The sequence below is a fragment of the Protopterus annectens genome, chromosome 2.part1 (assembly GCF_019279795.1).
Source record: "Protopterus annectens isolate FY-2018-M chromosome 2.part1, PAN1.0, whole genome shotgun sequence".
NCBI classification, from domain to species: domain Eukaryota; kingdom Metazoa; phylum Chordata; order Ceratodontiformes; family Protopteridae; genus Protopterus; species Protopterus annectens.
In genome coordinates, this window is record NC_056729.1 from 27,616,178 (window position 1) to 27,688,266 (window position 72,089).

The 72,089-nt window shown below is 41.0% G+C and overlaps 1 protein-coding gene across 1 annotated transcript; it reads right to left on the minus strand.

The window, feature by feature from the left end:
* Positions 1–8,277: 8,277 nt before the first annotated feature.
* LOC122793949 lies at positions 8,278–57,340 on the minus strand. The gene is made up of 2 exons (XM_044061994.1): positions 57,223–57,340; positions 8,278–9,865 (listed from the first exon to the last, which is right to left on the minus strand). The coding sequence occupies exon 2, from the start codon at positions 9,860–9,862 to the stop codon at positions 9,104–9,106; it is 759 nt and encodes a 252-aa protein (XP_043917929.1). The 5' UTR covers positions 9,863–9,865; positions 57,223–57,340; the 3' UTR covers positions 8,278–9,103.
* Between the last annotated feature and the right edge of the window lie 14,749 nt (positions 57,341–72,089).

A 72,089-nucleotide genomic window follows, 5' to 3' on the forward strand; every position in this document is an offset into this window, starting at 1 on the left:
GACAAGGAAGCTGTTTCTGTCATGTAAAACACACAATGTTCCAGAAGTGGACACCAGTATATCTGTGTAGGCAAGCTATAAATGCCAATACTCAACACGTGCCACAGAAGCACTCACAGCATAAAATGCCTGGAATACACATTTCAAGGCCATGCAATCACAACCTGTAATGATATATCATTATCCAACATAAAAATGGATAATAATAACAATAACTAGAGATGATGGTGTTTATGTAACGCCAATACATTCATATAATGTTGTTCCTGTCAGGAATTGAGCAGCAAGCAATGTGACTCTGCTGAATAGTGACATCTGAATGAACACACAAGCACCAGAGTGGAAGTAATATAACTAGTATGACAATCCACCTATGCTAAATTATTGCATCTTTATATGTGGCAGACAATCTCTGAGATGAAAGGGATCGTGGATGTCAGTCACAATGTTAATGAATACATTATCACTGTGGTTCATGCCAGCCATACATTACAGTATAAGGCCCAACAATGCTAACAGGCACTGAAGTGGGATGTTGAGCACATGAGCATCTGACAGCAGACAACATAGTGATATTTTCCAGGATAAATGCACCATGGTAGAAATGTAACTGCAAGTGTGACATATGTGGTTATGTGTAGACATTACATCATGTTCTTTCTGTATGGGCTATGTGTGCCTGTGATTGCTGTAGTATGTCAAAAACAGACAGGATTTGTCTCATTCCCCGATGCCAGAGGATAATGTCTTGCATATGTTATGTAAGTAACATGGAAGCAAACATCATCTTTTCACTGAATAAAGGGACTGCTATGTGAGAAATTGTCATTGCTTTTAATAACAGGGATCAACATCCATACGTGTGCAAAGCCAATATGCATGACAACAGTGTTAGTGACATGTACAGTCTTAACAACATACTCTGAGAAGTAATGGATGGACTTCAAATAACTACCCAAGTTAACAAAAAACATCATTGCCTGAATAACAAGCACCACATGACCATGTTGAGGTAAATCGAAGCAGCGCAATTAAATGGATAACATCATCACTGTTTATAAGCTGGATGTTTATGATAAAAAGTGTTCAAAGTGCACAGTAACATAGTTCAGCTACACAACATATATGTTTTTGCAGAATACTTTACACAGTAGGAGGGTGAAGGACACATCCACAGTCAGACTCCAGCATCCTACATATGTAGTTTCACAATGTACAAAGCACACTATCAGAGTCATGCAACACAGAAGAATGTACAGTCCATATGTGACATACTGCAGTTATGTTAGCAATATGTAATCATTGTATAGATAAAATGTTATTTTCCCTGGTGATATTAGGATTTGTTATTGCACAAGAGTGCCATTGTAATTCTATTTCCTAATTAGAAGGATACATAAAGAGAGTTGTGAGCTGGCCAATGGCATATGACAGTAATAATTGTCACACTATTTTCAGCCAATCAGAGCTTGTAAAATTTGCCACAACATACATGTGTAAAACAATCATGACTGCATTAGCAGTTGCACTAGCAGAAGTTAAGCACTGATGTAGTTGAGCATCTTACCTGGCTATTTACACATTACTGAGAATAGTGCTTAACATGCAGGTACCACAGGAGATGTCTGACATTCAAATAGTTTCAGTTCACTTGCAAAACAATGACCTCATCAGTGTGTTGAACCAGGGGTGTAGGCAGGCAATATAGCATAATTGTGTGCTCTTATTGATGCTACACAAAAGACCTGCCATTTGAAGAATGGAAACATTCTCCCCCTCCCCACTTAACAAATGTTTGTATCACTTTCACAATAAAAACATGAAATGGCTATCTTTCAACCCATGACACTGTTATTTTAAGCATTAATGTACAAATCTGTGGACATAGTATTGCCTAAAGAAGCAAAGTTTCCTTTATATAATACACAGAAAATTGTAATCATTACATTACAAACAGTATGCATAGCTACACCTTTGTGAAGCAATGAGGTTTTGGATGTGGAAGGTGGATTTAGGAGATGGTGTGGTCATCTCTGAGTTTAAAAACTATAACTAGAATATAGTCTGAACAAGCACATCCTTGCCTGATTGTAAACAACCTCACACACACAATCCTATCATGTTGGCTATTGAACCTCTTACCTATCTAATTGCATAATGTAGAGATCACTGGTAGTCACAAGCCCCACAGCAGAAGTCTGACTCTGAGGGGAGAGAAGAATTGCACTTTTGTCAGGATGATCTCATCAGTGTGTTTCAGAAAGGATGTTACTGTAAAAAAAACAGTATAAGGGAGCTACAGGAACAATTAAATGTGTTTATCTTAAAGGAAATAGATGCACCACCCAGTGATACACACAGTCTCACATAAACGTCTTCTCAGGGGGAATTGAACCTCCTGCCTACCTAGCTAACACAATATAGATGGCACTGTAATACTAACAAACACCACAGGCAAAGTCGGGCACTGAGAGAAGAGATTGTACTTTTATTAGGATGACCTCCTCAGTGTGTTTCACAGAGGTTGTTACTGTAAACATTGGGATAAGGGACATCTGAGAACAGTTAAAAGTGTTTATCTTAGGAAAAGTGGAAAGAACACCCAGTGATGCACACAGTCTTTCATCCACACACATACAAGTCTACCCTGCTGGTTAATGAAACACCTACCTCTCTAGCTAACACAATGTGTGGCCCTTAGGGGACAAACTGCACTTTTGTCAGTGTTTCAGAGAGGATGTTAATGTAAAAATCAGAATAAGGATGCTGTGAGAACATTAAATGTATTATTCTCAGGGGAAATGGATATACCACTGAGTGGTACATACATTCTCACACACACACACCAGTCTTTCTCATTGGATATTGAACCTCTTATCTATCTAGATTACATAATCTAAAGAAGAATGTACTAGTTGAATGTACCACAGGAGAAGATGCACAATACCTATGTGAAACTGGATATTAGAATATTTGTGAAAGTCAGTGTTTAGACAAGATAGTGCTGTGCATCCCAGGTTTTGCAACAAATGCATATGTGTGCACAGGACAATGTAACATCACTATAGGTTCATAGGTGTTTACTAGGGTAACAACCACAAGGGCCTTTTTAAGCCTAGCCATGCATCCCAAATCTCTGACAAGTTTTGATACCCTTGATAAGTGTAAGCAAGGGCCTGCGAGATGAACTATTTACAGGTTACCTGTGTCCATCAGAGACATAGGTGCCAAACCAGGGATGAATTTCTAGTTTCCCATCCAACTGTCCAAGTTGCACTTGATTTGGGTTTGAGAGGAACTCTGCTTCACATGGATGGAGAGCCTGTTCCATAGACAGGGTAGCCTCTGGGATGCATACCTATCTGTCCAACAGGTCCTATTTATATCACAGGCAAGGTTTAAGTCTTTAGAATGGGTAATTCTGGTGCTGTATACAGGGATAGGGCTTTGAGGTGGTCCGCATAGGACATATTACTTATGCCCTGTACTCTTTTAGTGAGGACCTCTGTGGACATTCCAGTTGTTATATATTCCTGGTTAGGTACATACCAAAGTGGGTATTGTACTCAATGATAGGTCTGATGAATGCCAAATACAGTGGAACAATGCCTTCCTTGGACTTAGATACCATACCTTTGTTTATATGTTGTGCAACATAGAATGATTTCCTCACCACTGTAGACGTGATGATCAAAGGCTAGATTACCATCTATGTGTGTCCTTAAGCCCCTGACTACTGAGTCAACTCTAAGGGGTGTGTTGTCAATATGATAGTTACCAGGGATGGATGACTTCTCAAAGGATACTGTTATGCATTTCTTGCCATTTTGCTTTAGTCCATGACTCTAACACCCATTGTTTGTCTGTGTCAGCCCCTCCTGGGGAACATTTGTGTCAGTGTGAGATTCAATGACAGCTCCTAATTTGCAATCATCTGCATATTTAGTCAGCTAGAGACCACTGACATTGGCCTTGACTTCTGAGAAGTAAATGTCAAAAAGGAGTGGTTCTATATTACAAGATTGAAGCTTTACTTAATCGAATAAGTAAAGCTTGAACTTCTAATATCAAAACCGTAAATTGTCGAATGGCCGATTTAACCCAGGAAAGCACTTCCCGTGGCCGTTATGGGAAGTATGCCTGTATCTCCAATCTGGAGTGATCTCGGAGTTGGTATGTTTAGATAGGGGGTTGATTTTGAAACATATTAATTATTTTCTTGTTTGTTCCTATTACTGTTGAAAAATCTCATTTAATGGACCTTTTAATGTTTAATTGATTGATGTGTGATGTCATTATTTGGCTGCTATATAATGAGTGAATTATTTTTATCTGATGTCTGAAGAGGTTGATGTATTATCATCAACAAAAGCGCTAACATAAACTGGTCTTTGGAGATTACCACTGCCTTTGTTGTTTTTGTTTGTTTATTTTTATAAGAGTGATTTTAGCTTGCTGGGTGCTGCACCTCCTAATTTCTGCCATGATTTTTTTCCTCTTGTTTTATAGCGGATTGATTTTGTGATTCCACCAGGGTGGCTTATTTTCTGAGTTAGTGCTATACTTCTTCCTGGTAGTTGATGTATTGTTATCAATGAAAGCGCTAACATAAACTGGTCTTTGGAGATTACCACTGCCTTTGTTGTTTTTATTTGTTTGTTTATTTTGATAAGAGTGATTTTAGCCTGCTGGGTGCTGCACCTCCTAATTTTTGCCATGATTTTTTTTCCTCCTGTTTTATAGCTGATTGATTTTGTGATTCCACCAGGGTGGCTTATTTTCTGAGTTAGTTCTGTACTTCTTCCTGGTGGGTACAGCTGCCTCTATGCAGCTATTAGCAAGCTTGTACAGGGTCTCTGTGAACAGTTCTGCATAGGCAGAAGTGTTCACAGGGTTTATGGGGGCTTGAAATTTTGCCAGGTTCTCACTTAATAGAAGGACATTAGCCTTAGAATAGTTCCTGGTTTAGCTGAGAGTCCAAGTTTTATTTTTACTTCAAAGGAGACCATTTGTGGTCTGACCTTACCAGGGAAGGCATTACAGTAGGGGGTGTGCAGCAGTCTCCCATATTAGTGAGGACCAGATCCAGTATGGTTGCACTCCTGGTTGGTATATACTGACTATCTGGTCCAGGCAGTTTGTGTTTACAAAATACAGGAATCTCTGTAACTGTGTACTTGGCGTTGTATAGGATTCCTAGTTAATAGTGATGTAACTAAAGTCACCAATTAATATGGTACTGGGTTGGATGGTTATTGTTTCTAAATTTAAATACATGGTATGGGTTTCCTGTGTCATAGAGGGGGACCTATAGGTTGCAAGGAAGTGGTGTTGGATTTTACCTATGGTGGTTTTAACATGGAGCAACTCAAGTGTATTGTCCTGTTTGACCAGCCTTGAACACATATTCTGAGAGCTCCATGATGTTTCTCTTCATATAGTCTAGGGAGGTACGTCTCAGATCATTTACTCCCACATGGACTATGGCAGAATCACATTGGTAATTGTAGTCCAATGACCCGAGTGCATGCATAATGTGGCAGATCTTAGCACCTGATAAGCAACTGACCGTAACTTTCTCCTTACTCAGCCTGAATGCTGGATTGTGTGGTGACTTGCCTTATGGGCTTAGAGGGAAAGGCTCCATGAGATGTAGCTGTATGTGTTGATGTGGTTGTTGTTTTGAAAGAGTGCATTTTGGGCTGCTGAGGGTATTTGTTATGTGTACTTCATCTAGGAGGTATTTGTGGTTTAGGAAGGTTACATGTAAGTGCCTCAGCATATGCGGGTCTGTACGTCTGTTTTGAATTGTGCATGATGGCTGCACCGTGTGTACTACTGACAACCTTATTGACATTAGGAGTACTTTTAAGTGAGGGCTTTGCCTCCAGTGACATTGTGTAAATACATATATCGCATACCATTGTGTAAATACATATATCGCATACCATATCAGTTTGTTTGAGAATTAACTGGTTGTCAGTAAACATGAGGCAATTTCTACATTGCCTCAAGATGCCCATATCCACCAAACTGATAAGGGAGACAGTAGGAAAGTTCGTATCCATGGCAACTGACCCTTTTTTATTGATTAGACAGTTGGAGTGAGAATATCAATCACTATCAGGAGTATCTGGTTTGCAACTATGTGGACAGTGCTTGTCACTGCAAATTAGTTGTCCTGTGTGCAACTAGGTACTGGAGAAATTTCAAGTGTGCATTTACAGGAAAAATGTCACTCAAGGTTTCTGAGTCTATACAGAGCACTGCCAAATACTTGAGGGGAAAGTAATACATAAACCCTGAAAATTTAAGGATGAAGTATTTAGGCAGATATTCTGAAGTTAGAAACAAATCAAGCAGTACTTACTGAAAACAAAGAATTGGCTTGTCAAGAATGATGAAAAGAAGGGAGTCTCATGAATGGCTAGTGCCTGGCTACTACTAATGCTGGTCTCATGACAGCTTCACTCTGTTGGGATACAATGCTCCTTTGCTTCATCTCTCACCAGAAGCAAAATGTTAGCACCAATCCCAAGAAGAGAAGCAGGTCACAGCCTGTTTGGTGATTCACAGTCTTGTCTCAGATGATGCAATGGTCTGTAGGCTTGTACCTTTTTTCTTGTAGATGCCTCGAATAGCAACCAGATCAATCAGGTATGTTAAGCATAGACAATCACTCTTCAACCAGAAGCAGTTAGGAATCAGTGCACTCTGCTCCTTCTCTAATCCAGGATCAGAATATAAGCACATATTCTAAGCTGTCACCTACAAAACAGTTATTAGGCTTCTTGGTGATCAGCAGTCTCCAGAAATGAATGTCCTTGTATTCCTTCTCTCACCAGGAGAAAACAGAAGCACTAAACCCAAGATGATTACGCAGAGGCAGAATGTGGGCTTTCCCATGACTGGTTGTCTTGCAATAGATGCTTAAAGGTAAGATAAAGTAAAAATGTATTATTCTAAACACTGCAGTGTGCACTAAGAAGTTAGATATGAAAGTGGGTAACTTGAGTTTTAGCTGTTTAAAAAGTTAAGTTTTAGTGGAGAGTCTACTATTTTTAAAACAGCAAGATAGATTGAAAGGGGGTGGGCACTTTTGTATTCTGGTACTATGGAATACAGTAGGATGCATTCAAATAGCTGAAGGGGGTGATTTCGCAAAATGATAATTTTGTGCTTACTCACGCCAGCCAGTGAAAAGAGAGAGGGAATGAGATATTTGGTCAAATTAACATAAGGGACAGGCAACTAAAAAGACAGTGGTGTTTAAGAACACAATGGTAACAGGGTTGGAGGGTGGGAAAAAATTCTGTCTGACTGACAAGACACAGAGCTGTGGTCTCTTTTCAAGTTTTACTATGCATTTAAAAGCAGAATACAAGTAAAACACAGTGTAAAGAACACAGTATATAAAATAGAAAAAGACAATAAAGTAATACAAAATACAAGAAATAAAAAACAAACTAACCTTTTCCACACAGCAAGCTGTAGCAGAGTCTGGGTGAGCCTTTCCAGTAAAACTCTGAAATGATTCATGATTGTCACATGCAATAAAATACCTTGATAATGGAATGTAGATACTGTCCTTACTGTACATTGTGATACTGTGAGGGACATCCACATGTTCCACATAATAGAATGACATACAGATTGACTGTTGCACACCACTGGATTATCAATCAGAAATTCCTGTGACATCATGTTGGGATGATTATACACTTGTATTGTCTCATACCTGCACTATGGTCATTGGCAAGATAAACATAAAAGTCGCACACAGGACAGTGCGCTGCAGAATGACAATGACGGATGTGGTGACAATAGGTTAAACAAGCTGGTAACATGGTGTAAATGTAGACAGTGTAGAGCAGAGACCACTTCATACAAATTAATTACATGAGTTGACATCAATCAAAACTCATGATCATCTTTGGATAACAGTAATACAGACACACAAACTTTGTGTAACAGAAAACTATGATTTTTTTGATCTCCTCTTTTTTCTTGTACTGTTTAAGATCAGTACTGCTAAGCTGATTTGGACTACTAATGGCAAAGTGTTAGGACATGTATAAGCATACCTTCAAGTGTTGAACTTACAATAGTAGTTAGCAGTATTCTGTGTTGTACTTGGACTCAGAAGTGCATATTATTCAGCAGTTCTGTTATTTAATATTAGAATGGACATACAAAATATTCATAATATATGCAGTTGTTAATAAAAAGTTGCAGAGAAATGTTAGCCAACTGGATGAGGATTAAAGGATCCATATGTATATTAATCTCCATCTTCATTATTTTATTCAAGCCAAGCACTTTCTGTACACTAAACTCAAAACGTTCAGCAGTATATCAGTAAATAAATAAACAGATGACAGGTTAAAAGTACAATTTATAACATAAAATATCGAAATTAGATACACTTAAACCCTGTACTGAGGCTGTCTTTCCTAAAGATATTGTGTGTCTAGCATACTACCTAAAATAATAAGCTATAAGTATGTTGGCTCTTCAGATCTGTTATAATCTTATATGTATATATTATACATTGCATGAGAAAATAACACTATAACATATTGTTAATATAGCAATGATACTGTACATTATAAATCAGGCTGATTTAACATAATAATGCTGCTTTAGCCCCTCTTCTTTCAGAAGCATGACGTGTTGTTTATGCTGATGAATGCAATTAATGCCAGCATGAATCAAAAAGACACACACTTTCACCAACTCTGAAATGGAGTATTACAGGAAAACACTAACATATGTGCATGAGATCAGAGCATGGTGAAGGCACTGCTGTCAGTTCTACATGGAATGAAGAACACTGCACTGTCTGAAGTTAATGACAAAACTATACTTGGAAGTTGTGTATGTTTGTGTGTGTGTGGAGACAACATAAATTTGTGCTATCTGAGGCTGTAGTACACACACACACACACACACACACACACACTCACAAAATTGCTGATATATGCTGCTATGACAGATACTATAGCAACAATGACTCTTGTTTGTGCTGCTTAAAATGTATAAAGAATAATGGATTTGATGAAGAAAATGAAATATCAGGATACAAAAAAGTAGAGTTACAGAGTTATGGTTTGCTTATTTCATCTGTTATTTCATGTGTCCAGTTGATTAAGACATTTTCATTACCACATGGATTCAGACTAGTAAACATTGCCCTGACAACAGACAGAGCTTTTTCTATGTCATCCTTTCCATTAGGATGCTCTTTCAGCCAATAGATCAAAGCCACAGGATCTATGTACAGTTGTTGTTCTGTGAGACGTGTCAGTACTTCACGTATGTTTCCCTGTAGAATAAGAACGCCATGCTTACCATCGTGCCAGCATTTCATAAAACTGCTGGCCATATCTACAAGACTTTTAATCTTTGCTCCATACTCTTTTTCATTTAACTGCATATATTCAACATCTGTTGGGATGTCGGCTTTCCATTTTTCATTAATATTAGTTTGAATAATTTTAAGTAATGAAGGATTGTTTTTTAACCATTCTTCTGGAATTTTGGTTTTAATATATTTAGTTACTAAAGGATTTTTTATTTCATTGCACACCTGTAGGTCTTCTCCAAGTTGCTGGACTGTAGATAGGTTATGAAAATTGCATTTTTGTAAGAATGTAGTCACAATATTGTAATAGACTTTCAAAACTCCTTGGTTTATAATATGTTCAGATTGTTTAGATCTGCCTTTTCTCATTTCAGGTAAACTGAAGTCAAACATGCTATTTTCCATCTTCCTAACAATTTTTTTCACAAATTCATTACAATCTTCCCCGAGGCCTGCACATTCCAGCACTTTTTCCAGATATTTATGGGCTTCTTCCATAACCTGTGAAAGACAATGAATATAAGCAGAAAAAAGAGCAATCACTGCACATTGTCTAAAATGAGCTTTAGCAGCACTGATTGTATTATCTCAGTATTTGTCTGTATAACATATAGATATTCATCCCTCACTCCCTCGCTCGCTCTTGTGTACAGACACACACAAACACACACACACACACACACACACACACACACACACACACACACACACACACACACACACACACAATCTGCTGCAAAATATGTGGGGCTTGAATGCTGGGGCACTTTTGGGGGAGCTCACATACGTGTCCAGAAATAAGTTGTGCATACCACCTTCTTATAAAAAGAAGGGACAACATACCAAGGATATCTTCTCATATTAAGGGAATATTAAGGTCAAGAAAAAGAAGCCAAATAGAAATGTTATTGGAAGGGATCCTGAAGCAACAGATACGTTATGATGTTATTTAGAACATAAGTTGGACATAAAACCAGAAGTATAATAATTTGGATGTTTTCCTACTGAAGACTTAAGCCTGTTTTCATTTTATCATTATGTTTGACTGTATATAGAAATGCATTTCTTTTATGAAATAGTATATCCAGCATGTTCATATACTATACTCCACTGTTGGAGAATGTGGCCATTGTTTGGTTTAATATAGAGTACTCTACAATACTATATGTTGCTGCATTACTGTCCACAAGTGTTAATACCTAATGAGTTAGTATCCCTACTTGTAAAACTGTTTTATGTGTGTGTGTGTTACCACAATAACCTGCAAAGAGAGAGTACTGTGTATATGCTTTTTGAGACACTGCTACCTTTTTGGTAAAGAGTCATTTCTGCAATGTAACCATAATGAGAAGATATGGGAATGCTTCAAAGATGCTGTGAGTCTGAAAAAAAGGATTATTGATTAAATTCTTAACTGAATATTAAGCAGAGTCAGACAATTTCTTTTTCTACACCAAAAGAACCAGAGTGTGAGACTCAGAAACTAAGCTTTGAGAGTGAAATAAGCAAAACAATTTTTAAACTAAGCTTTAAAATAAATCATACAGCATACAAAACAGTGGCTGAATGATACATAATGTTGAATGTTTTAACAAAGTGATATTAAACTGTTAAAAAGGTTGTCTACCAAAATATCATATGCTTCTAACCAACATAGTTAATCGCTATCATATTTTAGCAACAACAAAAAGTATTTATTTTACAAGGCCTCTCTCTCAGCAAAAGTCTGTTTCTCCAGATTAAGCATGTACATTCTTGCTTTCACTGTTCAAAACACCAAGTCCACCCAGTCTCAATAAAAAAAAAACTAATTCTCATATGGTCAAATCACAGAAAATTAGGGTCTATATTAGAAGCCCAAAGATCTGTTTGAAGAAATCGGAAAAGAGTGACACATGTTGCGAGAACTATGGAAGCAGCAAACATCCAAAACCACGAAATTCGAAATGTCAATTTGTCATGGTTGGCCTGTCTGCAGTATAGCTCCATAAGGTAAGTGTGCAATAGTTACGGACCTTAGGGTTAGGGTGCGGGTTAAGGTAAGTGCATTGATAGCTAATGTATGTAAGGTTTAGTATAGGGTTAGAAGTAGGGTTTTGTTAAGTGTATGTGTGTGGATTATTTGTTTTGTTTGGGTATATCTCCATAGGGTAAGTGTGCGATAGTTACGGACCTTAGAGTTAGCGTGTGGGTTAAGGAAAGTGCATAGGTAGTAATGTATGTAAGGTTTAGTTTAGGATTTGAAGTAGGGTTTGTTTAGTGTATGTATGTGGTTTATTTATTATGTTTAGGTAAAAAGTACGTAATTTTTTTTAGTTTTAGTTTTCATCCTCATGTTATTCCCTGGTATCTGTTGGTGGCACAAAGGACCAACATCCTCTGTGGGGAGGATGCAGGATTTGAAATAAGTTTTATTATCTTTAAGGCATACTATTAAAGTAGCCCTGGTGCCTAGGTGTCTCACCCAGCCCACTTCATTTTTTTTCTTTTCTAAGTGTCCTTAAGGCATGTTGTTAAAGAGTTATCCTCTAGTGGCTATTGGTTTCCCCAGCCATAAGTGTCATTAAGGCATGAAGTTAAATGCCCCATAACAGTATCAGTGGCTCAACAGGTAGAATACTTGCCTTTGGTATAGAAGGTTGTGAGCACTATTTCCACACCAGGTAGGGTGGTTGCTGACACTACAATTCAACATAAGAGAGGTGCTGCTCTCCTGAGTGTGCTGTAGTCCAGCCTGCTTAAGTTCGTGGCAGCTAAGGTGGATATAAAAGATCCCATAGCACCTATCAAAAAGAGTAGGGGTCCTTTATATCCAAAAAAGAGCTTTTATTTAGAACATGTTTACTTATGTACAAATATATAGATATATAAATATGTTTACACATATTCATAATTTCCCTTACAATCTTACTACATTTTCATTTCTATTAGACCCTCACTCCTTTTTCCATAACCATCTGATTTTACTTAATATTGTTGCTAAAAGCCAATTACCATTAAACATAATTTAATTAATTCTTTCATTCGATATAACCCATATGATATAAAATAACTGTTTATCCTTTTAACATATTCTTGACTTATATTCTTATGATATCCATATTTAATCATATCTATGTTTATTTTATCCACTTATTTTATATCTTCAAAAAATTGCTCTTTACATAGATTCCCCATAACTTTTTTACTCTTTTACATTTCAAAGCACATTCCCTAGTTTATTCTTCACAATGTAAACATATTTTATCATTTTTCTTTTTATATGGTATATTTCATTTTACTGGCAATTTATCTATTACCAGTCTCCACAAAAAATCTTGGCAATCTACCTTCTGATTACATCATTTGCATCATTTGCGTCTTATCTGTATAGCTTTAATTTTTTTCATCTGTTAGATTTTCCCATGGTTTTACATAGTAATGTTTTATCACTACATTCTTATACCATACTTTTCTATCTTTTTCTATATCATCAATATCTATACTCCACAAAAATATTTTTTCTTGGTAACATTTTATTTCTTCATTTATGCACTCTTTTTCTCTTTTACTCTTTTTACCATACCACAAAATGTATTATATTTATATTTATACAGTTTTACTGCTAATCTCTCATCTTTTTCATTTATCCACTTTAACAATTTGTACAAATTTAATGAAGCAGCATATACCACTGGGTTTATTAACCCTAAACCTCCTTCCTCTTTATTTGCATACAAAACTCCCCTTTTTACTGGGTTTAATCTAGAACCCCATATACATGAAAAACTATCTACGTTAATTCCTTTCAAATACTGTTGGCAACACAAATACTTGCTAAGTATGCTACTTTTCCCATCAGTACTAAATTTATCAAATAAGCCTTTTTTTCTGAATGATAATTTAAATGTTCATCAGAAAATATGTTTTGTTTTATTTCTTCTCTTGTTTTTTCCCATTGCATTCTACTTAAATATTTATTCACAAATTTTATACCTAACATAGAAATTAAATTCATTGTTAAATATATACTGCCATTTTACTACATCACCTAAATCTTTACTTTTCTTTTTATTTAAAGCCATCCCTATCATCTATAGACACTCATTTGGGCAAATTATTCCTTCTTGTATCCACATTTTGTTTTTGAGACATTATAAGGTCATCTGCATATGTTAACAGAACTTGAATTCTTAACCCCTCATGTGTTATATAACCCACCTCCTTCATTTTGTAACTTATTTTACATACTATCACATTCATAACTAATGTAAAGAGTACACAGCTCAACAGCTGTGTTGAGTATACAGCTCAACAGCTTGGAGATGAGGGTTCAGGAACATTTATATTCTATAAAAGTAAAAAATGAAAATAATGCACTTCATAAACATGCAAAAAAACTGCATTTTTTACAAGAAAATTCTTTTAATTATTGTACAACCAGTGCTTCCTAGTAAAAGAGGGGGATTTTTAAGACCAGAGTGGAACAAAAAGAAGCTTTATGGCAACTTAAAGTTGGGGTTGATTTGCCACCTGGTCTTAATGAAGTGATCAGCATAAAATGATTTTTAAAAGATAGAAGGTTAAAAATTTCAAAATGTGTATAAAAGTTTATATTTATTATGCTTTTTAATTGTTCTTTCATTGAGTGTTTTTAATTAGTGGTTTCATGCTTTAATTAGTTGATTGAATCATTGAGCATTTTTATTAGTTTAAAGGAGTTTAAAGAAAGCACCCCTGCGCTTCCAGGCTCTAACTCATTCCACACCTTTTGGCCCCAGAACATGACCAGAAGCTTCAAAGGCAGTGATGTTTCCATATTCGTAAAGGATATGCACACCTCCAGACTAGTAGCTCAGCATAATGCATCTGAGATACTTCAGATACAACTAACCCTGGGTAAGATGGCGATTCAGGTCATAGCCTGCTATAGGACCCCAACCATGTCCTTAAACTTGTACTCCACATTCCTAGGCACCCTGGAATCAATCAAGATCCAGCCCAATACTCTCATACTTGGAGACTTCAACTACCCCTCCATCAACTGGGAAAACTACTCGAATACCAATACACTGGCCCAACACTTCCTGGAATTCATCAGTTCCAGTGCCCTGGACCAGCTCATCCTGATCTCCACTAGAGGAAGCAACATCCTAGACCTGGTTATCACTAACATGGGTGACCATTGCTCTACACCAATAGTTAATTCCTCCCTGGTTATATCCGACCACAAACTAATCACCATGGAAATCCACACCTCACCCACATCCCCGACAAAGGTAACCAACTTGAAAAACTTCTTCCAAGCTGATTTTGGGCGCCTAAAAACAGAGATGGCTAACTTTACAGCTCCCATGCTAATGGAAAATAGCTGCATGACAACCAAATCATACACTAATGCTCTGTATGAACATGTACTTAAATGCATGCAACTAGCCATACCCAATAGAACCAAGACGCTCTCCACCAAAAAAAGGAAGCCAATCTGGTGGACCCCATCCATCAATAAACTCTACAACAGAAGGAAGAAACTGTTGCAGAAAAATGTGATGGCCAAGGACTGGAAAAACTCCCTTAGTAAACTCAACAAAAAGTTGAGATCCCTTATCAAATCCTCTAAAGCCAGCTATGAAGGCAGAATTGTGGCAGACACAAAAAACAACCACAAAGCCTTCTATAGCTATATCAAGAACCTCCATGGCAATACCCAGATTTGCTCCGAGTTACTGCACAATGGTACAAACTATACTGAGCCAACAGATATTGCCAATATACTGGCAGACAGATTCAGTGCCAACTTTACCCCCCCTCCCCCAAAAGGACCATTCACAATACTGAAAGAATGCCAAGTACCCAGCATTTCTGCAGCACAGGTAAAAGCTGCATTGTCCAAGGCCAAGAATACAGCATCCATGGGACCTGACAATATCCAGGCTGTGTTCTACATGAACTACAAAATGAAATGGCATTACATCTGTGTGCCTTGTTCAGTCACAGTCTTACCTCAGGCTCTGTTCCTACTGAATGGTGCACTGTTACAGTCATCCCTCTCCATAAATGATGGACGACTACAGACCCTGAAAATTATCGCCCTATTAGCTTGATGAATCTGATATGTAAAGCTATGGAGCGCATCATCATGGACCTGATTAACAAAGATATAGGTAATCTCCAAACCCTGGACCCCACGCAAGTTGGCTTTGTTAAAGGAAGATCCTGCCTACTTAACCTGGTTGACTTCTTCGAGTCAGTCAGCAAGGCTTTGGATTAGGGTAAGGCAGTGCACACAGCCTAACTCGATCTGACCAATGCCTTTGATACCATTCCTCACTCAGGAATTATTGATAAACTCACCAAACTAGGCATCAACCCCATATCACCAGATGGGTTGCAAATAGGCTCACAGATAGCACCCACAGAGTGAAAGTAGTAGATTCCAAGTCAGACTTCTGACCAGTCACAAGTGGAGTCCCACAGGGATCAGTCCTGGGTCCTCTCCTGTTTGGCATCTACTTCTCAGAAGTCCAGGCCAACACAAAGGGACTCTGACTGACCAAGTTCACAGACAACTGCAAGCTGGGAGCAATTAGTAACTCCCCAAGTGATGTAGACATCCTACAGAAAGGCCTCACTGAGACCAATGACTGGTGTTGGAGCCATGGCCTTAAGCTTAACGCCAAAAAATGCATTGTTATTCCCTTTGGTAAAAACTCAGTGCTCACTAATTACCACATCAATGGGAGCCCACTGAACACTGAAAGTGTTATAAGAGATCTGGGGGATGCAGGTTGACAGCAACCTCTCTTTCAACCATCACATTGCCACTGTAGTCAGAAAGTCCTTCTATGTGGCACATCTCATAAACAAAGGTTTTGTATCCAGGAAGAAAGAGGCCATCATTTTTCTCTACTCATCCATCATTAGAACAATCACTGAGTATAATGTCACAGTTGGCATGTACCTTGCTAGACATCTGCAACAGCTGGAGAGGCCACAGAATTACCTCACGAACAGGATCCTAGGCCTTAAACACATGTCCTACATGGACGGACTCAAGCAACTTCAGCTATTCTCTTTCTCTTATCACCTACTTAGAGGTGATATCTGCTTGACTTACATAGCCATGGCTGACCCAGCCCTGCTAGAAATGCTACACCTAAAGAAATCCCAGTCCCTCCACACCACATGCTCCAGAGACCTTCATTACCTCAATCAACAGAACATGCTGGAAAGACGGGTTCATCACCCACAGACTGCCCATGCTCTGGAATAGGCTTCCCATACATGTCAAGCAGGGCACCTCACTGTCCCTCTACAGGAGGAATCTCGATGAGTGGATGGGTAATAGAATGTCCACCCTGGGGATCACTCCAGTGGTGCTACTGGATAGGGGCACTGGGGAGCTAATGTCAGACGGCAAGATGCCAGGGCACTTTTATGGGCTAGGCTTGAGAAGGCTCCAGGGCCATTAGCCTAGTAGACACCTATGAACCTATGCCTATATAATAGGCATTGCAAGCAGAGCATACGCTCACATAAACTACTTTAGATTTACAAGAAAAGACTCCTGGGATAGGAAAGACTTGATTAAAATGATCAAGACTTAAATACAGCCTTTCTAATATATATCTACACATAGAACAGTCTCCACATTTATACATCTCTTTGTCTTTTTTAAAGGATATGTGATGAATGCTATTGTTAGAAGTATCATTCTGTAATAAATTCTTCAAATTACAACTTTTCCTATACACATATCTTGGACTAGATCCAATACACTTAATAAGATCAGAATTTCCTTCTAAAATGTTCCAGTTGTCTTCAATGACTGCCCATATAAAACTACAATCAATGGACATATCTAAATAGCAAATAGCTACAGAAACATTGGTAGACCTATGAAATTTTCTAGCGGTTTTAATAAAATAGGAGGGAAATGAGTATCTCTTTTTCCTTTGATTTCTACTGCTTGTGCTACCAAAGTGTCATGATCATAACCCTATTTAAAAACAAAAAGGTAATAAATTCACCCTCTCTGATAAAGACCCTATTATCTGTTATCAAGTCTAGAGGCTCTTATAAACTGTCCTCTAGGTATATTAATTTTCAAAAAGTGGGGATGGTTGCTACCAAAATGAAGATAGTTATTACTAAAGATGTTCTTCCTATGAATTGTACTATCTACACTCGACTACTATCTGTATTCTATTCCAAGAATACATCTAAAAACAAACTTTTAAACCACATTTTCCCATAATAAATTTTAAAAACTCAGATCAAGTATTCAAACATTAACTAGTTCAGCTGCATCTACCTCAGTACCTTCAATTATAATGAATAAATCATCAACAAACCAATTGAAGTATACAGTTTTGTAAACAGCTTTGAGGCATTCTAAAATCAGGTGCTCCCACCACCCTTACCCCAGGTTGGCTAAAGCAGGAGCAGCTGCTGAACCCATTGCCACTCTTCTAATTTGTTTATATATATATATATATATATATATATATATATATATATATATATATATATATATATATTGCTGTTAAACATAAAAAAATATTTTCTAATAAAACTTCTATTAACGTACAGCAACAATTAACATAAAAACTAAGCATATTAGTAGATTTGTTTAAATACAGTCTGACAAAATACACTCCAGTACCTTGTGGGATGCAGGTAAACAATAAACAAACATCAATAGTAATAAATGCGTTTGTCTCTGCACTAAAATCTTAGTCATTTAGAAATTCTCTTAACTTATCCAAAAAGTCCCAAGAGTCTCTAATATAAGAGGGAAGTTTTTGCACTACTAGATTAAGAATAGAATTTGCCATCAAAGAAATACCTTCAGTGACATAACCTGGAGCAGAAACTATAGGACAAAAAGGTGGATTCTTAAAGTCCTTATGTATTTTGAGTATCCCAAAAAGGGAACGCAAACAGTAGTGCAAAACTTCCCCCTATAAATTTCATACCCTATTCTATCTTGACCTGCAGCCAAATCTATATTTACTTGTCCTAATACTTTATCTAGCTCATGTAAAGAAATCTCCTTTTCCAACTCTTTATTCTATTTTTCTGTTAATTTTTTTACTTTCCATGTTTTTTCACTACTTTGTTTTTTACTTTAAACATTTCTTGTACATATTATGCTGCATTATTCATAATATTTTCATGAGTTCTTTCTATTTTTCCCTTTTACATTTTTTATCTCTCTCATTACACTACCATCTTCATTCATTAGCCTGCTTAAGTAATTTGATATTTCTTTTTTCTTGTAAAAAAATTTCTTTGCTTATATAACAATTCTGATTTCTTTCATACAATTCTTATTCTTTGTCAAAGTGTTCTATCATTATGTTCTAAATCTTCCAATGCACTGTTATATTTTTTATATATTTTTCTCTCTCTTATCTCGCATCATATTGCCACTATAAAACCATTTTTTAAATATTCCTTAAATATCATCCGCCATTCAGACCAATTTTTATAAAATGTTGTCACAGTAATATAATCTTTCTATAAGTATATTACTAATCTCTTTCCTTCTTCATTCCATGCTTTCTCATTTATCCCTTTTATTACTTTGTCTATTTTTTCTTATTCCTTGTTTCCCTTTATCTCTAGCCATATTGCAATGTGATCAGAAAATTGTGTTTCAGTTACCTCCTTTTCTCCTATAATTAATTCTGATACTATAGAATCACCTATTTCAGTTCTATACATATCCCTTTTGTAAGTCCATGATTTTCATCCCAATGTTTTAACTTACCGTGGCTTATAACTTCTATTATACAACAACCCCCCCATTAATATTCCAAAACGTGCATGCTGACTGGTCAGTGTGCACATTGTAAATCAGAATTATAGTAATGGAAAAAGGTCTGGTTGCCCAGACTTTTTCCATTAGTGTAACTCTTTTTTTTTTACAGCAACGATGAACGCAAGATCTCCGTTGCTTTTTACAACCTGTCTCACTATGTTAAACGAGTTTAATATAGTGAGACAGCTTTTAAAAAAGTAACAAAGATCTTCCTATCTCCGTTGCTTTTTTAAAGGTGTCCCGCTATGTTAAATGGGTTTAACATAACGAGACAGCTTTAAAAAAGCAACAGAGATTCTCCGTTGCTTTTTTTAAAGCTGTCTCGCTATGTTAAACTCCTTTAATATAGCGAGACAGTTTATAAAAAGCAACGGAGATCTTGCTTTCTCCATTGCTTTTGCCTACAGCTCTGATGTACTGCATAAGCACACACATGCGCAGTACATCAGAACTGCTGCAGAATACCAGACAGCTGTGGAAGGGCAGCAAGGAGGCATTATACAATGCCATTATTTAAGAAAAGTAATTATTTATTTTCTTAAATAATGTCATTGTATAATAACACGCCTGGTGTGGGTAATGCTGGATTTACCCACGGTTGTCTTTGTTTGGCCACTTGGGCTTCACCCTCGTGACCAAACCACACCAACCGGGGGTAAATCCAGCATTACCCGCACCCAGGCGTGGGTTATTGCTATAATATTTTTCTTATATCATTTCCTTTTTTTTACCCTTGCTTCTTAAATTACAATTAAAGTATTCTGTTATTATCATATTTATATTTATCACCACACATAATCTTAAATCTGATTAAATATGCTTTCCCTGATTTATTAGTATAAGTATATAATGTTATAATTCTATATACTTGGTCTTTTTATTTTAAATCCACATTGGTAAAATGCCCTATTTTGTTGAAGTTGCATCTAATATCTTTACTGTATTCTTATAGAATACAGCTATTTGGGAACATCTCTCATTTCCCATATTCCAGATTATCTTTCTGTGTTTAAAATTCTTTTTTCTTTTGTTAAAAATCTTGTGTTTTCTAACATACTCCTATCTATATCACATGTATTACACCACTCTCAAATCCATATTCTTCTTACTATATTCTTAATACTACTCACTTATACAGAGAGCACTCTAAAATTTTCATTTTCCCTTTTCCTTAAATTCAGTTTCATAAATTCATAGCTAATTACTAAACTAACTTTCTTAACAGGCCATTCTAAGCCTAGCCAAATTCCTTCCCAAAGGTGAGAATCACATACTGTACCTTGTGTCTGTGAATCAAACTCCTAAACTATTGTATCAAGCCCCAGTTGTTAGCTGTATATATTTGTTTTCATCCATTTCCTTTCTTTTTTCTTTCGTACTTTCCTTTTAAATTTTCTTTTGCTGTTTTTTTACCTTTTACCAATATATTTTTTCTCCTACTAGCTCTCAACTTATGTCTTCTTCATCACTTATTTCAGAGCCTTCTTATTTTTTTCTATTTCTACTACTTCCAAAATGTCTTCCCTTTGTTCATTTTCTTCTCTTTCTTTTTCTTTTTCTTTACTCTTGTTTTCATTTTGGAAATCCATCCATAAATGTCCAATTGTGTTACATTTATAACATTTCAATTCTCATTTGTTTGTATCTTGTCCCATTTCCCCACAAATATAACATTTTCTTTTGACACAGTTACTTATCAAATGTCCTTCTTTTCCACAAAAAACACGTTTTGGGCTGTCCACAGTATTTTCCGGCACCCCTATTCCCCTCCACATTTATCATGCTTGGTATATGTATACTTTTTCTCTTTCTATTTTAACACAATATTACAATCCCATCCACCATTATATAAATCCCTTTTGTCATAAACTTTTACACTGCCCAGTACATCTTTACATAAAGTTTTCAAATGCTCTTTCAAAGTCTCTCTTTTAACCTCTGTTCAAAATTGTACATGAATTTTATTTTTTGTTTCCCTGGTAAATGTTTTTACCACATAAAGATTCCATGTGTTGCAGTCTTTCTTTTTTCATATTCTCCAAGAAAACTTTCCATTGAAAAAACTGTCTCGGGTATTTCACAAAATGTCTTTCTGTTAATAAGAATAAATTCTCTTATCACATGTGCTTGTATACTTAAAGGAGTTCTTAAATTGTCCCATACTTAATACCTGTCCATTTCTTTGTCTTCTTTACTTTAAATCCTTACCATGTACTTCGATTTTTTCATTTTCGTCTGCCTTCTTTTCTCCTACACCCTTTTTGCTTTCTTTTACTTTCTCTGCATATGTTTTATTTTCCATCTCATCACTATTCTTCAGGACTGTTTTTGCATCCTCCTTTTGTATTTTATCCATAATGATGCCCCCACCCCCAGAATCATCTCCTTCATTTTCCAGCTCACTCTGCATCACCATTTCTTTAAGAAAATCATCCCACAATCCTCCAGGCTGGAGGGTTGTAATTATACAGCCATCATTTACTGACTCATCTCCATCAAACTCCATCAAACTGATTTCTTTGAAACATCTCCTAAGAATCCTGCACATATCCTCTTGTCTCAATATTTGCTTTCTCCTCCATTTCTCTCACCACTCTATTATCTCCTTATGTCTCCATCCTCCTTCCTGTTTCACTGGACTGCCTCTGGACCCGGAATGGAAACAGGAAGTACTCCTGCAAAATGAGTCCCACTCACAACTATGACGAGTAGGGGAACTTCCTAGATGCCCTGGCCAAATTTTCACTAGTAGTAAAAATATCACCTTGGGTCCTCCTTGGAAAGAGACCACTAGCCTAATGGAACTAACCTGGTTAACAAAGGATAAATAAAATAAATAAATAAATAAAATAAGTAATCTCTGGTTTCTAGTGGTTCCCTCCATCCTTGTCTTTGTTAAGTGTCATTAAGGCATGAGATGACAGAGTTATCACTGGTGTCTATTGGTTCCCCCGACCCACTATTGCAGGTTTTGCTCATTAGTCTATGGAGCTTGGAGATATGATAGCCCTTTCCAACAACTCCCCCCGCACACACAAACTCACACACACACACACACACACACACACACACACACACACACACACACACACACACACACATAAACTCACCCTACTACTGCTTCACTAACCTCACTGTGTGACCTCCCATACAGACACCTGCACACCCACATACATTCACACATTCAGCTCCTCACATACACACATGCACACACACATACCCTGATACTACTTGTACCCTAAACTCCCAGACATATGCTTCTAACTTGATGAATGAATGCCAACTTTTGGCTGTATTTATTTAACATCAGTGGCCAGGAACAGCTGTGTTAATTTACATAGCCTGGCTCTGGGTAAATGCCTAACCACAGGCAGTTCAAAGGTAGAGAACATGGCTAATTAGCTCCACCAGAATGCCTCATTAGCATTTAGTATTTAACATGGGTGCAGAGACAATCCTCCATGGTGCTGCAAGTCTTTATGTTGCAGAACTGTGGCAGGGCTGTTTCTAAATCAGGAATGGTTACTGCAAGGTGAACAATTCATGTACACCATTCGTTAACCTTTCTGATTCAGGCCAATTATATACTGGCAAAACCTTTTACCACTAAATTTTTATATTACATCCTGCCAAGACAGCACTAAATTCATGCCCCTAGGTATCATGGTGTATCATATTTATTTATTTGTATTTTATATTTGTTGACCGAGAAAGTCCGACTGGGTATATGCCCATTTTCAGCGGAGGCCCGGGGAGAAAAGCTCCATATATTCAGACATATGAGATTTACATAATATAAGAGTAAATCTATATTATCAGATGAAGAAAGAAACAGTATAATTATAGTAAAGACATAGTTCAACAGGAGAAATGACCTATATGTCAGAGTATAATATCACAAGGAAGGCTCCATATATTCAGACAAACAAAATTTCACATAATATAAGAGTATAATCTAGCATTTCAGAGGGAAAAAAAACAGCGTATTTATAGCAAAGACACAGTCTGACAGGTAATGACATATGTCAGAGTATAACAATATAAGGTGCAAGACATTTGCCTAGGAGTATTAATTTCTCACATAGAGAAAAGTGTAAACATCATACTGCAATCATCTGCTAGTTAAAGGATATGAAATAGTAATGAAATACTGATAACCTGTTGACAGCTAATAGTAGAGCTGGCAGCTAATTAGTGGTACAGGAGAAAGTGGGGGGTTAGTTGGGGTATGGACAAGGACATAGCCAGTGAGATTTTAGGTGTGCTTTAAGAGCATTTTTGAAGAAACTGCTGGAAGGGTGGGTAGTTATGGCAGTGGGAAGTGAGTTCCAGATTTTGGATATGGAGTAGGAAAATAGCACTTCCCCTGCAGAGTTGTTGGGTTTGGTGACTTGGAGTAGATTTTTGTTGCATGAATGAAGGGGTCTGGAGGATTGGTAGGGTTGGAGAAGTGTATGAAGTGAGGGAATTTTAAGAGGGTGGTTTACAAGTTTATGAGCAAAGGTAAGTTGGGTTAGGTGTAGGAGTTGAGGGAGCTCAAGCCAGTCTAGGTTTCTAAGGGAGACACAGTGGTGACTGGGGTGGGAGTCCCCTAATGCAAATTTTGCAATTTTATTGTAGCAGGCTTTGAGTTTCTTTAGGTCTGATTGTCGAAGATTTGTGAGTATGGGTGATGCATAGAGTAGGGTTGAGATTAGTTGGGAAGTTGCAATAGAGATTCTGGCTGGTTTGGTTAGGTATTGTTGGTTTCTATACAATGCACAGGTTCAACAAAACCAGTCCAGTTTTTGTGGACTTTTTTATTGTGAGTGGTATGTGAGTGTCAAATTTGAGTTTGTTGTCAATCTGTACACTGAGTAGCTTAGTGTGGGCTGTTGGTGAGATGGAAGTGTGGTCTTTGGCAAGTATATTGAAATGGGGGATGTTCGGGGTAGATTTTGAGGGTTGAAAGATGAGGAGTTTGGTCTTATTTGGGTTGAGGAGGAGTTGAGCATTTAATAGCCAATTTTCAACAGAAGAGAAAGATGCTTGAATGATCTGTTGTAGTTCTGTTAGAGTTGGAGCTGAGCAGATGAAAGTGGAGTCATCTGCATACTGTATGAGGGAGGCGTGTATGGTGGTGGTGCAGACCATTGGTAAAAATGGAGAAAAGCAAAGGACCAAGGATGGAGCCTTGGGGATCCCCGAGAGTAACAGGGAGGTGAGCGGATAGATAGTTGTGCCAGACAACTGACTGCTGGCGGCCATGTAGATAGGTGTGGAACCAATTGATGGCAGGTATGGAAAAGGAGAGGTTGGAAGGTGCAGAGAGTAGAAGATCATGTGATACAATATCAAAAGCCTTCGATAGATCAAGAAATACAGCAGAGTTTTTATGTTGGAGAATGGTGTTAGTGAAGGAGAGCAGAGCAGTTGTGGTGCTATGGTGTGGTCTGAAACCATGATGTGTATTGGAGAGGAGATTATTGTCTAGGAAATAATTGGAGATCTGTGAGTTGATACATTTTTCGAGTATCTTGGAGAGAGGTGAGAGGATGGCAGTGGGGCGGTAGTTGGAGATGTCTGTTGAGGGGCTGCCTTTGTGTACAGGTATGATGTGGGATATTCTGGCAAGGATTCCAGGGTAACTGGTAAATATATCTAGATTATGTAGTGATGAAGTTGATTTAGAAAATAACATTTATGATTCTATTAATATGTTTTTACAAAGAGGTTACAAAGAGGTTACAGTATTGAATTGATTAAAGAATCTATTAATAAATTATTAATAGCCATTACTAATAATACTGAGAATTTTTTTCCAGTTAATAAAGTTTTTAAGGAGACTATATTTCCAGATAAAAGAATTAATAGATATCTACAAAATTGTAATAAAGAAAAACAAGATATTTATTTTGTGACTACTTTTAATTTATTAAGTGAAAAAAATGGGACTATATTAAGCATTACTGGAAATTTTTGTTACAAGATGAATTTATGTGTAAATTTATTCCTATTGTTCCAAAGGTTGCATATAAAAGGGGACAGAATTTAGGAGATAAATTAATTAAAGCTTATTATGTCCATCCTAAGAATCAATTAAGTTATTCATTATGTACTTATGGAACTACTCCTTGTGGTTCCTGAAATATATGTTTGTACATTAAATTATACTTTGCTAAAATAAATGGAATTAGGTTTATACCAAATAATCAATTTACATGTCAAACTTCTGGAGTTATTTATTGTCTTAGGTGCCCTTGTAACCTTTTTTATGTGGGAGAAACAAAAAGAAAATTTAAAATTAGAATGCAGGAGCATGTTCATGATATCAAAAGGGGAGCAATGGAAAGTCCAGTAGCTTCACATTTTATGGAACAACATAATAGTAATGTGAATGTTTTGGAATGTACTATTTTAGAAAAAGTTTTTGTTAGAAAAGGAGATGATAGATTGTTGAAAAATATTTTATCATTTAAAGAAACTATTTTCATATTGAAATATAACACATATCACCCAGTGGTCTTAACAAAGAAGTCAGCTGGAGATGTTTATTGTAATATATATTGGGCAGGATTCATGAAGCCTCCGTGTAAGAGTTACAAGGCTTACACGTAGGCTGCAGTTAAACGGTGTGACGTCAGCATGTCATGCATATGCATGAGGGCATGCTGAATCACACCTAAGGCTTACACGGTCCGTGGAAGACAGTAGGGGGCATGTCCCTAGGCCGAGCCCTGCAAATGGACATGCCCCCAGAAGAGTAAAAGTCCCGAAAGTAAACCCCCACAACAGAGTCCCCTGTAAATGTGAATAAACACAACACAACACATGCCCCCACAGACTATGAACATAAAATATATAAATGAACATGTTATATTTTTTTTAAATTGTAAAGATGTTTGCCCGTGAGTGCGCTCGTTTGCGCGGGCGTGCCCGTAGCTTAGCCACAGTTAGCAGTCAGTGGAAAAGCATATAAGAGCTACATATGCAAAGTAAACCAAGAAGCAATAGCGTAGAGGTAGAGACGTCGGCTGAAGAGCAAGCAGTCATGGCTCGAGTCCCCTCAACATCAATTTTTATTTTTAGTGAAATAAGCACAAAACAAGTCCCTGACATATATGTACACATATAAAATTATATTTTATGTAAAATGTAATGAAATGGGCCATTTATTTTGAAGAAATGTGAGATAAAATAATAAAAAATGCCAGATATGCCTATAGCTGAGCTACAGTTTAACAAGTTGAGTGCATCTGCCCGTAGGTGAGCAGTGGTTTAACAGGTGTAAAATGAGTGCCCGTAGGCGAGCAGTGGTTTAACAGGTGCATAATGAGTGCCCGTACGTGAGCAGTGGTTTAACAGGTGTAAAATGAGTGCTCGTAGGTGAGCAGTGGTTTAACACACTGAAACTGTGTGCCCCTAGCTGAGCTGAGCGAAATATGCGTGCTGACAGCCAAATGATGCATAAACCAGCGTACCCCGTTTGCGCGGAGCTGCGCACCGCGCCAACAAGCTAACCGACAGGCAACGTTGAGCAAGCTGTAACAAAACTGCCTTTACACAGACACACCTCCTAGCCTGTGTAGACAGTCATAAAATATAAAAAGCAGTGGCCAGGTTCGAACCCAGGATACCATGCACCATAGTCAAGGTACTGAACCACTAAGCAATGACAATTGCACTTAGAAATGCAGTAATAGCAGATATATATAAATGAATAGAAAGAGGAGCATGACAAAGCAGGTTTTGTGAAGCTGATACAATTCCAAAATGGCCAATCACAGATAAGTGTGGGAAAAATGGCATATATAAGCCCCATAGGTGGGAATACACAGCATAACCGATTGTAGAACCAACTTGCAGCCAGAATGTCAGATGTAGGTGAGGGTAGTTGCTTTCGAGCACAGAGGTGGGGCATTGAGGAGTCCAAATACATGGTTTGGCTCCTTGTCCACAATCATGAGGCCCAACTCATGCAGGGCCAGGTCCTGTGGGGAGCATATAGGACTGAGGCATGGGACCAGTTGGCTCATGATCTCACCAGTGCCACAGGGATACCAAGGACTGGTGTGCAGGTCCATCACCACCATGCGGACCTGAAGAGATGGAAGCAGGACCAACTGAACCATTGGATCCAGGAGGCCCAGCAAATGCCCAACGCCCCACTACTAAGTAAGTTACATCTAATTATTTATGTAAGAAATGAACCTAGCTGATATTATGGAGATGTGTATTCCAATATTACTTTATTTATATTACAGCTGCAGGTGTCCGTTCTGTGAACCGTAGAGCCTATGGCGATAGGCTGGTGTGGTTGCACCACCAGGCAGGTCAGTAATCCTCTCCCTGTAACTGTAAATAAATATAAAAGTATGACAGTTATCAAAAGAGTGCAGTGTAGTTAGCCACAGTTAGCAGTCAGTGGAAAAGCATATAAGAGCTACATATGCAAAGTAAACCAAGAAGCAATAGCGTAAGTAATAAAATGTGCAAGTAACAGTGTAAGAGGGTTTGCAAGTCTTGCTTGATTACAAAAGTGTGATGTAGTCTGTAATCCAAACAGAAAAATGAAAAAGTCTGAAATAAAGTCTGAAATAAAGATGTCCCACCTGTAATATAATAGTACATAACTTGCAGCAGGCTGAAAAGTACAGCTGCATAAGCTGAGTAAAACACGTGTGAAATATATCCCTGTTGAAATACAGAAACTTGACAGAAGTGAGACTGTTGGAAAGTATTGTAATAACTACAGGTAAAACATGTCAATAAAGCCTAGAATTAAGTACCATCCTGAATTGTAAAAATAAAGCAAGTGAGAGAGTGTGAGAAAGAGTTATGAATCCACCAATAAAGTAGTAATAACTCCTGAATAAAGTATACTGCAGTCAGTACAGAATGAAATGAATGTGACAAGCAGAACCAAACTGTAAAATGTGTTGAAAATGTTACCACAGCTGGAATGTGTATCCCAAAATCTGGATATGTTGCTCTCAGTCTGCAATATGCAGATAGTATGGTTGTCTGAAATACCAAACATCCACAGTTGTCTATAGCTATATAAAGCAAATGTAGCAGGATGATGTAGCTGAACAGAGCCAGATATGAATGTGTATGAATAAAAATGAAAATGTATATTGATGTAGCAGTAACATTCCTATCACCAACTTGAAGTAGTTATCACATAGGAAACTGTAGGCAGAACTGTAGTGTATATATATCTGCAGCTATTAGAAATGTACAGCATATGTATTGGTATTTGAAGTTGTTAATTAAATTTTCTTCACCCTACCCTATAACCACATATAATCCATTCCACGTGAAATTGGTATGTGCAATCACAATTAACACCCCTGGACATTTGTCCTGTTGGTTCATACATATTTGCATGTATGTTGATGCATCTGCCCTGTTCATACATCAAAACCTGATGGCCTGTTGCCATCAATCAACCCTGCATGTTGTTGGACTGTGTATTGCTGTTCAAAATATGCATGTGTTATGCTTGCTGTTCAATGGTTTGAATATCTGGGTGTTTGGTTAATGGGAATACTAATGCATGCTGTTACAACTAATTGTGAATGGTATTGTACGTTACTAACCCAAACTGTGATGACATAATTCAAAACATAGGATGACAGGGAAGGCGGGTTCCAGTGGACCCACCTCTCCCACCTCAGCTGGTGAGTGCACCTGGCAGTAGTGCCCAGTCCGGACCCTCCTCCGGTGGCCCTGTGCCACCTGCGGGTGGAAGCACTGCAGGGGATGGGGCTCTTCCCCCCTCTGCAAGTGTGGCCGGAGGAGAACAACCACTCACCCTCCATAGTGTCCGGACTGTGGTGCGTAGGGAGATCCAGGAAGCTGTTCTTGGGCCCCTACGCCAGCTTGAGGCACAGGTGGCACAACTAACAGGTGTGCCTGCTGCCCGGCCTACACAGCCCCCAGCACAGCCCTGTCCTGGGCTGTGAAGGCACAGTGGCAACTGCCCATGGGTGGGGATATCAGTTCCACTGTTGCCATCTGTGGGCTCATGGGCTCTAGATATCCAAACATCCATCCCCGTCAATTGTGTAACCCCCCCACATGTGTCATACACCGCCCCTATATGCATCTTGTTTGTCTTGTCTGTTGACCTACCCAACCTACCTCCCCAGCTATACCGACTTCCTGTACATTACATACCACTCTCACCTGAAAAAAAAAAAAAAAAAAGGGGCACTCTGTACCCACAAAAAAATAACGACCCATACATAGCTGCCAAGTTCGCACACATGTCTGCTGGACATGGAAACTGTCAATTACAATTGGCTGTACAACAAGTATTATTGTTGTCCTCACACCTCTCTCAGGGGTGGAAGGTTTCAAATGTCACACCAAATTACAAACATATGCACAGCTGTTGCTGATGAAGAAATGGGCAGCTATGTGCCTTACCTACATCCCTCCTGCAAAACCCGAGCTTGTTTCCCTACTGTCTTACCCTCTTTGTGACCCCTTTTTCACCACTTTCCTGTCTCCCCATTTTCATTTCTTTCAAAGAAAATAGCACGGGTGTGCGCAAGAGTAAGCACGTTTAAGCGGTTGTAAGCGGGTGTGCGCGGAGCTGAATGTCAGTTCGCATGCGTGAGCTCCGTGCAAACCAGTGCTAACCCAGTTACAACTGCTTAAAAGTGCCTTAGTCACTCTGAATGACAAGTCCTGTAGTCTGCTCAAAAGCAAAATAAAATCCCACTGTCAGTCCCGAACCCAGGAAACAGTAGTCTGCATAACTTACCACTAAGCCATGACTGTTATATAAGAACATTGTGCTACAATAAATATATCATGTAATAGTAGGAATGAATGTAAAGGGAATATAGGATGTGTAGTACACAAAGCATGTCATGTATATTTACTGTCAAATGTAGTGGATTTCTAGAATAGTAGTGTGTGAACAGAAACAGCCATGCTAGCTGGTAGCTAGTAGGTAATAATGTCACTGTAGCACCTTGCAAGCCACACACATACTCACAGCAGGATAATCACTGCCCATACCCCACAACCTCTTACAGGAACACATCCGGACTAAGTAATAAAAATGTGGAGCAAGGGGCCAAAAACAGGGACACATTCCAAATAATGCTACAACAAACTTAGACAGTTCAGAGAGTAACAGGTTCTGCATTTTGTTGGATGTTTGGAAGGGTATGAAGTCTGAAACTTAAATGTTTGTCACTATAGTCTGACTTGAGCCCAGAGTGATTTCCCAGAAAAAGCTGTTTATGAGATATTGACCAAAATATGAGGCAAAAATGTGGACAACCTGCAAATATCTGTACATTTGAGAGGTCTGACACTGCCATATTTGAATAGTTAAGAGCCTAGACATAGCAACAATGACTGAGTTACAGGGATGCCCCACAGACTCCCTGTGAAATGTACAAACAGTAGGCAGAAAGGTGTTACAACATATGCAATGGTAACTATGAAGTACCGAAAGTATGCACCACTTGCACGGTAGAAATAGTGTAGTAATACATATGCTCATGCTGTCCCACAGTCACAACTGCAGAATACCAGACAATTTAATGGGTGTACCCCACTAATATGTACCATTCCATGAGGCAGATAAAAGATGCACCTGAGAGTCTCTGGGGCCTGCTCAGCAGCATACTCAAATACCCTAATAGATGTCAAGGCCCACATCATGGCCAGACCACACTGCATGCAGTAACACCCTAGCAGATATAGCAAGCATTCCAAGGTGTGAATGTACATGGAAAATAGGAAAGCCACAGCAACACACTACAGTCAAGACACCTAGCAGGCATACAAGTAGTGAATGTGAAGGGCAAATATTGAAGCCATAGCAACAAAGTGCAAGAGCCACTGCTATACACCAGTTACACCACAAGTCCCACAAGAAAGCACACACACCCACATTAACAGTAGTAGTAGTCTTAAGTGTCAGTGTACATACACACTTAATACAGGAAACTGGAGAAATGAATGGAGAAATGTTAATCTACAACACAGCCAGAAATATGAGAGAGATACTAACCTTTACACTCACAGAACAGTGTCCACAGCATACCAGCATGGTCCCTGCCCTTAAAATCTGAAAGGGCTACACCTATCTCACATACCTTTTTATAGCACTGTCCTCAAATCACAGTGAGAACTGCAGTCAGTACACAACTGGCTGCATGCAATTTGCAAATGCTGGCTAACAATTGGTGCAGAGGCCATCACATGGACATATGCAGATACCTACAAAAGCATGCTGTACTCCCAGTCCACACATGCAATACTTTCATTGCACCCTGTAGAGGTAGGGAGAGACAGAGAGAGAGAGAGAGAGAGAGAGAAAAAAAATAAATAAATAAACATACACAAACAAAACCAGTCAGCAACAACCACTTGAAAGCTGACAACTGGCAAGCGGAGCAGGAGGACACGAAACCAGACGGCAACACAAGCAGCTGTGACAAACACAGGTAATGTAAAGTAATACTATAAAAGTCAACATACTGTGAACCCTCCATATGTGTCATTGGTCTGTATCTATATGTATATGAAGATGTGCATAGGGCAGGGGACATACAGCAACTATCAGTGAAGGCTGTACATACATATGCATGTGAGGGCATCTATCTGCACATATCAATGTAGGTTGAATGTAGGTTGTAGTGCAATGTACAAAGTAGGTTTCACAGTTATGTATGTTTAGCAGTATGTTAGTGTGTGTATACAGTTTTGTAAACAAACATGTTGATATACCTATCTATCATATGGATACGTATGTATGTCAATATATGTATATATATATATATATATATATATATATATATATATATATATAAAATATGCATATATGTATACATACATAGAGAGGGATGTAGGAATACATAGACAGATGTAGATAGAATATGTACAAACATATATCTGTAATACACACATACAGATATAGATATATGTAGATACATATACATAGACAGACAGATCTGACTATCTACAGGTATGACTGTATATGACGATCTCACACTCCCCTGTCCCACCCCCTCTGTCACTCTCACCCCCTCTCTGTCACCCCCCCCATATCTATAGCAATATATGTACATCAATATATATATATGTGTATATGTATACAGATATATATATATATATATATATATATATATATATAGAGAGAGAGAGATGTATATATATATATATTCTGAGTGAGGCACATGTGTACAAATGTCTTGCAACAGGTGCCTGGTGACAAAGGCATGGAGTGAACACCAGTGTCAAAACTGGAGTACCATACCCCATTTCAAATCACCTACACCAGTAACCACCAGATATGTGATTGGCTGCCCACCACTGCATGTGTCAGGGGTGAACAGGGTCATAAATGTGTACAATAGTCCCCCCAATGATATTCACAGTGGCACACTATTCCTGGAATACCTGCACATGGTATGTGTCAGCAGACATGGTGTGTCAGCTATGGACATGTAGGTCAGTGTACCCCTCCACACCACACAATGGCTGCCATGGTATGTACCTCACATGACAGCTACAGATATGGAGAAGGGCACAGTGACATGTACAACACTGTGACAATGCACTCAAACACATTACCAATGCACAGTGACTGACAACACCACAGAGTACACACATACTACCCACATAGAGGTTACCACTCCTGGATTTACATACTTAAGTCACACCCATGACAGATGTCCAACAACCATAGTAACATCTCACACCATCCACAACCTAAATGACTGTTGTGTGTCGTCCATGACACTGCAGTAGAGAGCACATGGTGGAGGTAGAGGTTCCCACCCACAGATAAGACATACCCTGCAATAAACCACGCAGCTTTAAGAAGCAAGACTCCCCATGAGTACATGTCACACATACCCCTGCTGAATGTTAGTCAAATAGGTAATATGCCATATGAGTCACCCTGTGTAACTGTTTGACAGGAGCAGGTACCATCACATCACATGTGTCACAATGGTCAGGGTAGCAGAACAGTATGCTGCTGTAGTCCCAGGGGCAATAGCATATTGTATTGTATTGTATTGTAATGTATTGTATTGTGTTGTATTGTATTGGTATGTAGAGGTGCCTCCTTCGTGGAGTGGAACCACTGCTGCTGTACGCCAGTGTACAGGTACATATCCTGTAGTCAGGCTAGTGTTACATAGCACTTCTATATGTGTGTTTAGCTCCTCTTGGAGTTCATGTAGCATGCAACCGGGATAACATCAGGTCCCATTCATGTTGTGTTTTCTGCTTTTCTGAGGGCGGCTCTCACCTGGACATCTGTGATGACATGGAGGTTACAGTCAGCTGGGATAAGTATGTCTTAGTTTGGGGGAGAGGGGGGAAACCTGCACTGAACCTGTCTGCCACAATGTTGCCAATATCTGTGGGTTCAGTGAATTATTTGTTGTTGTGTACTAACTATGAGCATATTGGAGGGTTTCTGACCAGGTTGCTAACATAACTGAAGAAGGTCTTGTGGTTATCTGTAGTGTCCCTGTTGATTTCCCACTCAAAGTTGCCCATGGATGTTTGTATGAGAGAAAATAGCTCCTTACTAGTGCTGATCAGACATGCCTTCCCTTTATGGAATTATGCTCTGTCTTGCAGTAGCTTCCATCTTTTGTTATACAATCTGCCTATGGCTGGGGTCCACCAGACAGGATGCTGTCCCTTTGTGGAGAGTGTCTTGGTCTTATATGGGATTGCATGATCCATGTATTCTCAGTGATGTCCGTAGAAATCATTTGTGAAGGGGTCAGCATTGTGGGTTGTGTCTTCCACTGGCCCAGTGGGCTTAAAGGATACCATGTCAGTGTTACGAAGTGTAAAGTTTGCATTTGAAATGTTATTCACTGTAGTCGTTTGTGCTGGTGGTGGAGGTGGGATATGTATATCCAGGGCAATTAGTTTGTGGTCAGCTCACAGTAGTTGATGATGTACCCCATACAGTACCTCGATACAAACCCCCAGAGTGAGGAGGTGCTTTGGACCTGAATCAGTGTTCTGACTGCTGGGGTTTGGTAGTATGTCGTATGGAGTGTGCCAGGTACTGTTGCACAGTTGTTGGCTGAGCACTGATACCTGGCCATTTACATGTGTATCCACCAATAGACAGACAGATGCTATATATGTAAGATATGTTGCATCACAACAGTCGAGTAGCATGTGTAGTATGTGTGCCAAATTCTGCTGACATATTTTGCTGATATCATGTTATTTCCTATTTCAGGACCATGGCTCACCAGCGCAATCCAGCGTACTCTGCAGCTGAGGATGAGGAGATACACCAGAGCCTGGTGCGGGATTATACAATACTCTTTTCCCGCACCAGCCAGAATCAGCAGGAGAGGGCTGCACTGTGGCAAGACCTGGTCCGTCGGGTAAATGACATAGGCATGCATAATAGGACATATGAGCAGGTACGACATAACTGCAGTGATTTAATCAGAAATGTCCGTCAGTGTGCGTCGGATATCCACAGGCAACAGGTTGCCACAGGTGGTGGGGTGGCTACACATCCCCCACTCACCAGACTGGAGGGACTACTCATAAGTGTTGTGGCTGCAGCCTGCCAACAACAACAACAGCAGCAGACCTGCATTATGATGGAGGCTGGAGCCACACAGCAGCAAGACTACGAGCATGCAGGTAATATGCCATATGTATAGTTGACTGTTGTGTACACTGGTAGTTAATGCATGTGTGAGGTGTGTCCTTGGTTTGTAGCTGTCATCATAGTATTTAATGTGCAAGTGTGATATTCTCAATATCAGCAGCTGACCTGTGAAAGGCAACTGTTGTACTACTGACCTGTATCATACTCAGTAACAATGGCACAGTTGTGCCCACTGACATTAATTTTCTCACTTCTGCAGGTCCCTCCGGTGTAACAGCAATGCAGCCTGTCCATGCTGGTGAGTGTGTATTAACAATACCTTTAATAGTCTTGATAGTAATAGTAATATTAGGCTCACTGAGTAGTGCTCTGTGTATGCATGCAGGAGTGTCTGTGTCTGTGTGTCGATATCTCACATACTGAGTAGTGTGCAAGTGTGCAACTGTGTGCATGTGTGCATGTGTGCAACTGTGTGCACCTGTGCATGTGTGCATGTGTGCACCTGTGCATGTGTGCATGTGTGCACCTGTGCATGTGTGCATGTGTGCACCTGTGCATGTGTGCACCTGTGCATGTGTGCACCTGTGCATCACTGGTAAAATTGTGTAGACATTGTAAACTGTGTTTCCTGTTTCCCTCCCACAGGTTCTGGTGCTGCTCTGGTGTCATGCAGCAGGGAATCTGAATCAGGTGCCATGGGTACTGATAATGATGACATCTGTGTAATGGCACAGGAAGGCATGCCAGGGTCCGTCATTGGTCAGGCAATTGACAGTACACAGCTGTCAACCCCATCAATGCGCACAGTTATCCTGCCAATACACCCTTTGTCACCAATGTCCCTAGGTGATGGACAGGATACAGTGGGCATTGACCAGGGTAATGTGGTATCTGTGGCACATGCTTCCCCACACAGCAGCCATGGGCATGGCCCTGAGATGGTACCACACAGACAGATGTCCAGGGGCTCTCGTGGGAGCATCCGTGGGCGTACTGCCCCTGTCAGATGTGCCCAGCTATGTTTCGGGCTGTCATGCAGGCACAGTCACGTATGGAACGGTACACCAGACAGGGTCTGAGGGAGCTGACAGCATGTCGCACAACCATGACTGACAGTATGCGTGACATTGCGGCTGCCATCTGTAATTTCACCGATGTCATAGACAGACGTTGTGGGGACATATTAGACCGGTTCCACAACTACATGTCCATGAGCCAAGGCGATGGTGGATGGTTGAGGCGTCGATGTGGGCGTATGCCAGCAACAGCAGCAGCTGGCAGTCGTCGCGGATGACAACAGGGCCGCGGCTGCCCCCGTAGTGCCAGCAGCAGCCCCAGCAATGCTGGTTCTGTGCTGTCATCAGACCGCCCCAAGTGACCACGTGCATGTGGCTCTGGACAGGCCCGACAGGGATCTGTGTCCAGTCAATGAACACCTGCTTCTGATGACAGTACCCAGTCTGGATTGGTACCGGATACGGTCCGTAGCACCCCTGCAAGGCACAGGTACCGTGTCCGTGGCCAGAGACACTGATCTGTATGACCTGGCAGGTACAGTCTGTGGCTGTCCACAAACACCAGTATATGGCAGCCATGAGGTGGAACTGTGTGCATCCATACACACATGCAAATTGACAACACCTAGGGCTACCGCATACACGCACACACTGCATCAACATTGCCCCACCTTGTACTGCTGTCCCTCACCAACACACATACACATACATGTCAATTGGTGGTATCAGTGGGAGACTCAGGCATACTAAGTTCACACCCTGTGCATATGATGAAACTGTGCCACCTCCTGCAATCTGTATCATCAGTGCAGGTACAGGTTAACATGTTGCTGACGCACAGGGTGACTACATAGATGTGTAGTAATAGTATCATGTTGTTAACAGTACTGTGTGCTGATATAATTGTGGGTATATCCCAGCATGCCTGATGCAGTAAGGGTATGATTGTCTTGTACTGTTGTCTACACCCATGGTGAGTACCATAGTGTATCATCTGCACATGTTGGCATACTGGTGGTAAGGATGTCAACAGAAGGCTACATACATAGGTAGCACAGGGGATAAGGTAATGAAAGTATTGATACGCAATGATGGACATGTAACCTGCAAGTGGCATGTTGCCCACACTGGACTCTGCAATGCGGATGTTTGAGGATGTTGATATGTGTGCAGTACTACACGACTGGTACAGGACACACAGGAGCACCCTAGCACTGCAAGCTCACATCTCATACCATGCTAGACAGCCCCAACACACAAAACTAACTGTCATAGGAGGGAGAGTCCCCATAAATGTCAGGGATACTGTGGTGGCAGGCCAGGTAGCATACATCCTACTAAGTATGGAACCACTGAGTGAAGGCTCAGTGTCTGTTATTTGACATGTGTATTACTGCAGGTATGAGCACCTGGGTTTCCATCCAGTTATTGTACATCCTGACGGTACATGGTCTGTACACTTGTGTGTGCTGAGACTGGACTCTAGCCATCTGACCTGTGTATTTCCATGTACATGTGTATAGTGCCTGCATATTTGCACTATTACCTACTGGAAGTGGTACAGCTTGTTTGTTGTACAATGGACTACATTCAGCCCTGCTTACTGTAGCTTTGTTTGCATGTATGTTTGTTTGCAGTTACCCTGGAACACTGATCCCACCTGCAATGCAGAGTTACAGAGCTTCTGTGGACTCCTAGTGACATCTGCATAGCTTACTATATGTATGTCCATGTCTCACTTGACAGAATGTCACTGTTTGTCCTGTTCACATGTACGTTGCCTGTGACACATTGCATATGACTTACCTGGCATTTGTCCATGTGAGCAGTCATATATGGCAGTGTTAACTAATCACAGGCACTACACCCTCACATACTCACCTTCTGTTGAACCACCTGCTTCGCTAGGGACGGCTTGCACCTGTCACCCCTGGGCTTTCGGATATTGACAAAGGCTCTTGCTACCCCCATAGTGCCTTTTTTAGGCAAGGCTCAAAAGACAAACCCACCTCCATAGGTATCACAAGGGATAAGAAACTAAGAGTAATGCTACTCAACGCCAGAAGTATAAACCTCAAGATGCACACACTCGAAACTCTCCTTAGTATGGAGAACATTGATATCTGTGCAGTAACAGAAACCTGGTTCAGGGCTCCCGAGAGCACCCCAGCACTACCAGGTTATGCCTCATACCATGCTTTTCGGCCCCAAAACTTGGACCGAACCACAAAAGGAGGGGGAGTATCGATATTCAAAGATACCCACACCTCCAGGTTGGTGGCAAAGCACGAAGCATCAGAGACTATCCATGTGCAACTAACAGCGGGTAAAACTGCCTTCAGTTTATAGCCTGCTACAGACCACCCTCCCAAACCCATGAACCCCACTCGGCCTTCCTGAGAACACTGGAAAATATGAAGGTCTCTCCAAACACCATTATATTGGGCGACTTCAACTACCCAAACATAGACTGGGAGCATTACTCTAGCTCCAACACCCTAGCCCAAAGGTTCCTAGAATTTATAAACTCAAATGCTATGGAACAACTTGTTACCACTCCCACAAGAGGGGAAAACATACTGGACCTGATCATCACCAACATGGGGACTCTATGCTCCAGACCAGAAGTGTATCCCTCACTGGTAAGATCAGACCATAAACTAATCTCACTGGATATTCACATCCCGACCCCACCCCCTGCCCAGAAAACCACAGAGAAAAACTTCTCTAAAGCAAATTTCACACTCCTCAAAACCGAGGTGGAATCCTTCAAAGCCCCCGAGCCTGTGGAAAATATGGCCCAGACCGCAGAATCCTTTATAAATGCATTCTATGAACACCTTCAGGAATGCATGGATCATGCGATCCCTAATAAAACCAAGACCCAATCCTCCAAAGGCAAACGTCCTGTCTGGTGGACCCCAGCCATAAACAAACTATACAATAGAAGGAGGAAGCTACTAAATGATAGAGCAAAATCCCAAAAAGGGAAGGCATCACTGATCAGTATTAGCAAAAAACTCCGGGCACTCATAAAATTGTCTAAGGCCAGGTTTGAGAGAAAAATTGCACAGGACACTAAGGATAATCACAAGGCTTTCTTTAGTTATGTTAAGAACCTGGGTGGTAATTCCCAGTTATGCTCAGAATTAGTCCAAAATGACAAAAAATACACCAAACCCACAGACATTGCCAACATCCTAGCTGACAGGTTCAGCACAAACTTCTCCCCCCTCTCCACACCAAAAGGGCAAATATCTATCCCAGCAGAGTGCTGCCCCCCCCCTGACATCTCAGATGCTCAGGTAAGAGCCCTCTCCAAAGCAAAAAACACAGCATCAATGGGACCAGACGGTGTCCCAGGCTGTGTCCTACATGAACTCCAAGAAGAGCTAAACCCAAACATAAAACTACTGTTCAATCTCAGCCTTACTACAGGATATGTGCCCAAAGAGTGGCATACAGCAACAGTGGTCCCTCTCCATAAAGGTGGTGCCTCAACGGATCCTGAAAACTATCGCCCCATAAGCCTGACTTGCTTGGTCTGCAAAGCTATGGAAAGGATCATCATGGACCTCATAAATAAAGATATTGGGGACCTACAGACACTGGATCCTACCCAGTTCGGCTTTGTTAAGGGCAGATCCTGCCTCTTAAACCTGGTTGATTTCTTTGAAACAGTCACCAAGGCCATTGACGAGGGGAAGGTGGTCCACACAGCCTACCTGGACCTCGCAAAAGCCTTTGATACAATACCCCATTCGGGCATTATAGATAAGCTCACCAGTTTAAATATAAACACCTATGTCACTAGATGGATTGCAAACTGGCTCAAGGACAGAACCCACATGCTTAGAATTGCTGGAGCCATGTCAGACTCCAAACCAGTTACAAGTGGTGTCCCACAAGGCTCAGTCATGGGACCTCTCTTGTTCGGTATATATTTCTCGGAGGTACAGGCCAACACAGAAGGACTGTGGCTGACCAAGTTCGCAGATGACTGCAAACTGGGCGCCATAATCGATTCTCCAGCCGACACAAGCATCCTCCAAAAGGGCCTCATAGAAACAGACAACTGGTGCCAGAGCCATGGCCTCAAGCTAAATGCCAAAAAGAGTATAGTCATCCCCTTTGGCAAAAACAAAGTTCCCACAAATTACCACATAGGTGGTAATCCATTAAGTACAGAAGAAGTAATTAAGGACCTGGGGACCCAAGTTGATAGCAATCTCTCATTTGACAACCACGTGGCCAAAGTGGTTAGAAAAACATTTTATATAACCCACCTAATCATGAAGGGATTCACATCTAGATCAGGGGAGGTCATCGTACCTGTTTACTCATCCCTCATCAGGCCCATAACTAAGTACAATGCCCCTTTTGGGATGTACCTTACCAGACACCTGCAGCAACTGGAAAGACCCCAAAAGTATCTCACCAAGAGGATCAAAGGGCTCAAACAGATGCCATATGCTGCCCGGTTAAAGAAACTCCAGCTCTACTCAGTGGCATACCGCCTGTTCAGAGGCGATCTGTGCCTGACGTACAAAGCCATGTCCAACCCGGAATTAATGGACATGCTGCACCTCAGAAAATCCAAATCCCATCGAGCTATGTGCTTGAGAGACTTGAACCTCAGCACTGAAATAAATAGGACATGCTGGAGGGACAGATTCATAACCCAGAGGCTCCCTTCACTCTGGAATAAAATCCCAGTCCAGGTTAGGCAGAGTCCCTCATTGACTCTCTTCAAGAGGAATCTTGATGAGTGGATGGGAGATCATAGGTTTACCCCGGGTATCACTTCTGTGTCACTGTTAGACAGAGGCACAGTATACTAACCTCAAAAAAGGGCATAGCAAAATAAATTTAAAATGGGTGGTGAAAGCCAAACACATTCTGGCTAGGCTTATAAATGCCCTAGGGCAGATAGCCTAGTATGAACCTATGAACCTGTGAACCTTTGATCCTATATACCTTGTTCCCCATTGGCCCTATGTGCTGTTAATCACCATGGCAATCACAATACTGTGGTAGCATGTGCAAAGGTCACTTGTCAGTCACCTCTATGGTACAGTTGTGGAATATGTGGGTCATGTGGCAATGTCACAGCTGCCACATGTACACAGTCAACCCTCTCCCCTACACATGGACGTACAACACATGTATGAGATGCAACCACATAGCCAAACTGGGGACTAAGCACTCTGAGCCCAGTACTGGCATAACCTGTCAGGTGGCATGAAATACTACAGTGACTACAATACCAGTCTGATGTAGACCTACACTGACATCAATCCAAACACGTGAACACACTGGGCCATTCATGGAGCCTCAGAATAGCATCCTGCCCGAGCAGCAGACACCTCTGCAGCTAGCACACAGGCATACATTAATCCGGAACACAGCACGTGCAACACATAACACACAAATCCTGTGTGCCAAACAGTCACAGCCTGTACGGCTAGACAACACACCTGCTACAATTGTGTTAGGTACCTTTATTGTCCGGTACAGTGAGGTCCCGCTCACCAGGCTGGACAAGGTGAAGGTCACAGTGATATGCCCGTGAGGCACTATGGACCACCACATAACACAAGCATACAGGTCAGTCAGAGGCATGGACACATATTACTCAGTCATTGTCCATGCCACTATGGCTGACCTGTGATGTACCTCCCTGGGCTACATGATAGGGAACATGGAAGGGCTCCCTGAGCATGTGGCACAGGCTGGTATGACCCTGACCTTGGTTGGCATCATACCCTCACCAGGAATGCTGACGTATTACTGAATGCTGATGAATTACTGTAGCTACAACACCCTAGCTGAAAGCTTCCTAGCATGTAGTCACTGCATTGCTATGGAACAACTTGTTACCATTCCCACAACAGGTGAAAACATGCAGCACCTGTTCACCAACAACATGTAGACTATATGCCCCAGACCAGATGTGTATCCCTCGCTGCTAGGATGATAACATATACATCTCACACTGTATATACACATACCACATGCAGCACCCGCACAGAAGATCACGGTCACAATGTTATCCAGTGCAAATGCCATGTATTCACATGTGGCAGGCGTCAGACATGGGAACTATTGAAGGTCACAGGTACATATGTGTATTTGGCACACACATACATCATCTGTGTCCCATGCCGTTACTGGTTTAATCGATGTCATGCATTATTGTGAACAACAACCTACACACATGGGCATTCTTTGTGACAAAAACACACGTGGCATGTGTGGAATTCAAAGCCATAACTAACTGTGCTATGACAGTAGTAAGAGACGCAGTAGCAGAGCATGCTATTTGCATTACTGGGAGATTTGCCCTCTTCCGCTGTACTTGTAGGGTGCTGACATCATCTCTGTGTAGAGATTGGAATATGCAGCAGCTGGTGTGTTGTACTGGTTGGCAAAAGGGTCAGTTCTTTCACACACCCTACTTCCACCCCCCCCACCCCACACCACACACACACACACTTGCCATTTGCAGGATTCAAACCCCTACCTAACAATGTTATAAAACACAAGACGAATGCATTAGTACAGCACGCTATTTGCATTACTTGGAGGTTTCTCTTCTCCTGCTGTACTTATAGGGTGCTGACATCATCAGTGTTTAGAAAGGGGAATGTGCATCCTGTTGTGTGTTCTCCTACTTACCAAAAGGGACATTTCCCTCACACAGAATTGCACACACACTAACCCTGCTCACCCAAACTTGCAGGATTCAAACCCCTACCCAACTATGTTATGGAACACAAGATGGACACATTAGCAGAGTGCGCTGTTCGTATTACTGGAGGTTTCTTTTCTCCTGCTATACTTATAGGGTGCTGACATCATCAGTGTTTAGAAAGGGGAATGTGCATCCTGTAGTGTGTTCTCCTAGTTGCCAAAAGGGACATTTCTTTCATACAGAATTGCACACACACTGAGAATTTGCAGGATTCAAAACCCTACCTAACTACATTATGACAGTTGAGATGGACGCATTAGCGAAGCGTGCTATTCGCATTACTGGTAGGTTTCTTTTCTCCTGCTGTACTTATAGGGTGCTGACATCATCAGCGTTTAGAAAGAGGAATGTGCATCCTGTAGTGTGTTCTCCTAGTTGCCAAAAGGGACATTTCTTTCATGCAGAATTACACACACACTAATCTCCCTCCACACACACTGAGCATTTGCAGGATTTAAACCCCTACCTAACTATGTTATGACACTCAAGACAGACACATTAGCAGAGCTCACTATTCGCATTACTGGGAGATTGCCCTTCTCCTGCTGTACTTATAGGGTGCTGACATCATCAGTGTTTAGAAAGAGGAATGTGCATCCTGTACTGTGTTCTCCTAATTGCCAAAAGGGACATTTTTTTCATACAGAATTACACACACACTAATCTCTCTCCACACACACTGAGCATTTGCAGGATTTAAACCCCTATCTAACTATGTTATGACACTCAAGACGGCCGCATTAGCAGAGTGCGCTTTTCGCATTACTGGGAGGTTTCCCTTCTCCTGCTGTACTTATAGGGTGCTGACCTCATCAGTGTTTAGAAAGGGGAATGTGCATCCTGTAGTGTGTTTTCCCAGTTGCCAAAAGGGACATTTCTCTCATACAGACTGGCACACACACCAACCCCGCTCACCCACACACACTGAGCATTTGCAGGATTCAAACCCCTACCTAACTATATTATGACACTTGAGGGGGACGCATTAGCAGAGCGCACTATCCAACTTACTGGGCATATGTTCTGCACCTGCAGTATTTATAGGGTGCTGACATCATTATTTCTACAGAGGTATGTACATCTAGTACTACCTCTCAGGTGGGGGATAGCATATATATATATATATATATATATATATATATATATATATATATATATATATATATGCATTTGCAGCCACCTACTTCAGGGTCAGATGTGCACATCGCACTGGCAGGTTATATTCTATACCATGCTTCATGACCACAGAACCTATAACACACAACACAACCAGTTCAGACCACCCCTCCCACATCCAGGACACACACTTTGCTTCCCTGGGAACAGTGCCAAGATATGCAGGTGTTCACATACACCATTCCAGTTGTTAACGTCAGGTACAGGTATATTGTGTGTGGGAACTACTCAGGCCTCTACAACATTACCCTACAGCCACTACAATTTGTGAGTCCATGTGCTATGGCAGAACCACTCACCACAGCCACAAGGGGGAATACATATTGCACCTGACCATCTGCAACATGGGTACTCACTGTTCCACACCAGAGGTAGACCACCATTGTTGATATCTGACCATACCCACCTTTCCCTGGAGATCCATATCCCATCCCCACCCCCAGGCAAGGTTGTCACTGCAAACAAAGCATATTTATCAAAAGCAGACTTTACACTTGTGAAGACTGGGGTGGAAGACTTCAAAGGACCCATGCTGGGGGAGTATACAGGCCACTCTGCATAATCCCTGACAATTGCATTCTATGAGCATGTGGAAGGTTTGCATTGATCATGCTATCCCAAATATACCCATGACTGCTCCACAACAGGACACCTGTCAGGTGTACACCAGCCATATATGAGCTGTCCAACAGACAGAGTGAGCTAATACATTGCAGAGCAGTAGCCCACAGAGGGAGGACATCTCTGAACAGTACTGGCACGACACTTCAATCTCTCATAATCATCACGACAAAGTGTTGACAGTGAAATTGTCCAGACAATGCAGATAAGGCTCCCCTCAGTCTGTTATTGACGCCCACTTACTGTTAGAGGTCCTCACCAACCCTCTTCCAGCACACACCAACAACATGGATGTGGCTTAGCAAATTCAACCCCTGGGATCTCCACTGTGTCCCTGCTTGACAGAGGCACAGCACACTAGCCTCACATGGTGCCTTATGTGACCTACTTTACAGTGGCACAGTAGCCTACTGTACTGGGGAGGCAGACGCCAAGCACACTCTGGCTAAGCTGTCATTCCCTAGGGCAAACAGCCTAGTGTTGGCCTCTACACCCATATGTTTAATTGTCAGATGCACAATATTTGTTGCTGATAGACTGTTTGCAGGTCTTTATTGCCATAGCATTCCCTGTTTCTATGAACAACTTGTGTATCTGTGGAAGATGTTTGAATATGAGAGGGATCCACTATATCACGTATGTCTCTGTAGTCATTTAACTGTGTGCACTGGGCAGATTTCTGTAATGTGGTTGGTTCCTGGAATAACACGTACAAATACCGGATATGTGTGGCCAACTGCTAAACTGAGATTTGGCCTAAGTGTGTGAGCATGCCCAGTTCAGGCTTTCCATGGCATGTTGTCTGACATATGTCTCATTTATCAAAGTGTGCAAGCATGCCCAGTGTGAGCTTTCCATATGTTGAACTCTGCAGCCTACCACATTTGTGGATGAGTGTGAACTTCAACAATATCTCATGTTTATGGTTGTGTGTTGTGTGTCATGTTGTGTAGTTACTGTCCAACTGCTTTGTGTCTGAACACAACAGGGATTATACTGTGCCTGCAGGGTTTGCATGGGATACTTTGCATACAGTTGTCAACATCCTTTCATACTGACCTAACACTGTAGTACTGTATAGTGTACTGGTTCAGTACTTTCACTGTGGTGGACAGTATCCTGGGCTTTAGTCCTATCACTGCTTTACATTTTCATAGTGAGCACAACAGCCTGGTTAGGGGCCAGTTGTGCACATCTCACCATGTTGCATTATGTTCAGATACGAACTACTTAAACCAGGCTTGTCCAACATTGGTAGTGTATTCCACAACATAGGTGTACATTAGCAAACACTAGCGATGTGCCCTAGGCCATTTCTAATGCTAGTCGGAGAGTGTGTTTGTCCTTCGACACACATTGTAAGTGGAGTTTGCCATGACATATGTCATGGTTAGTATACTGTGCCTCCGTCTACCCGTGACATAACAGTGATACCCAGGGTAAACCTACCATCTCCCATCCACTCATCAAGATTCCTCTTGAGGAGAGTTGATGAGTGACTCTCTGGCTAACCTATACTGGGAGTTTACTCAAGAGTGGAGGTGGCTTCTGTGTTATGGATCATTCAGTACAGCTTGTCCTATGTATGTCAGTGCTGGGGTTCAGGTCGCTCATGTGCATAGCTCACTGCCATTCAGATTGTACAAGGTGAAGCATGTTCATTGATTCCAGCTTGGACATGGCTTTATACATCAGGCACAGCTTGCCTCTGGGTGGGCAGTATGGCAGTGTGTGGAGCTGCAGTTTGTTTAATCAGGCAACACATGGCATCTGTTCAAGCTCTTTGATACTCTTGGTGAGGTACTTTTGGGGACTTTACAGTTGATGGAGGTGTCTGCTGAGGTACATCCCACAGGGGCTATTGTGGTCAATTGTAACGCTGATGAAGGATGACTGCAGAGCCACAATGATCTCCCCTTATCTAGCTCTGACAACCTTCATGATTAGGTGGGTATATGGTATGTTTCTGTAACCACTACAGCCACATGCTTGTCCAATGCAGGATATCTATCAACTTGTGTCCCCAGGTCTCTCATTACATGTTAAGTACTTAATGGGTTAACACCTATGTGGTAATTGGTGAGCACTTACTGTATATCCACAGGGGTTGACTATACACTTTTATGCAATTAGCTTGCTAACATGGCTATGGCACCAGTTGTCTGTTTCTATGTGGCCCTTTTGTGGGATGCTTGTGTCAGCTGGAGGGTCAGATATGGTGGCCAGTTTGTAGTCCTCTGCAAACATGTTCAGACACAGTCCTTCCACTTCCATGTTGGCCTGTACCTATGGGACATATATACCAAACGAGGGAGGTCCCAGGACCAAGCCTTGTGGGATGCCAGTTATATCTGGTTTGTAGTCTGACATGGCTGCAGCATGTCTGACCATGTCAGTTCTGTCCTTGGTCTGGTTTGCAACCCCTCTACTGACATAGGAGTTTATATTTAAGCTGGTGAGCTTATCTATAATGAACACGTGGGGTATTGTATGGAAGCCTTTGCAAGGTTCAGCTATGCTGTGTGGACCAAATTGCCCTCATCAATGACCTTAATGACAGTTTCAAATGAGGCACACATGTTTAAGGGGCAGGATCTGCACTTAAGAAAGCCACACTGGGTAGGGTCAGTAGGTCCCCAATATCTTTATGTCTGCGGTACATGCTGATCCTTTCCATAGCTGTGCAGACCAAGCTTGTCAGGATTCTGGGGTGGTAGTTTGCAGTATCCATTCAGGCAACACCTTTGTTGAGAAGGACCACTGTTGTTGTACACTGCTCTTTGGGTACATATCCTGTGGTAAGGCTGACATTGAGCAGTAGTGTGATTTGGCATTCCATTCTTCTTGGAGTCCATGTTGGACTCAGCCCAGGACACCATCTCATACCATTGCTGCTGCATGTTTTGCTTTGTAGATGCTGGCTGTTACATCAGCATCTGCAATGTCAGGGGGCCAGCAGTCTGCTGGGATAGATATTTTGCATTCTGGTGGGGGGGGGGGTTGCACTGCACCTGTCAGGTTGGATGTTGGCAATATGTGTGTGTGTTTGGTATGTTCTTTGTAATATTTGAGTGATTCAGAGCATATCTGTGAATTCCCAACAAGGTTCCTACCACCAGTTAAGAAAGCCTTGTGATTATCCTTAGTGTCCTTTACAATTTGTATCTTCATAGGTTCATAGGTTCATACTAGGCTATCCACCCTAGGGCATTTATAAGCCTAGCCAGAGTGTGTGTGGCTTTCGCCACCCCTTGCTATGTGAATATTATGGCCATTTATGATTTACTTTACTGTGCCTCTGTCTGGAAGTGACACAGTGAAGACCCCCAGTGTACATCTACGATCATCCATCCACTTGGCAAGATTCCTGTTGAAGAGCGTCAGTGAGGAGCTCTGCCTAACATGGAGTGGGATTCTGTTCCAGGGTGTAGGGAGCCTTTGGGTTATGTATCTGTCCCTCCAGCACATCCTATTTCATTATGTGTTGAGGTTGACATCTCTCACTCTCACAGCTCCGATGGCTTTGGGTTTTCTGGGGTGGAGCATGTCCATTACTCCTGTGTTGGACATGGCCTTGTACAACAGGCATACAATGCCTCTGTGTAGGCAGTATGTGACTGCATTCAGCTGGGGTGTCTACAGCCAGGCAGCATATGACATATATTTGAGACCCTTTATCCTCTTGGTGAGGTACCTTTGAGGTCTTTCTAACTGCTGGAGGGTGTCAGGTAAGGTACATCTCAAATGAGGCATTGTACTAGATTATGGGTCTGATAAGAGAACAGTATAGGGGCACAATGACCTCTGTTGACGTAGATGTGAATCCTTTCATGATACGGTGTCCAATATAGACAGTCTACCTAGCCACGTTAGCAATGTGAGTGTCACATAACAGGTTACTGTCCACTTGTGTCCCTAGGTCCCTGATTACTCCTTCCATACATAATGGTTTACCACCTATGTGGTAATTTGTTAGTATCTTGTTTGGTATTTGGTGGGACATTCATACTGTCCAGTTTCTTCAGGACGGCTGGGTGGGGTTCCTGTGTGTGAGAGTGTGGTCTGTAGCATGCTGCAGACTGTACAGCAGTTTTGCCTACAGTTAGTTGCACATGGGTGGTCTCCGATGCTTCGTGCATTGTCAGTAACCTGGATGTATGGGTGTCTGTGCTGAATATGGATACTCCCCCTCCTTTTATGTTTTGGTCCAGGTTTTGGGGCCATAACGCATGATATGAGGTATAACCTGGTAGTGCTGGTGTGCTGTCAGGAGGCTTGCTGCAGGTTTCTGTCACTGCACGGACATCAATGTTCTCCATACTGGGGAGGGCCTCAGGAGCATGCATATTGAGGTTTACACATCTGGCATTGGTCAGCATTACCCTTATGTTTCTTTCCACTTATGTTTTCTAGGGTGGTGGGTTAGTCTTTTCAGCCTTGCCTATGAAAGGCTCTATGGAGGTGGCAAAAGCCTTATCCAATATCCAGACGCCCAGGGGTAACAGGTGCAAGCCATCCCTGGAACAGCAGCGTGGCTTGTCAAGCATGACATCCCAAGCAGACAGATCCCCTTGGAATGACACCAGTAATTGTGCCACTTGTTAAAGCTGATCATTTTGTGTTTGTACTGTGGCATCATTCTTGGTGAGGGTAGGATGCTGCAAACGGTCAGTGTCATACCGGCCTGGACTACATAATCGGAAAGCTCATCTATGTCTCTTTTCATGTAGTCTGGGGAGGTACATCTCAGGTCATTCATGCCAGCATGGACAATGACTGCATCATATTTCTACTTGCTTTGGGGTGACCTGCGTACTTGTGTTATGTGGCGTATGGTAGCAGCCTACAGGCAGCTTACTGTACCCTTTCCCTTGTTCAGTCTGGAGAACGGGACAGCAGTGTGTCTGTCTATGGAGTCACCTATTACAACTGTATCAGGCATGTTGTTTCTCCTTCTGGCCTGTGACTGTTTGGCATACCAGCTTTGTGTACTATGTGCTGCATGTGCTATGTTTGGAGGTTGTGGTTGCTTTGGTGTCTGCTTTGGAGGCCTCTGTTGGTGTGGTGTGTTTGTAATTAGGGCCTCCGGGAATGTTTTTCTGTGTTTACGTCTTTGGTTTGCAGTTGTGATAGGTCTATGTGGGACTGGGTTTGTGGTGTGTTTGGTTGCCTTCTCCTCCTGACTAGTTTTGACAGTACTGGGTTGAGGGAGCTCAGCCTTCGGTTTGGATAAATGGTTGCATCTCTCACATATATTTGTATTTCTTGGGGGAGTTCAGGGTTGTCTGTGTACTTGGGGCAGCTGTAACATTGCCTCAAGATTCACAGATTCAACTTGTAGCTGGCCTTAGTGGATTGTATGTGTGGACATTTTATTGCCATACTACTGATCAGTGATTACTTCCCTTTTTATGTTTGCTCTATCATGTAGTAGCTTCTTCATTCTCTTGCATGGTTTGGTAATGGCTGGAGTCCACCATGCCAGATGCCTGCATGTATGGCATTGTGTCTTGGTTTTATTTGGGATTGCATAATCCAAGCATTCCTAGCAGTGTTCATGGAATGCCTGTATAACAGGTTCTGAGTGTGGCCCATATTTTGCACCTGCACAGGGCCTTTAATGGATTCCACATCAGTTTGGAAGAGTGCAACTTTTGCTTTACACATGTTTTTCACTGTGGTTTTCTGGCCAGGGACTGTGGTCAGGATGTGTACATCCAGTGTGATTACTCTATGGTCTGGTCTTACCAGTGAGGGATACACTTCTCATCTTGCCATCCAGTACCCATGTTGCTGATTATCACATCCAGTATGCTTACCCCTCTTGTGGGAGTGGTACGTTGTTCCTGGGCATTTTGGTTTATGGATTCTAGGAACTTTTGTCCTACAGTGTTGGAGCTAGTATAATGCTCCCAGTCTATGTCTGGGTATTTTCAGTCACACAATATAATGTGGTTTGAAGGGCTTGATATATCCATGTATTCCAACATAGGCCAGGTGCAGTTCCTGGTGTTAGGACGGTAGTCTGTAGCAGGCTATAAACTGGGAGGCAGTTTTAGCCACTGTTACTTGACCATGGCTAGTCCATGCTGCTTCTTGTTGTGGTACCAACATGGGGGTGTGGTTATCCTTGACAATTATTGCTAGTCACCCTCCTTTTGTAGCTTGTTCCATGTTTTGAGGCTGTACAGCACAGTATGAGGTGTAACCTGGCAGTGTTAGGGTGCTGTTGTGAGCCTTGACCCAGTTTTCTATTACAGGACAGATATCAACATTCTCCATACTGGGGGAGTTTAGACTGCATGCATCTTGCTGTTTAGACTTCTGGCATTGGGTAGCATTACATCTAGGTTCTTATCCCTTGTGATACCTATGGAGGTGGGTTTGTGTTTTGAGCCTTACCTATTCAGGGAACGCTGTGGGTAACAGCAGCCTTTGCCAGTATCCATAAGGCCTGGACTGATAGGTGCACGCCACCCCTAGCAGGTGGAGCATCATGTCATGTTCAGCATGTCATCCCAGGCTGCCACACATTGGATCCCCTTTGACTAACTGCAATACTTCAGCCAATTATTGCAATTGATCATCTCATCGTCATATTGTGGCATCATGCTTGGTGAGGGTAGGATGTTAGTCAGGGTCATCAAGTGTGCATATACTACATGGTGTTACATTGCTTAACACATGGCATTCATGCCTCAGGTGGTGCTGCAGGGCTGCCTCTGTCGGATGCACATACTACACTCCCTGTACATGTTTGAGAGCAGGTTATGTCATTTTAGGCATCCCTGTTATTATATGAGTGAGTCAGAGAGGGGTATCATTCCCAGGGTTCCTACTGAGCCAGTGTATGTGCTATGTGTTGCCTCTTTGCCAAGGCCAAGGCATACTGGGCACGCCTCCTTCTGCCTACTGGGGCAGGCTCAGGTTGTTCCTCCTCCGAGTCACGCTCTGCCTGTGATGGCCTTGGCAATGGTGGGGGGCTGTTTGGCCTGGCCCTATGCTGGTCCTGCTGCAGCTGTTTTCGCAAGATCATATTATGTAGCAGAGCACATACCATGACAATTTGGGTACATGTAGTTGGTGAGTACTGCAAGGCTCCACCAGATGTGTCCAGACATCGGAACCATGACTTGAGCAGCCCAAACACACGCTCTATTACATTACGTGTTTGTGCATGTGCCTCATTATGGCGTTCTTGTTCAGGTGTGTGTGTGTTTCTGATGGGTGTCATCAGCCACGGCTCCAGTGCATAACCTGCATGCCCCACTAGGTGTCCATGTGGGATGTCCCCATTGGCAAATGTCTGGTACAGCTGCGTCAAATGCCAGATATGGGAATCATGGTAGCTCCCAGGGCATCCAGCACACACATTCATTATTATGCCCTGAGCATCACACACGACCTGGCAGTTGATGGAGGGGAAGCCCTTGCGGTTAATGTAGGCCCTAACCTGCTCACCGGCTGGTGCTTTGATGCATATGTGCGCGCAGTCTATTGCACCCACTACCTCAGGGTATTCCGCTATTTGCTGGAAGAGACGCATATTGCTGGCCAATACCTCACGGGCATTGGGGAAATATACATGATCACCGACATGTGCTGACATGGCATCCAGGAACTGGTGCAGTACCCTGGAGGCTGATGCCTGTGATATTCCCATCATATCACCAGTTGGTCTCTGGAAGGTACCTGTTGCTAGTATTTTTAGGCCAACACATACCTTGGTTTCCACTGGGATGGGTTCCCCTCTGTTGGTTCTGTGTGTGAGGCGTGGCTTGCACAGCTCGACAATTTGCTGCAGGAGGTCTCTGTCCACTCTATAGCACTCTACTATCTCCAGCTCATGTAACCCATGGTAGGTGACCCTGGGCCTGTACACTCTTCTCCGTCTCCTCACTGTGGGTTGTCTGGCACCATTTGCATTGTCACCACCCTCAGCAAGTAGCCTATGTCTCCTTATGACAGCTATGGCAGCCCCTAGCATTTCTGCTCTGAGTTCAGCTTTTTCAGTTTTCACTTCTAATAGCTTACTCCTGTCTTGCAGTGTCTCTTGAGAGAAACATCCTGCACTGCTGTTTGCAGAGTTTTAAGTGCTTGGCTGAGCTACTAATCTGCCTGTGTAATTGCCTGCTTCTAATTGTTTTCACCTGCTAGCTCCAGCAGTATTCCCTGCTGGTTTCCTACTAATTCTGTTGCTTCCTTTCTGTTTCCTCAGGGGGGAGCAACGCGCATACCAGCAGAAACACGCTCACAGTGGCTTACACGTGCACACACATACTTACGCGGTTCAGAATATGCTTATTTGGGTTAAAACGCATGCACACCAGTGCAAACAGTCTTACAAGTCTGCCAACAGGCTCCCACATGCTCAGTCTGCCTTACACGCATGCACACTGCCCTACTCGCGCCTCATGGTGCGCACACGTGCGCATGCACGCCCAGCAAGAAACTTTGGTGTAATCAACAGTGTACACCTTCCATTTCTTGACTTTCCCATGCTTATCTTGTGGCACTCCTCTTTCCATGATATGTGTCTGACATCTGTCATGTAACACTGACCTCTAATGAACTGCATTTCTTTCTGCCATTCCCCCTGTGATGTCACCTATCTCCTACTCTATTCCTCCCCCTTATGTATCTCTTACACTACTCAGAATGTGCTCATTTGCTATGTGACAGTGGAATTCAGTATCCTAACACTCATTTACATCAGATTGCCTACTAATGCTTAGTTACATGTCTTAGACTCAGCTTCCCCCTTAGCAACCACTAAACGGTGGCCATGTTGTTTTTGGTCTGCTGGTCCCTGCATTGTAAATCCATGTATTGCATAAAACCCACATTTGTGGGTTTATAACCTTCATTTTTATGTTTTATATAGCGCAGCTTGCTTGCGCGGGGCTGCGCTGCGTGAAAAAAAAATATTTATTTCTCATATTTGCATCAGGGTACCTTGCCAATGGCCACATATTTGGCCATTGGCATGCTGCCTGACACATATGCACCCTTTATGTGGAGCTGACATGGCTCCATTGTGTTTTTTGCAGAAACGTACTCAGTTGTCAACTGAGTACATTTCTGCAGCTAAAACGGCTCTTACACGGGCTGCTTTGGGCTTCCTGGATCACTAATCTACCTCATTTGCATGCCTTTCAGCTGCAAGTGAGGTGATTAGCATATCCACGCCCACTCCGTGTAAGAGACGTTTTAGCTGGTCTCTTACACGAAATTTAGGGCTGTTCCTGGATCGCGAGGGCTGCATGGAGTCTTACACTACTCTTAGACTCCGTGCAAGCCTTCGTGAATCCTGCCCATTGTTTTTTCATGTTATATATTTACTGCTTTTTTATGTAATGTTGCTTTAAACAAAAAAATTTTTAAATTGATTTATTAATTGAGTAATTAATTGTTATTATTCAATTTTGGCTGGTATAAAAGGGAGTATGTATTTATTATTCTTTGTGTGCTCTAGGAAGGCTGTTGTGGCCGAGGCGCTAAGCCATATTAAATTTGTTTTGTGGAGAATTTGTGTTGTTTTTTTGTTATTTTTCAGTCCCTTCTGGACTACTGTTGGTTGTTTTCTTAACTGGTAAATATAGTCTACTTAAGTGGTAAATATAGTCTATTTGGGCTATACTTGATTTCTGTAGCCAAATTCAAACTTTTCCACTGGGAATGACTGTAAAGGAAATTATTAGACAGTGGGAGTAAAGGTGGGGTTGGCTAAACAGGGTTTCAGGTGGGGACAGCGTTGGTCTGATTGAGTGTGTGCTACCCTACATATAAGGAAAGTTGAACACATACACTGTTCTTTGCAGGGTAATGTTAATGGGAGTAAGTCAGCAGAAACCCAAGATTACCCAAGTAGAAACAAAGATTTAAAGTCCTGCAAGGAAAATGCAGGGGGGGGGGTGCAGGTCCTAGAGTGCAAGTCTCAGAATGGTATTGTACAAAGTGTCAGGAATACAAAGATACTTAAATGTAAACCTACTAATCTAGGTTATTGTTTGATTAATGCCGTCCAAAAGTCACCACCTCTGGGTAACTTTTCTGATGCTATTACTAAAACCTGAAATAATCAGAGCTACCACCATGTTTTAATACTGCATGTGCAGCTACTGGATTTGATAAAATTGTATTTCTCACATCTTTGGTATGCTCTTGTATTCCTTCTCATCTTAACCCTGTGTTTAGTCCATCATATGTACATTCATCTGGATTATGAACAAATTTAATATAAAATGCAACGTTACTACATTTGCAGGAATATCCCTTGTTCAACTTAACATTTTTACAATTTATATTAACCATATGAATTTTCAAAACATAATGACACACACTGTTTTCTCCAAATGTTTGTATACCTACATAACAGCTATGTTTGATAACATTTACCATATAGGACATTATTCCCCCTATATTTAAAAGTCTAATAAAGGAAAATGCAGATTTATCAGGTAACAACTTTCTCAAATTCTAATCAGTTAACAGAATTTTCCAGTTCCTTCTTATAATTTCAAGTAAAACATAATGAATATGTGGCATATTTAGAAACACAATCCATGTTCTTATCTGAAGAAAGTTCTCTCACTTCTCTGTCAGTACCCACCATGACCTGTATCTCCACCCCACCTTGTAAAACTTTATTTATGGCTTTAACAATAATCTAATTTGCATAATTTGTCTTAATCAGTGGTGAATACCATAAGATATTTCATTCAAATTACTAAGCTCTGTAGTAATATGTTTAATTCTAATGAAGCCATCCAGTGAAAGGCATGTTAGTAAATGTGGTTGATATACACTGTTTGCAGGTAAGAATGTGTTAGTCGATGTTATTTCTAGAATAACTTGTTTTTTATCAGGTTATCCATACTATCATGACTTGTCTAATTCAAAAAATCAATAGATTTAATCATTATATCAGTATGCACTTTCTAAACCATAAGAATGAAACTCTAATGGCTGGCATTATTGACTGACTTTGATAATCCATGACTTATGAGGGGTAGGAAAAAAATAATTGGATGTTTCAGGGAAGTTCTGTCCACTCTGGGACACATAAGATGTATGGTGATGTGTGTGTGAGTGTGAGAATGTTTGAATGTGTATATGTGTGTGTGGAAGAATGACTGAGGGGATTGCCTGTAGCAATGCAATGAGTGGGCTGTCAGACATGCTTACCACAAGAGAGTGCTGATTATCTGAATTCAGAAACACACAAATTAGTTGATAGCAAGGTATTTTCTCATTTGGCTAATGTGTCTCTGAATCACACTTTCCGCGATCATGGAAACAGCTGCTTTTGGCTGCAGCTCTTACTTCCAGTGGTGGGATTCTTTCTGAACCCAAGGAATGTTTCTGTGGATATACTGCTCATATATGCTTAAACGCGTCTATATTATGTAGTCAAAAGATAAAAAGAGTGAACGCGCTTTTATCGAACACTGAAAGGCAAAACACGAAATATTGAAGACATGGAACAGCGATTTTTTTCCCAGGGAAAAAAATCATTGCTCTGCAAAAAAAAAATCCAAATACAAAATAAAGTGAGGGGCTCCGTACCACCCCCCACAACCACCCTACTTAAAAATACCAACTCCAATATTGCACCACAGTGGAGCAAATGGCAAAGTCCCAAAAACGGGCCAGTTATTTTTTCCCTGGGAAAAAAATTTCTGTGCTGTGTCTTCGATATTTAGTGGTTTTGCCTTTCAGTGTTCGATAAAAGAGCATTCGCTCTTTTTACCTTTCAACTACATAATATAGAGCCTGCTTAAACTGTCATGTATGCTACTGCAATATAGAATAACCTTTCAGTGGTTTTAACAGACTTCAGGTGTACAAACCAGGACAATAAAAGGACTAAGTGTTATTTATAGGAAGAAGCATAATATAATACTGCTATTTTGTCAGAAGTACTCTAACACCATTACTTAGGCTTGTCACATTGAATTCTTTACTGTGATAACCTGGGCAAAAGTTATTACCTATATAACAGTATCATGCAGTCATGAGATACAAAATTTGTCTGAGATTGACAGAAGTAAATTACAGTGTGATATAAAACAATAACAAAAAGAAAACTTAAACACACCAGCAGGTATTATACAGATCATGCTATAATTTCAGTTCAGCATACTTTTTTTGTGTTGTCTTTTCCTGGTTAGGGGTCGCCACAGTGGAACTCTGATCCACTAATGATTGGTAGTTGATTTTTACATGCTGAGTTACCAGCCCTAACACACAACCTTCAACGAAAGTACGCCCATTCACGCATGTCTCCACACACAAGACGCTCTAACTGAGAATCGAACCAGACAGAATCTCACTGTGAGGCGACAACGCTACCGCAGCACCACCACCACAGGTATTACTGTTTTCTAAATACTACCATTGTAAGGGTAACTCAGCTGTCTCCTCCAATATTGCAGAGCGAGTGAGCAGGGGTTGTGAAAGCTTTGTCTCTGTGTCTGATCTGTGTGCTCAGTGTAGTCCACTGTTTTTAGTTACTTTATCTGTGTATAGCTGGCTATGAATAATAATAATAACATTTATCTCTAAGAATAAGAGCTATATAAACATCTTATGGTGTGTACAAATTGCCTGTTACTTCACCTTCACTAAGTTTTGATGTAAATCTGCATGTGCTCTTCAGTGCCCTGCATGAGCTTATCCCCAGTAGTGTTTGAATCTACAGTATGAAGTACAGACTGAAACGTGCCCGTGACATACGATAAAAATGTGCTACTGCATGTTCTGCACTCCTGCTAGGAAATGTCCTAGGGGAGTCTGAGAAAACAAACAGAAAAATAAAAACAGGCACTGAACTCCGGAACTGTTACTTCTCAGATAACACATACTTACTGTTTAAAAATTTGTAATAGAAGAGTTTTCTTGCAGGAATTCAAGATCTGACTCCTTGGGTGCTAAGGTTCTTGTTGCAGCAGTGACAGAGCAATGCGGAGGAAATAAGCATGACGTGTTTCCGCTGGAGGGGAAACATAAGACGTCAGTGATGTCATTAAAATGCCCGAAGCAACTACTTTCCTTGAGAAATGGCTTAGCAACTACAGATGTATTGCAGACACTTTTTTTTTTAGTTGTACATAAGAAAGCTATCTAAAAGAGACTTTCAGTAAACATGTTTATTTTGTTTCCTTAGAGGTTATGTAAATGGTGGCTCACAATTAAAAACAGAAATACACAATGTGTAGTGATTTTTTTTCCCTAAAATTCTTTTGATTAAACTAGTTGCTAACTTTATAAATTTAAACAATTCACGTACTTCCCGTTTTATTTTACCATAATGTACCTTATGTCATTCACACTTGTGTTATAGAACTGTGATTTGTTAGTTGTTTTCCAGTATCTGCAGTACTAAATAATAATCTTCATAGATGTGCTCAAAGTGCTCCCAGGTCATTCCTGAAAAAGAATAATTTCTGCCTCCTAAAAATAAATGAAGAAGAAACTGTAGGTTAGGTTTCAATAGCTTGACATCAGGGTTGCCACCTGTCAGAAAATTTCCCTGATAGTCAGAAAACCAGGGTGCGGTGGTAGCATTGTCACCTCACAACAAGAGGTTCTCCTGTTCAATTCTCAGCTGGAGTGTCTTCTGTGTGGAGTCTGCATGTCCTCCCCACAGTCGAGTGGTGTCTAAAAGACATGTGTGAATGGGCATCCCTTTGTTGAAGGTTGGGAGTCGGGCTGGCACCTTAGCACTGTAAAAATCTACTGCCAATCATTAGCGCACCAGAGTTCTGCTGTGGCAACTCCTAACTGGGAAAAGCTGAAAGAAGAAGAAGAAGTCAGAAAACCAGGGCCTGTGTCAGGAAATCCAGTTATAATGAGCACTTGAAAGGTATTTTGCATCACTCTGAGAGCCAACACATTTCTAAAGCATGTTTCTTAAAATGCTTATTGTTTGACTTGGATTGTTTAAATGCATTCAAATGCAGCATAAAACAAACATTGCTGTGGCTTATGCTTGTGTATAAGTTAGGGAGGTTGAAGTGTATATAAGAGCAACAAGTTGGCAATAATTTCTTTAACTTTCTATTACTGTCAAACATCAGCACTGTGCACAAGTGACTATTTTTGGTGATCTAGGCAAAATGTGTGGGAAAGGATCACATCACTGTGACAGAGGTGCCATCTCACAGCTCTTTTCTTCCTGTCCGAGTTCTTGGTTGTGACTGTCTGCATGTCTTCCGTATTTCTGTGTAGGTTTTATTCAGGTGCTCTCGTTTTTCACCCCAAATACATGCCTAGGTGAATTGATGTTGTTCTAGTTTTCCTGTAGAAAGCATGTTTTGTGTGTGTGTGCGTGTGTGTGTGTGTGTGTGTGTGTGTGTGTGTGTGTGTGTGTGTGTGTGTGTTGTTGTGTCTTTTGGCTTTTCCCGGTTAGGGGTCACCACAGTGGAACTCCGGTCTGCTAATGATTGGTAGTTGATTTTTACATGCCGAGTTCCCAGCCCTTATGCACAACCTTTAACAAAGGAATGCCCATTCACACATGTCTCCATGCAGAAAACACTCTAGCTGAGAATCGAACCGGACAGCATCTTACTGTGAGGCGACAATGCTACTGCAGCACCACCACAGCAGGGTGTGCGTACGCAATTGGTAGGTGCATACCTAAATCTCCTGGTAGTGAAAAAATAAAGTATAAACTGCATCTCAGAACATCTAGAACCCCACTGCTTCTGGGGACCATCATTCCTGGCTGTGTAAGTGGATAAGAATGGTCCTCAGCCATGAGCCCCACCTAGTCTAAAACTGACCCCAATCAGAGGTGGGTGCAGAGATTGCTATAATTTGTTGGAGGCTAGGGACATTGCGGTCATTTCTTTAACTTTCCTCCAAAATCACACCTTATAGGTGTGAACAGAAAGCCACTGCAGCTTGTCTTGGGCCAGTTAACTGTGTAGGATCAACAACAGGTTGAAACAAATTACTTTGTGTTACTTTTTTCACTTTTTTCTCAGTTGAAATCAGATGTGTATACAGGTGGCTATCATTTGGAGGTAGGGTACAAAGGCATGTTGCATATGTACAGCTGACAGCAATAGAGTACAGCAACACATTTTAACCTATTTTCTCTTTCGCTTCCATCCTAGTTTGACTTCAGAGGGGTACAGAGAAGCTGTCAGTGATTTTGGCTTGAGGTTGACGAGGCATTCTGTGTTGATATGACAGCAGCAACTTAAAATATATCACTTTGTTCCTTTGTCCTTTCATTTTCAACCCAATTTAACACTAAAAGGGTACATGGAAAATCACTCTTTTTTTGTGGGAGTGGGAGGAAGGCAATCATCCTAGATAGGATTTATGTGTCCTCAAAAGCATTTTATTCTCAGATTATGGGCAACTACTACTCAGTTTTGTGGTAACTACTGTGTTGTTAGCCTTGAATATCAAGCCCTGTACATAGCCTAGTTCTTAACTGAAAGAAAAAAAATATATATTTTTTCTTTAGTCATAATTTTTTTCAGGTGATCATTTAACAAATGTTGCTGGAAAAAAAGCTCTATAGTGTACTTCAGAGCATCCGAACCCCACAGATTCTGGGATTCATGGCTCCCAGACTCCTATCATACTTGTATTCTTTCCAACACAGTTTTTAAAGTACAGCCTTGGCCAGTTAGGATGTATTGAAAAATTGTAGAAAAAAGTAAGACTAAGTGTAAGAAAACAAAAACAAATGTATTCTGGTAATTTTAAGGGGGCAAATACGGGAGGAAAACAATGGAACACAGGGATGTACACCAGGGTGACAATAGAAAGTGGGGGTGGGGAGTACAATGGGATACTTTTCCTAGGGAACCATATCATCTAAGGCTGCCCATGCAGTCATGTATATGGCATTTAAAAATTGGTGCTTCTGGGTGTGGCTTGTTAAAAGGGATGCAGCTACCCTGATTCAAGGGGTGCGTTTTCCTTATGCAGGGGCCATGGCTTATTTGTCAGGAAATGGAACAATTTAAGGGTGGCAACCCTACTGACATCCAATCCATAATGAAAAGTCATATCTGAATTAAGGTCCTAGACGCTAGCACTGCTACCTTGACCTATCTAAAGTAGCTGACAGTGTGAGACTGTTACTTCACTGTAATGTATTTCTACAAGTATCCCATATCACTGCATATAATTCCATATGTGCCATCACTACATGAAATGTTTAATTCCTACATTGAGTAAATGAAGATGTTACAGGAATAAACAGTAATGTGTAACACAGTCCTAACATAATAGGGTCATACAGTTCAAATGAAACTAGCAAGTGACAAGATAACATGTACCCACTAAATCCTACAAGGGGCATTGACTTAGTGCTAAAAAAATGCAGTTCCATTTTCTTGAGCTGAAATTCCAGGAATTATACCAATGATTGTGAGGTATCATTCTCACTCAAGTAACTTGATTCCATTATGATTTTTATTACATTTATATAAATGTAAAATTTAAATAAATTCCTAGTACAGAACACTCAGTAGTAAATATCAGAACTACAAGTTATACTGAATGAATGCAGTTACCTAAAATATCGAATTCAGTGAAAAGCTTACATTTTTACGGTACAAGGCAATACTAATTCTGGAATTTCTGGATATTTTCCTGAAAAAATGGAAAATTAGTTTTTCCTGAACTCTGAATGGGGCTAGAAAGAGAGCAAAGCAGTTGTTGTTGTTTGTCTTTCGGCTTTATCCCGGTAAGGGGTCGCCACAGCGGAACTCCGGTCCTCTAATGATTGGCAGTAGATTTTTACGAAACGCCAAGGTGCCAGCTCGACTCCCAACCTTCAACAAAGGCACGCCCATTTACGCACACATGTCTTTCGCATGCTACCCAACTGCGGGGAGGACATGCAGACTCCACACAGAAGGCACAGCCAAGCCAAGAATCGAACGGGAGAACGTCTTGCTGTGAGGTAACAACGCTACCGCCGTACCACCATGGCATAAAAAGAGAGCAAAGCAGAAACTAACTAAATGGGGTACTACAGAAAGGCAGGAGGCAGAAACATTAGCATAGAAAGAGGCCACAACATAAGGGATTAGCAGAAAAAGGTGAGAACATAAGCAATAAACCAGAAGGCTAACATAGCTGAAAGTAACCAAAGGAATTAACAGAGACCAACTGCAGAAATGTAGTCATCAACTTCCATTATATAGTCATAACTTCACATTGTTTCCCTCACCCCACCTCAGGTTAAAAGGAGCACACATTTCTCCAGTATCACTTGTTTGTGTCTTTCGGCTTTTCCCGGTTAGGGGTCGCCACAGCAGAACTCCGGTCCTCTAATGATTGGCAGTAGAGTTTTACGTGCTGGCTTGCAGGGCCTAACGCACAACCTTCAACGAAGGAACGTCCGTTCATGCATGTCGCCACACAGAAGACGCTGAGAAACGAACGGGCAACGTCTAACTGTGAGGCGACAACGCTACCGCAGCACCACCACCGCAGTAATATGATTTTCAACTGCTGTACATGGCAACAATACAGATTTGTTTTTCATACAAGTAACTCTTTAAGTTGCACAGCCATGATGCAGACATTACCACAGGCAGGTTTTAACATCCACTGGCCTCTCTAAGTCATAACATTTCTGAGAGACATCAGAAATAATACTCAGCTGAGCCTGCAGACTACACCTGGCTATGATCAGTTGTTAACCATTTAGTGTTACAAAGATATTAACACTGTCTTAAAATGCTATGAGTAAAATGAAAAGTAAAATGTAGTAGTGAAACGGTACTTACAACTAGAGTGGTGAAACAAGAAATGTGCAGAAAGGCAGGATGGCCAGGTAATGCAGGCGTGTAAAGTCAGCAATATGTAACCATACAGTAATCATTTGAAATACCAGGAACCACTTTAACAAGTTCCATAATACAGACACTGAATGGCTGAAAAAAAAACTACCTTACTAATACTAACTTGGAGATGCCCATTTCTTAGAATATTCCCTTTTCTCCAGGGTATGACAATCTCAGAGTTGGTTTATATAAGTTCAGAGGAGGGTGCAGGGGGCTTGACTCATGCAAAAATCACATTTAAAGAAGAACAGTATTCGTTATTTGTTCTTCCCCTGCATTTTCAGTCTTTTTTTACTATGTCGACACTCAAGGTGCTTAAATGGAACAAGTAACTGGAAACTGTTTAATGCAGATAATGAAGAAGTGTGCAAAAGTATACCACAATGCAAGTCAGCATATTGATGCATGCAGACATGGCAGAACACCATAAGCTAAGCACAAGATAGCAAGCACCTGTGCAGTTCTGTAGGAAAGCTGTTACAAGCTGACACATTAATAACTAAATATATATAAATATAAAAAATAACATAAGTAACCATGTACAAATCCTGTTATGCATGGCAAGGCTAGAGGATTATGAAAAACAACAAAAGTGGAAACCACAGTATCTGTTCAACAGAAAAGTGCTGTATGGGATATAGCAGGTCAAGCACCACTGTGGCAGTAGCACCAGTCATATCAATATGGTGTACCAGAATGGTACAAAGGATACATTGCAGAGATAGTCAAACAGTTCACTGGGTCTATAAGGGGTAAAATATATTGTCAATGCCACGTACAAGCAGATGAAAAAGTGCAGGGCAATATGACGCAAAATGCAGCCCAGAGTGGGGTCACAGTATGTGCCACTTCAGGGAGCACTACATCAGGTACCGATCAGGGAGCACTACATCAGGTACCGATCAGGGAGCACTACATCAGGTACCGATCAGGGAGCACTACATCAGGTACCGATCAGGGAGCACTACATCAGGTACCGATCAGGGAGCACTACATCAGGTACCGATGCACAACACAAACTGTACATTTAGCTGGTACAAATACATACAGCATGAAGCAGTATATGCATGCAGTGATTGAGACTGGAAACACACGCAACCAGACAGTAGGCAACAGAAAATAACCTGCACACTCCATGCAGTGTGTAGGATGGAAACAGGAGAACAGGTCACAAACTGAGGGCGGGACATTGACTGTACAAGCCATACAGGTGCACTGAACAGATGTTGTGATTGGTTGGAGAGAGTGGCAACATGGAGAAATAATTCAAACAGACTCAGGAGGCACCAGTTCCATGATTCAGACAGATAAAGCCTTGACTGTCACCTACATGTTCCAGGATTGACTAATGACCCAGGAGAGGGAATAGCTGATGAAGCGGTATGAATGAAACAGAGAGAGGAAGACCCAGGAGATTAGGATAAGGGGAGTGTACACAGAAAGGCAATCTAAGTTTAGGATTCATGGTGTAGCTGTGAAGCAAAACAATGACAGAGAGTGTGGGTTGTGTATTGTAAAAGATATGACAGTGATATGCAAGGCAGCAGTGACACAAAACAGAACAGAAAAGGATATCAAGGGGAGGCAAAAAAGAAAAGGTGCAGGACTGTGCAATAGCAGTAAATACTCACTGCTTAACTTTTACTTTATTTACTTATATGATAATAGTTCCTAAGTGTTATCCTCCTTGCACTCCCCTTCCCTCTTATAAACCCTCTCCTGTCTGTCTATCATTAACCTGTCAACTTCACAAACTTTATTTCTATACAAATTATAATAGTGCTTCCATTTTACTGACAAAAGCTCCTCCATTTTGTTACGCTGTGTGTTCTTCATTATTATACCATGACCCCCCCAAAACGTGCACGCTGATTGGCCAGTGTGCCGTTATACTACTATGGAAAAGGTCCGTCGCCCGGACTTTTTCCATTAGTATAACTTCGTTTAAAACACTGTCTGCTATGTTAAATGGGTTTAACATGGCGACAGCTTTAAAATAAGCAACGGAGATCTCCGTTGCTTATTTTAAAAGCTATGTTAAACCCATTTAACATAGACAGCAGTGTTTGTTAACGGAGAAAGCAAGATCTCCGTTGCTTTTAGCTATGTTAAATGAGTTTAACATAGCAAGACTTTAAAATAAGCAACGGACATCTCCGTTGCTTATTTTTAAAACTGTCTCGCCATGTTAAACTCATTTAACATAGCGAACACTAAAAAGCAACGGAGATCTTGCTTTCTCCGTTGCTTTGCCCACAGCTCTGAAGTACTGCGCAGGCGCAGTCATCAGAACTGCCGCGTTGCCAGACATCTGCGGAAGGGCAGTAAACAGGTATTATACTATGCCATTATTTAAGAAAAGTAATAGTTTCTTTTCTTAAATAATGTCATGGTATAGCAATAACCCACTTCTGGGTGTGGTAATGCTAAATTTACCGGTTGGCCCTCGGGACCAAACCACGCCAACCATGGGTAAATTTAGCATTACCCACACCCAGGCGTGGGTTATTGCTATTCTATTAGATACACTCTCCATTTTGCTAAACAATTTGTTCTTGCTAGGATTTTCATTTTTTCCCTTTTTTACATGTAATTGTACATTAAAGTACAGTATGAGTTTGTTTTCTGCTCAGGGTGTGAACTTGCTGAGGGTACTAGTGATTACTCTGTGGCAGACTAATTTGCTGCTGGTTTGAGGGGTGGACATTACTGGCTTGTAATCTAGCTGCTTTTTATTGGTCCTTTCACTTAATTTCCTCAGTTCAACAGCAGTGGGTAGTACTTCACACAGCACTGCACAACAATGTATTTGTCAGATGTAGGCACATTCAGTTTCAGCTTTTCTGTTAGGAATCATAATTAACTGCACCTTCTGGTTTAAACTGTAAAAATCACACTGTAAACTAACAGCACATCATTACACTTTAAGCCAAAGCAGAGCCAGACCAAATTATTTAATGTATGCCATGTTTTAGTGCTTGAACCAAATTTTGATTTACGTTTATTATTTTACCTCCAAGCAATACCTCAGCTGGTAACCAGAATGTTATCTTCTCTTATGTACCCTTAACATTCACCAAACAGAGCCAAGCGTGATTAGTCTGTTTACTGAATACTATTATCTAAGTGCTCAAACCTAAATTAATTTATGTCTGCTGTTCTTCTTTGAACTAATACTTTAATCCAGGAACCAAAACACTATTGTATTCTGTTATTCCTCCTTAACCCACCTTGCAACCTTGGTCCAAAATGGAAGGCCTGACAGCTAGCTTATCTTATGCTGCCAGCCTCATAGCACTTGGTATACTCAATCAATAAAAGAATTACCTGATGTTCACAGATAATGATTTTTGTTTAACTCACCACTGTCTATTTGTGAGATATGCATGTATCTAGCTAAATTCAAGGCCACGCACTCACAAACACATCCTGTGACATCACTCACCTACATTCCACACATACCGACACTAAATTATGACAAGCTGAGGCACTTAAAGCCTTGCCCAAGCTGCAACAGGCTAGTAGGTGAAAGGCCCAGCATAAACCAAGGACTGCAACACCTATTAGGGATACTTACACCTCTCATATATCAAATCATTGTGAGGTAGCAATAAAGTTAATAAACTGTCTCAAAATACAAGAACCAAAAGCTGACCGAGGTTCCATAGTGACCAGTACAGATGAAAGAATATTGTAAAACATGATAACTTAATAACTTACTCTTGCTATAAGTCAGCAAGGGATAATTGACTGGGCTAGAAAAAGGTGATAATATAGGATATGGTTAAAGGATACAGGAATATGAGGTGTAGTATTCACAAGTGCAAAACAAGAAATGTAAAAGTAACAGAAATGTGTGGGAGTAATAAGGCAATCAGTAACAGGTGGCAAATTTGAATCAAATAACTTTACACAGTAGGCTAATGTGGTCTCTACCAAACTGGTAAAATCAATAAATCAATGAGTAACAGATAAACTAACACAATGGATCGGGGTGCAATAACTGTAATAGCTATAGCTAATCTGAATGAGTAGTTTCAGGTTCAGTAGTTGTAAGGCAAATAATTTCAGTGCAGTAATAGTATAGCACTCAACCAAGTAATAAAAGTATGTTACACATGTAACCCTGTACACTCCAGTGCAGTACTGTAGAGCAGTAACTTTAAATGCTACAACAGTACAGTATTTAGTAACAAGCAAATAGGTAGCTGCTAAGACTGGACTTAAACCAGTAAAAGGTTAGTAGAAGCTGGAAGCAGGTAGCTGCTAAGGGTGACCTTGTGGTCAGTAAATTTTTGTTCCATATTTATGGTACCCCAATGATTAGGCCGCAGTGGTGCAGCGGTTAGAGTTGTCGCCTCATAGCAAAAGGTTCTCCCGTTCAGTTCTCGGCTGGATCGCCTTCTGTGTGGAGTCTGCTTGTCCTCCCCGCAGTCGAGTGACATTTAAAGACATGCAGGTAGGTGCGTGCGTGAATGGGTGTGCCTTCCTTGAAGGTTGGGCGTCGGCTGGCAACTCGGCACTGTAAAAAGTCTACTGCCAATCATTAGCAGACTGGAGTTCCGCTGTGGCAACCCCTAACCGGGAAAAGCCAAACGACATTACTATTTATGGGCCCCCAATGGCAGAATGCTATTGTAAAGCATTCTAACAAATAAACAGTAGGGGAAATATTAAGTGATTGTAGTGGGAAGTCTCTAGATAGTGGGTTAATGATTTGTTTTTCAGGAACAACTTCAAGAAGGGACAATGATTTAAATAGAGTGCTTTGTATACCAATAAGAAGAAATAGATGCTGGTGTTTGAGTGACTGGGAAATTTGTCGTTTTACAGAAGGTAGTGAAATTATGCTCAGGATGAATTGAATTAATCACAACATACAGATTTTGCAAAGTAGCGTGATTAAATGGACATAAAAATCTATACCTGCTTTCACTACTTTATTCATTGATGGACAGTTGTCAAGGTCTGATGATCTGTACTTCTGAACAAAAAATTATATGTGGTTAACATTAACAGCATACTTCAAATCTGCATTGTTGCTTCGGATAATAGACAATATCAGCAACACCCACATAAGCTTTACACTGGCCAGGTGAGGAGTACAGTTACAGTCACTGGCTCCCCTGGATCTTACTCATGTTGCTTTCAGCCCAGTTCCTTGTAGTGCTGTTTTACTGACAGCAACCAAAACATGTCCAAGATTATTTGCCCCCCCACACACACACACACTCATTGCGAAGGGTTAATGACTTTTCTACAGCAGCATTACCCCTTCCTTACCTTTATAGTAACACACAGCATCTAACCAAACCAAATAGCTCAGGTGGACAGCTAGAGTACAAATAAAGAATACACCATTTGAAGAAGAGTAACATTTCAAGGACTACTGAGCATTAGGCACTGCAGCTACGTGCACATTTGAGAAGCCAGTTTCACTTTTTACCAGTTGTATTTCTACTGAAAGAAAGTACATATTGTGTACAGCTGACATTTTTGCATCCTATACATTTTACATGCTCCAGTACCTGATGAAAGCAAGAACCACAGTTGTTATGAAAGAAGTTACACCAATATCTGCTCAATATAGTTCATATATGTTTTAATGAAAGATAACTACAAGCTTTGTGCTGCTCATCAACTTCTTAGACTCAAGTGCGTTTTCTTGTGATGCCACTTGTATTTTAAGTTCCCCATTTTCACTGATCATTGCATTTACATTACTGATTCCCCTGTGATGCTGAAATGCCATACTGCAGAACTGCATTCCCAGACTCCATCTAGGAAGCTTTGCATTTTGCCCACTGTCTCTGTGCAAGTACTTTAGGGGGTTATTATTTGTAACTACTGTGAATTTTCTATCATTTAGGTAGGACAGAAACTTGAGGAGATCTCCCGCTGTTCCCAGGCATTCCTTATCTGCAGCTGCATATTATGGTTTCCTTAGCTGTAATCTATGACTAAGATGTGCTACTGTACGCTCCTCTCTCTCTGAAAGACCTGGCTAAGTACAACTCCTGTCTGTGGTTTGAAACATCTTATTACACAATCAATTCTTATTTATTTATTTGTTTACATTCGTTATCAGGGGGTAGAGGACTGATCAGCATGGACTATTCTGAGGCTTTGCCCAGAAAAAGAATAATGTACAATTAAAAAGAAGTACTAAAGCAACAGTGAGGCATTTCAAAATGAAACAGAGTAAACTGATGCAGCTGAAAAGTATACATGCAAGAAATCAAGAAAGCATGTAAGGTATAATATGGCAGTGCAGGAGAATAGTGTTTAGTAGAATGCTACTGAGATTTTACATTACAACTCTATATAGGTAGCCCACTGAACACAGAAGGCGTTATAAGAGATCTGGGAACACAGGTTGACAGCAACCCCTCTTTTGACAACCACATTGCCACTGTGGTCAGAAAGTCCTTCTATGTGGCACATCTCAATACTAAGGGTTTTGCATCCAGGAAGAAAGAGGTCATAGTCTCCCTCATTAGGCCAGTCATCGAGTAAAATGCCCCATTTGGCATGTACCTCACTAGGCACCTGCAACAATTGGAGAGGCTACAAAAGTACCTCACAAAGAGGATCCTAGGCCATAAACACTTGTCCTATATGGACAGACTCAAAAAACTCCAACTATTCTCTGTCTCATATCGCCTCCTTAGAGGCGATCTCTGTTTGACTTACAAAGCCATGTCTGACCCAGCCCAGTTAGAAATGCTACATTTGAAGAAATCCCAATCCCTCCACAACACGTGCTCCAGAGACCTCAATCTCATTACCACAATCAACAGAACGTGCTGGAGGATTAGGTTCATAACCCAGAGACTGCCCATGCTATGGAATAGACTTCCCATACATGTCAAGCAGAGCACCTCACTGGCCCTCTTCAAGAGAAATTTTGATGAGTGGATGGGAAACAGAAAATTTACCCCGGGGATCACTCCAATGGCTGTACTCAACAGAGGCACTGGGAACTAAGGTCGAGTGGCATGGTGCTGGGGTAATCCTATGGGCTAGGCTTGTAAAGAATCCAGGGCCATTAGCCTAGTTCACACCTATGAACCTATGAACCTATATGTACAACGTTTAACAAGAGTATGAGGATGGGAAGGAGAAAGACAGGGAAATGTGGAGGTGAGGGAAGTAGAAAGAAGGGAGAGTTAGGTGCAAAAATGTAGGTCAAAGTGAATTATGTAGAAAAATAACTATGTAACAGACGAGGAAGGAGGGAGGGTCTTCAGGATTCAGGTAACAGTTCCTGTTAAAAAGTATTTACATTTGGTTTCTTGAAGTGTGACATTTTCTTTTCTTTTTTTTTCAGTTGATGTCTGAATTCTGAGAAGGACGGAATTGATCACAACCCAGCAGGGAGTGATTCCAAGATGCGTGAGGTTAAAATTCAGATTTGGTGGTAATCAGGACTAGCTAGTACAAGATGCGGCTACTCAAGGCTTCCTTAAGATTCTGAAAAGCCTGCTCCCAGATAAATATATCTGCCCTTTTTTTTCAAAAAGTTCGATAATAGGAATAGCTATTCCACTCTGTTGATGGACAGAATTTCTATAATAGCCTTCTGTTCCAAGAAATGCCCTTACCTGATTTTTCATAACAGGAGCAGGCCATGTATTGATAGCTTTCATTTTAGCAGGCTGTAGCTGAATTTTGTCACCACGTACAAATGACCATGATAAGTTACTTCTGCCATTCCTACCTGACATTTGTTTGTCTTAATAATCAAGCAGTCCCTTTTTAATCTTTTCAGCACCTGACTGACACGTGACATATGTTGCTTCAAGGACTGATTAAAGATTGTAATATCATCTATGTAAACTAGAACAAAATCCATAGCTTCTGCTGGGATGCAATTTATCAGTCTTTGGAAAGTTTCTAGGGCATTTTTTATTCATAAGAATACTTTGCTGAACTCAAACATCCCAACCAGGATAACAAAAATGACTCTTTCTTGGTCTTGGCATCAAGGGTACCTGCCAGTAACCCTTAGTTCGGTCAAATAATGGTCAGATGCTTAGATGTACCCAGCTGTTTTAAAGTTTCTTCTTTCCTGGACATGGGGTATACACCTGCTGCCGATAATATACAAAAATCTGGTGTTATGTAAGTTTGGCACCATCGCAATCAGTGAGGCACAGGGACTATTAGATTCCTGGATTACCTCCCTGACTCATCTCCTGCACATCTTCCTGCATGGTTTGCTTGACTTGCTTAGGCACACTGTGAAATAGCTGACTCAAATTCACATGCTCCTCTTTGATTGGCTAGTGGGTTTCTGTATCAACATGGTGCTCTATTAGTTGGACACATTCTGACTTAGCAGTAAACATGTCCACATACACTCTTAGCACTGTTTAGATGTACTGACTGTGTATAAGGGATAGCTGTTGTGACAATACCACCTCATTCATTGAAGCATCAATTCAAGCTTCACCGAAGAGATCTACAACCACATTCCCCGACTCATCTTGTAACCCACATCATATACTAAGTATTACTATCTTTCTGTCTCTCTTTCTTCCTCTCTCTCTCTTTTCTGGAAGGGGTTCTTTACAATAACATGGTAATTTATTTCTGCCTCATGTCTTGAAAATCCAGCGACTATTTGTTCTCAGTTACCTTCTTTCATAAAAGTTAAAGGAGCCTTCCATGCTGCCTGTATTCTCCAAATCACTAACAAGCACTGTTAACTGTTGTCCAACTATACACTTTTGGCTCTCAGCACTCAGTTATATTAGACCATTTGCTTCTGTAAAGCTTGTTGTAAGTACTCTAGTATTAGGACCACATGGGCCACTATGCTTAGTCTTACAATTCAGCAATTATTCCCCAATAGAATCTGTGTGGGAATCGTATTCACCCATGCTCCCATTACAAATTAGGTCTAGGGACCTTCTCTTACCATGCCTAGAAAGTACCTTAAGTGGTGAAACACCTGTGAATCCCTGGAGCATTTTTCTGGGTCTAAAGAACAAATGGGGCTAGTGCATGCAAATGCTATAAGCAAGGTGTTGAAACTATATTTAAACCTCTCTACCAAACCATTTGTTTATGGATGGTACAGTTTAGTTTTTAACTGCTTTACCCAACAGCACTTCCATACACAAATGAGGTAGTAGTTATATAAAATTAGCCCTTTTATCTGCCAGTATTTATCAGGGAAGAATCCAACTTGCTGAACCTTTCTAACAGAGCATTTGCCACCTTTCCTGTCTTGACAGATAATAAAGCAACTGCCACTGGGCACATAACAATGCAGCCTATCATTATCAGAATATATATTGCATCTGTGGTGCTAGTGATACTAAGATGCCCCGCAATGTCCATGGCTATCGTTTGGAACAGTTCCTCAATAACAGGAAAAGGCAATAAAGCAGTATTAGCTTTGTCTCCTGCATGCCAGTCTTTTGACACTATTCTTCATCATAGACTCTTTCATGTCTTTAGCACTCCTGGCCAATACAAAACATTTAGCCTTGTTTTGGATTCTTTATTCTCAAATGGGCTGTAAGGGGAATACCGGGAGCTATGGTGAGAGGTGTCTGACAATAAGCCCTTGGACTATTAACTGCTGTATTACTTCTCATTGTAGCTCTCCTTTAACAGTCCGTTCTCTGTACTGTAACCCTTTCTCCCGTTATATGGACTCCCTTGCCTTGAGCATCTGTGCCTTTTTGGATACTTCCCTCACACTGCATGCTGAGATGTTGAAGATGTGCCTGTGTCATTTCTGTTCTCCTTCCAATGGGAGAATATAATTTTTCGATAACTGTGTCTCATATTCAGGATTGCAGCTACTAACAATATCTTCCCCTGAGGTAACCCCTTCTTATAGCACCATACCTTTTGACAACTCTGACTCATATTCAGAAACATTGTCACCATTTAGCC

Excerpts from the sequence above, each read along its gene's own strand:
- LOC122793949 (XM_044061994.1), bottom strand. The coding sequence starts at position 9,862 with ATGGAAGAAGCCCATAAATATCTGGAAAAAGTGCTGGAATGTGCAGGC.